The 72,089-nt window shown below is 42.2% G+C and overlaps 2 protein-coding genes across 3 annotated transcripts; both read right to left on the reverse strand.

Moving 5' to 3' along the window:
* Window positions 1-1,710: 1,710 nt before the first annotated feature.
* RNASEL (ribonuclease L) lies at window positions 1,711-49,121 on the reverse strand. Of its 2 annotated transcripts, none has more exons than XM_033916183.1 (7): window positions 48,751-49,121; window positions 45,172-46,735; window positions 32,003-32,097; window positions 25,034-25,242; window positions 18,890-19,022; window positions 13,178-13,305; window positions 1,711-7,404 (listed from the first exon to the last, which is right to left on the reverse strand). In XM_033916183.1, exons 2-7 carry the CDS (start codon window positions 46,544-46,546, stop codon window positions 7,263-7,265), a joined length of 2,082 nt encoding a protein of 693 aa, XP_033772074.1. In that variant the 5' UTR covers window positions 46,547-46,735; window positions 48,751-49,121; the 3' UTR covers window positions 1,711-7,262. The 2 variants fall into 2 exon arrangements, with proteins under 2 accessions (XP_033772074.1, XP_033772073.1); XM_033916182.1 differs by having other exon boundaries at window positions 48,665-49,121.
* Window positions 49,122-63,036: 13,915 nt separating this feature from the next.
* Window positions 63,037-70,783, reverse strand: RGS16 (regulator of G protein signaling 16). The gene is made up of 5 exons (XM_033915207.1): window positions 70,645-70,783; window positions 68,492-68,593; window positions 66,242-66,303; window positions 65,150-65,316; window positions 63,037-64,367 (listed from the first exon to the last, which is right to left on the reverse strand). Exons 1-5 carry the CDS (start codon window positions 70,686-70,688, stop codon window positions 64,167-64,169), a joined length of 576 nt encoding a protein of 191 aa, XP_033771098.1. The 5' UTR covers window positions 70,689-70,783; the 3' UTR covers window positions 63,037-64,166.
* Window positions 70,784-72,089: the final 1,306 nt, after the last annotated feature.

A 72,089-nucleotide genomic window follows, 5' to 3' on the forward strand; every position in this document is an offset into this window, starting at 1 on the left:
TTGCAAGAATAATAAGGGCAGTGTCTGAGACTGAGTATTGGATTAATGTCAGCTAGTGTTCTCTCTTGCTGATTTAAAAATTCAGTGAGCTCCTTCTCTAGACTTCTATCCTCTGTCTGTTCTGAGGGGCCACTACCTAACTTCACTGCCAGAATCTTCCAGGGTGTAGCCTCAGTGTCTGGTACAATTTCCTCTGGAAGTGTCCTAAGATCAGTATCATAAGGGCATACACACAGGACTAGCATTTTTCCTGCGTGGAATCCCTCATACTACCTAGGATTTTTATACCTTCTATTTTTGTGTTTCTCTCCAGTACAGTTTGAATTTCCTGGAAACAAATTGCCAAAGAAACCTCTTGTAACTGAAAGGCACTTGCAGAATCAATTCCCTCTCCTGAACACCAATTTAGTAAAGTTTGCATTAGAAGAATCGGTGCTTAGAATTGATGATTCCAAAATGTTATTAATTCTACCACATATAGACCTCCAAAAGTTAAGTATCAAAGGACAATAAAACAACAGATGATCCAGTGTCCCAATGTCTAAATGACATCAATCATCAATTCCACTAATGTATGAGGCGGTCATTTGTAGAACATTATTACATGTTAAGCCTCCTATGGATCAATATAAAGGCTGTCTTTTCCTTATAATGACTGGGATAGCCATCCAGATGATAACCTGAAACTGAAAGAACTATGATTTAAATTGATTTGGGGCCCATTGACATCTTATGTTATCTCACTATAATAGGTTTTTGATTGTGAGTCAGTTTTTGTTTATTTTGGTACATATCCAGGGAAGGGGGAGGGTTCTTTCTGTCATAATTTGATTTTTAAATATTTACACTTGGGATGGGTGGGAGGATAGAAGGATATGGCTAATAGGGTAAGGTTATTGGGGAAATCTATGTTTCTGTGTTTTATTAAATTATTATTGGTGGGTGGATAGGGGTAGGGGAGAAATTGGTTGGTTATGTATATTTGAAAGTTAAATGTGCTTATATTGACTTATTATATATGATATATTTATGTATTGCACTATTGAAGATTGTAAAATCAATAATGATTTTTTTTTAAAGAAGAATAGGTTCTTACCTTTGGTAATCTTCTTTCTGTTAATCTACATCGGAATCAGTACGATAGGTGTCTAATCCAAACCCGCAAACTGGGACTTTTAAAAACCAACACACATTTCTTTCTCCTTCACAGCAGAGGAACGCAGAGCCCCCTACAGGTGAGCCCAGAGCAATAGAACCTCACTACAGTAATAAGAACCAACCTGCTGTATGCAATGAGCACAAATATGAATTAAGTCAGTGGCTAAAACCAGGCACTTATGCATACAGGATAAGTTCCCATATGGCCCATCTGCTGATTGGAAGATACTCAGGCCTGAAAGGAGAAACATCCGAGGCAGAAAATACAGGCGATACAGAAAGAATCAGAGTAGACAGAGGGAGGGATGTACTGATTCTGTCGTGGATTAACAGAAAGATTACAGAAGGTAAGATCCTAATCTCCCATTCTGTTACATCCACTCCGGAGTCAGTACGGGGTCTACAACAATCGGTAGGATACAACAATTGTGTAGGCCCTGACATCCCTCTGACATCCCAATATCCCCCACCCCCGTCACCTCTCTGACATCCCCACACCCTTCTTAACACCCCACATACCCCTGACACTCCTCTGCCATCCTCACACCCCTGTACCTTTCGCTAAAACATCAGCATAAGGGATGCCCACTCCCTCCTACCAACAGGACCATCTCTTCACAATGGTGGCCCTTCCCCTTCCCAGTGCATCTTGGGATCCTACCAATTGTCATCCTACCAACTGTCGTATCCTACCAATTATTGCCCTACCAATTTCATCTTACCAACTGTCGTTCTACCAGTTGTCTTCCTACCAATTGTCAGGATCCTGTCAACCTTTCTATCTCTCCCTCCAATTCCCCTGTGCAGCAGAACCCCACTGACCCTCCCAACTGTGAGACTGACATACCTCCGCTCCAAAGCCTCCAAAAACAGAAGCGGCGGCAGCGCTCTGATCGGGCTGCTTTGCAGCCTTCCCTCTGCCGCATCAGTGAGTTTCACATTTCTGAGCAACTTAAAACATATTGATTACACTTCATAGACAGGTTTGTGTTGAATGCGAAGTCAGTTCATATATTATTTATCAAAGCAATTTCTGACTTCTTCTAGTTTTCACTAGTGATATCCCCATTTCATAAGGAAAATTATTTGTACCTTACATAGGGGCATCATGGCTTCTATGGGATGGGAAGCACATTCATACAACGAACAACAAGCCAATGATTTATTAGCCTCTTTTCATCTTTTCACATCAGAAGACACAGCTACTATCCCCACAGACTGGGATCATATAGAAACTTTGCAGAAACGGGTGGTTCGCGCTGATTTGCACACGGCCACTCTGGCAGAATATTGTCGTCTAAAGAGAATACCTCAAGGATTAAGAATGAGAACAGCCCCTAGATTGTTCTTGGATAATTCCACCTTCCTGGATAAATGGAATGCTGTGCTCAATAAATGTTCTTTAGATCTCATGTTATTAGTGATTGAAACCACTAAAACAGAACTACAGACATATAACAGTGAGTTTCAACAGGCTAAGGATAGTTTAAAATCAATGGGCAGCATAGAAGAGTACAATCAAAAATTAATAAATCTTAATCTCAAAATAGATACATTCAAGGAAGATTTACGAAAACTAAAAATTAAAAAATTAAGACGGGACGAGTTAGATTATTCAAAAGGGTTTGTTTACCCATGGATGGACAAATCCAGCAACAATAGACGAAAAAAACGACCTACATACACACAAACATCTTCTGACACTTCAGACGACGATAAAAAAACATCTTCTAGCTCTAAACAATCCCAGTCAGTCCATTTTCAAGGGGGCCAATCATCAAACACTCGCAGACCAGCCAGGACAAAAAACAGCAGAATTCAACCATAGCATCAAATGTGTTCAACCTATCACATAGGATTTTAACCACCGTGGAATTATCTGTATTAAACAAAGGATTATCTTTTGTGCCCTCTAACCCTTATTATTCTTTTGACACCAGAGTCTCCATGTTTAAGTTCATAAGAAAATGTAAACTTAAATATTTTTTTCATCAAGAAGCAACTTCTGATGCATTGCCATCTGTCAGTGACAATGCATTAAAAATTAAATCTACATGGTGTCCTCCAGGGTCAGTGGATTCCCACATTCAAGCATTTGAGAATTTGGTACTTAGAGATATTAGTGCTCTTGAAAAGAACCCCTATAAGATTCAACACAATTTATCACGGGCCCAGCAGATAGCCCTGCAATCTTTGAGTTCTGATCAAAGTATTATTATCCGTCCAGCAGATAAAGGGGGGCGGTGTGGTTCTTCTTGATACTGAGCAATATGTGGCTGAAGCAGATCGCCAGTTATCAGATCAAAGTTATTACACTTTATTGCAAGAAGACCCCACCCCTTTCATACAAGATGTGATATCACACCTTTTAGTTCATGCATCAGAAGCAGGGGTCATCACGGACAAGGAATTCAAATTTCTCTCATGTAAGCACCCAAGAATTCCCGTTATCTATTTTGTCCCAAAAATTCACAAGTCCCTTCAAAATCCCCCAGGTAGACCCATTGTGTCAGGCATTGGTTCCATTTTATAACCTTTATCTGCTATGCTTGATACTTACCTTAAAGACAAAGTTTCTTTAGCTTCTTCATACGTGCTTGACTCCGTCCATATGATCAATATTTTAGCGCAATACCAACAAGTTCCTCCACAAGCTACATTAATAACGTTAGACATATCTGCCTTATATACTAATATTCCACAGAATGCAGCAGTAACAATTATTGAAGAGGAATTGCGCACCTTGGAGCTTTCTCAAGGCAGGGTTGAATTTCTAACACAGCTGGCGCGTATAGCTTTAAATATGAACTATTTCCAGTTTGATACGAAGTATTACAAACAAACCAAGGGTAGGTACTGCCATGGGTGCTAAGATGGCACCCTCTTGTGGCGTGCCTATACGTATCTAGATTTGAAGAAACCTTCTTATACATCTCTGATTTTTGGAAGGACTTTTTAATTTGGAAACGGTATATTGATGACATCTTCGCTGTATGGACAGGTCCCTCTACAGATTTACAGATATTTCTAGCCTGGCTGAATTCATGTGATAGTAATTTACAATTTGTTATGCACACAGATTCACAACAGGTATCTTTTTTAGATATTCAAATTTGTTTACATCATGGACATTTTTCCACCACCATTTTTCGCAAGTCTACTGATAGGAACAATTTATTAGAATACAGTAGTTTCCACCCCAGACATTTAAGAAATAATATTCCAGTGGGACAATTTTTACGTCTCCGAAGACTCTGTACCACGGTCCAGGAATATATTATAAAAGCTGGTGAAATGAAATTCAGATTTCAACAAAGGGGGTATCCTCACTCAGTGATACAGAAAGCATATAAGCGAGCTTTATATGCAAATAGAACTCTATTACTGTCTTCACCATCAAAATCAGATGAGAACTCTCTAGTATGTGTCCTCCCTTATTCAGTTCGGGCGTTTGATATTAAACATATCATTAAACAACACTGGGGAATTATGCAAATTCATGAGGCATTCCAACAGGTGCCCAGATTTGCGTTCTCCAAACAGCGCAACTTGAAGCAGCATTTGGTCCATTCCCAGTTCATTAAACAACCACGGACACAAACATCATGTCAACATTCCCAGTGTGGTCGTTGCAAAATATGCAAACATTGTGTTACCTTACAACAAATGTCTACCTGTTTAAGTCATCTTAGTCAAATCAAGTGCCCCGCTACCAATTGTGACTCTCGACAAGTAGTGTACATCATTCAATGCCCATGTCGGTTGTTTTATGTAGGGTGCACTACCCGAAGTATCAAGACCCGGATTGGAGAACACATCAGCAGAATTCGCACAGGAGTGAAAGAGGCCCCCCTAGTACAGCACTGGTTGGATCATCAACATGCACCCGCGGACCTCATCTTTTCTATTCTCAATGTCATAATTCCTACTAGAGGAGGAGATGTTGCAAGGATGCTTTGGAAACAAGAACAGAAGTGGATTTTTATCCTCAATACCTTGCACCCACACGGACTGAACAGCGAGATGGAGTGGGTTGCATTTCTATGACTCTCAATATTATTTTTCCTTGGCCAGATGGCAACATTGCAGATCATTTTGTTTTATTCATTTTTTACATCATTTTTCACAGCATTTTACAGTTTTCTTGTTTCACAGTTTTTTCTTCACAGTTTTGATTATTGCATCAGCCATTTGATGATGTCATCAAATCCCTCCCCCTTCTCTCTATTTAAATCGGGAGTGTACTGCTGTGTCCTTTCTGGCAGTTTGAATACACTTTGTGGTGTGAGAGCTTTTCAGTCTTGGTATGTATTTTGTGCATTCCCTCCTCTAGTTTAGCCTTAAAAAAGTAATACTTTTCATCGAGGTGTGGTTATGGATTTTTACTCACACCTGATGCTGTAAATGACTTTTGTATTGCAGAAATTTTGTCGTATCACTAACTTTAACATAACTGAAGTTTAAAAGACTACAGCCAGTTTTCCAGTAATTGTGAGTGGGTCTCCTGACGAAGGACACAAAACGGGGCTGCGTCGGGACCCTAAACCCCTCATTGAGCTAAGTTATGATTCTATTAATCATGCTTAAGTGATGTTCAGACAAGTATAAAAGTATAAGAAGAAAGGAGAAAATCCTATACTCTATATCATTTCAAGGACTGTAACAATTTTTATTAACTAACATCCTGGCTTGAAGTGTGATCTCTACAGAAATAGTTGCAATGATTGGGAGGTAAACTCTGTTCCCATTCTAGGGGGGTGCATTCCCCCCTTGTTGAGTTTCACATTTCTGAGCAACTTAAAATATATTGATTACACTTCATAGACAGGTTTGTGTTGAATGCGAAGTCAGTTCATATATTATTTATCAAAGCAATTTCTGACTTCTTCTAGTTTTCACTAGTGATATCCCCGCCATTTCATAAGGAAAAGCATCAGTGATGTGGCAGAGGGAAGGCCCCGGTGGGGAAGGCTGCAAAACTGCCTGTTCAGAGCGCTGCTGCCGCTGTTGCTTTAGGAGGCCTCGGAGCAGAGGTATGTCAGGTCTCACTGGGGTGGGGGGTTGCTGAATTGACGAGTCCGATTTTTTTCGGTGAATCGGCCAGGGATGGAATCAGGGAGTGTCAGGACATTTGTGGGGTGGGGGCTTTGGGGGTCAATCTTAACTAGGACTTATTTTTGGGGTAGGGCTTATATTAGGAGCATCTTTAAAAATTATGCTAGGGCTTGTTTTCGGGATAGGTCTTATTTTCAAGGAAACAGGGTATTAACCAGAGAGAGACAAACTGGTTCTCTCAACTGCTCACATCCCCTTCTCACACCAAACTGCCTCTGTCCCAACGTCTACACTGTTTATCAGGCTGAAAAAAAACTTGACTCTATCAAAAGAGCCAAGAGTAGCTCTCTGCTCTTGACAGTGAGAGGAGTCCACACAATGTGCATGATAGCCTCACTGTTGCTATGACATCATTCACCTGTTTGCTGAATTTCTGCACTTAGATTCAGGGAATAGAGACAGATTCAGGGAACAGGAAACCCCATCTTCACTGACCTTTGAAAGACACAGTGAACATGGGAATCCCCCCCCTCCTCACATGTAGTTGTGCTATTTTTTATTTTTTTAATCACTTGATAATAGAAATTTTAAAACAGTTGGTAGAAGATTGCAAAACAATTTGCAATGAGCAGAAAAATTTGCCCACACCAAGAGTTGACCCAGATATCTCTAAATAGTTGCTGTAAAGTAGGGTTACCAGACGTCCGGATTTCCCCGGACATGTTTTCCTTTTTAGGACATGTCTGGGGGTCCGGTTGGCTTTTCAAAACCCGTCACTTTAGTTTTGGAAAAGCTTCCTGACATAATCGTGTCAGGAAGGGGCATCTGCGCATGCCGTCTGGGTTGGGGGTGGGGGTGTGGAACAGGGCAGGAAAGAGGCGGTCCTGGGGGTGTGGTCATGGGTCTGGATTTTTTTCAAAGGAAAATCTGGTAATCCTACTGTAGAAGCTAATGGTATTTTGGAATTCAGGGTCCCTTCACTGGGCTGTTAATGAAAGACTGTGATGGTAGGCCTCTGAGTCATACTGGAATTGCTGAGCCACATGCAACTACAGAAGAGAACTTGAAGGTTTTGGAAAATGCTTATCGTATCCCATCCCCAAGTGCTTCAGAGTTTCATAGACATAAATCGTGAGATCTGGAAACTTCTTGAGGAAATACTGGCAGGGATCTTCAATAATGTCCTTTATACTGGAAGAAAAGAACAGCAGTTTGATATGTAAATGGTTGCTTTTGTATTATGGAAAAGGCAACTTGCATTGGTTGTTCTGATCCCAAGTAAAACAATTGAAATATGCAATATGCACATACATATGCTGGTATTTCTATGTATAAATTGCAAATTAGGGCCTCTAAAGCAGTGTTTCTCCACTCTGTCCTGGAGTACCCCCTTGCCAATCAGGTTTTCAGGATATTCATAATGCAACATAAGAGGAGATAGCTGGCTAGTCCCCACTAGGAACACAACAGGATGACCACAGTAGGGACATCTGGAATTGCAGAAGATATGATAGACAAAGCACAGATAACTAGATTTTCAAGAAGTTTGTATGGGCCTAGAATTTGTATCGTGTTCTGTGTTCATCTTGGATTTACAAACTTCTTGAAAATCTAGTTATCTGTGCTTTGTCTATCATATCTTCTACTGTTCCAGATGTCCCTACTGTTCCAGATGTCCTTACTGTTTACAAAGCCGTGCGGCAACAGTGCCGAAGCCCTTTAAATCTCTATGGGCTTCAGGACCATTACCACGCTGCAGTCGTTAGCACGGCTTTGTAAAACAGGCCCTATATGTATGCAATTAAGTAAGATCAGTATGAACACAGTATACGATACTAATTATATGTGTATATATAAGCAAGTAAATGGATTATGGTATGTATACATGTGCATACAAGTAGGATGATTGATTATGGTTTAATTATGTCTATACTAAAATTATGTCTATTGAAAACCATCTCAGAAATGCTAACCCTGTATTATAACACTTCAATACAGTATGTATTAAAAACATCGAAGAAAATGCTAACTCTGAAATGCAAAACCTCTACAGAAACTCATGTATTGTAACACCATTACAGAAAATCATGTAACACCTTTACAGAAGCTCACGTAAACCGTCTGAATTGACTCTCTAGTCATTAGTAGCGGTATAGAAGCTTTCAATAAACAATATGCACAAAAGAAATTTGCATATAATGGAGGCAGTGTATGCAAATTTGCTTTTTCACTGTAGATATCCTGAAAACCTGACTGGCAAGGGGGTACTCCAGGACCGAGTTGAGAAACACTGCTCTGAAGTATTGGTCTATATCAGTGGTCTCAAACTCAAACCCATTGCAGGGCCACATTTTGGATTTGAAGGTTCTTGGAGGGCGCAGAAAAAATAGTTAATGTTTTACTAAAGAAATGACAACTTTACATGAGGTAAGTACCTACAAATCCAAAATGTGGATTATCTGAAATTATCAGAAGCAATTAAGTAAATATTTATAAACTGATAATTTCAGTTATACACAGCTGAAAGCAGTGTAACATGCAGAAAGTGAAAAACTATCAAAGTATCAACTGCAAGAGACAAGATTTTGGACCAACTATTTTGAGTCCCTCTGTATTATAAAGAATAATTCTTTATGAAAAACTTGTGCCTTAAGTGTCTGGTAGTCATGTCCGTAACCGGCTTCAGCTCTCACCTCCTTCAGCACCGGACACACACACAAGCTGCACTGCCTCAAATGGTTACCTTACGCTCTGGAACGTTGCCTGCCTCACTGATGTAACCTCATGCATGCGCTTTCCTAAATCTGTATGCGATTGTGAGGTGGAGTGGATGCATTAGCGGTTAGTGCACGTGTTGATTTAGTGTGTGCTAAATCCGCGCTAAAATGCATAGTGTGCCTTTGTAAAAGAGGGCCTTAAGGCACAGGTTTTCCATAAAGAATCATTCTTTATAATACCGAGGCCCTCAAACTAGTACCCTGGCAGGCCGCGAGTTTGAGACCACTGGTCTATATTGTTACAGGTTCATGGTAAGTTTCCCAAATCTGTGATCACAAGAGCATCTAGCATTCAGCACTGCACACATTGCAAATAACATTTAAAATAAAGATTACCAGCATAAGGATAATTTATAACATGTTACCTAGATTAAGAGAGTGATAGAGGTGCTTATATATAGCCTATTTTGTAAAGAAACATAAGTGCGTATGTCTTTATAAAAATCCTATGAGTAAATGGCATTGGCAAAAATTGAGGCTAGATTGAAGCCACAGATATTTATAGCAGCTTGGAGGCTACTATGTATATACAATCTGCACAATCATATGTAAACAATGCATGTATTTTGTGACTCCAAATCTCAGAACATGCCTACATATACATAGATCGTGGAAGAGTATATTTGGTCTTGTCACTATACATACTATGCATGTATCCTGTAGAGGAATTTTAACCTGTGGGAAAAGTTTATAATAAATATTCCCACCTGCTTAAAACTCCACCAAGGCCAAGCAAAGCAGTTGACTATGCAAAAAAAAAAAAAAAAAAAAAAAAAAAGAGGAAGACTTTTTTACATTTTATTAATGAGGGAAGTACTACATTACACACAGAAAAATACATTTCAAATATGTCTCCTTCATTTTCCCCCATACACTTTGCTGGCAATATACTCATTCTATCTAAATTAAACAGAATTTCATTGCTTTGCATAAACTCCTCTTCCCCCACAGTATCCATTTGGGTGAAACAAATGCTTTCATAGTTACAGAACTCCTGATTTGTGGGCTCTTTTACTAAAGCTTAGCACACGCTAAATGCTAAATTATTTAGAAGGTCATTTTCAAGAGGAGTCCAAGTCAGAACAGAGATATCCAGCTCATGATGTCCAAAGCGGACATCCATCTCACATGTATTTTCCGACAGGAAATACATCAGGATTTCCTGTTCAAAAATACATGAAATGAATGTGCATGTGCTGAGAACATCCAGCAAGAACAGTCATTTTACAAACTGGAACATCCAACATATGAATGCCAAAGGGATAAGGAAGTCTATTTGGCAGCATTCTTAGAAGAGGGCCACACAGACCTTCCTACAGAGCAGAGGGGCAGACTAATGATTTAGTACACTGGACTTTAAACCAAGGGACACAGGTTCAAATCCCATTTTAACTTGTCTATTTTGTAATTGTGAGCCTTCCACAAACAGAAAAAATATATACTGTATTTGAATGGCCTTTAGGCTTGCGGATGGCTTATATTCTGTTTCTGGAGGTCTCACATTAAAATACAATGAGTTAAAGTGGGCTTTGAATCAGGGCCATGCCTTAATACCTCCAATGGTCAGCTGCTCAATTGGAGCACCATTTTGTACGTTGGATGCTACTAAAACAGGTCTAATTTAGGACATCCTTCTTTTTAGATTTGGATGTTTCTTCCCGTTTGGTAATTGCTGTTGGACATTCTAATTTTGGGCCCTCCTTAGTCCCCTCCACAATATGTTCCCTTCCTCTTCGGATGTACTGCAATGTTCTGTCCCCTTGTGCATGTGCAATTAGTGTACACTGTTTTGGACTTGGTAAGTGGAGCCCCTGGCTTTCAGTGTGCACAGCCACACTGCCTTCAGCGACCTGGAAGCTTTCTCTCTACTACTGCTTCCCATCTATGCAGGGACAGGAAGCAGTAGCAGAGGAAAAGCTTCCGGGTCACCAAAGGCAGCACATTTACTTCACTCACGCAGCGGATGGACTGAAGAGTAAGAGCAGCGCGGCTGGGAACAAGAACGGTGACCAAGCACCGGATCTTGCCAAGGGGGGAGGGGAAGGACTCTGGATAGGTACTCAAGCCGCCCAGGTCTTCACGGGGCACCATTGACTCACAAGCCTTGCAATGAAGACCACCGATATACACTGTCAGCTGGAGAGAACTTTTTTGGGCTCCTGGGCCCTGAGTCTGATGCAGAGATCCGTCCAGAAATGACTATTCTTGCCGCAAAGATTGTAACTGACAGAAACTTAAGAGCTCACTGGTTTTCTCATTTCTCAAGTTGATCATCACTCAGATTGGCCATAGCACTCCTGATCCATATTGCAACATCCACTCATCAACCACTTGATGGAAGACCAGACACTCAGCAGCAAAGTGTAAACAGAGAGACAGCTTTAAATCACCAAGAGCAACTTGGCACCACCAGGCAACCTGAATGCCAGACCCTTAGTACCAGTGTCATCAGATCCAGAATCACCATTGATCTTGACCCCCAACTATGTTTCTAACACAGAAAACCAACAAAAATTCTGCTCCACTTGAGGGTTTTAAGTGTGGCAACATTTACAAATACCAGTGGAAGCAAGTGCAGCATCTCACTGACATTTTCTGGAAGCGTTGGAAGAGGGAATACTTTCCAAGCCTCCAACCACGGAATAAGTGGCAAGGCAACTGACCAAACCTACAAGGAGATCTTATACCGTTGAAGGATAGCCAAGCTCAGTGTAACAGCTGGCCTCTGGGTCTCGGCAATAAAACCTTCCACAGTGAGGATGGGAAAGTTCACAAGCTGGAAATTAAGACTGTGAATCAAGGAATAGCAAAGACCTTCATCTGACCAGTCACCAAAGTGATGTTCCTACATTGTGAAAGAACCTGAGACAAGGATGTTATGGACCGTTGTCCATTCTAGAGACTCAAAAGACTCTCTTTCTCTCTTTTATGTTTGTTTGTCTGTATTGTCAGTCTCTTGTTACAGCGTTTTTTCAGGCTGATGCCATTACAGGGCAGAAGTTATGGAGCACAAGTCCTAGTGAGGATGATTGCATAGTGACATGTGTCACATCAAGTTTTCTGCCAATTGGTCACTGGATGTTAAATGTGGTTGGAACATGTTCAGTTATAGTCATTTTTCTTGATCTCTTGACGAAGCCACAGGCGAAACGGGTCCTGTTGAGATCATGATTGTGAAGTTTCATTGCTGTTTGAAGCTAAGTTCCACACTTATAATGTTCAAAGAATATTTATGATATTTATAATATTTATTGTTTTAACAAGATAAGATTTTGCATTAAGGTTGGTGAGTGGTGATTGACTGGTGATTGATAAATTAATCCCCTGAATGGTTCAACTTAGGCTGCCCTTTAGTGAGTTGGGGAATGAACTTCTGAGGTCTCACCACAAATGAGTTTTATATTTTGAATGAAAGCTCAGCCTTACCACTCTTTTCAGTATTGATTAATGAATTATTTATGATCTTTGGCAATAGTTATTTCACCCCACATTTTTGTTGTTTATCATTTTTGATTTTACAGGTTTTTTTTTGTCTTTTTTGATTTTGTTATTTAGACATGTAAACAGTGAGAGTGTGTCTTTAAGCCAAACACCCAGGTTGCATAGGGGAAGCATGTGACTGTAGTCTCTCCCCCTTCTTTTCTTGAAGAAAAAGACAGACTTCATCTTTAGCCACCACAAGCTGTAGAGAAGGCTCTGTTTCTACATTTTGGATTTGCTAGACTCCTAACTGGAGTTGTTAGTAGAAACACAACTTATGAGAGAAGCTAAGACATATTACCTATAGCATAGGATCTATGCAAACACTCCTGGCTTCCCCTATATTTAGGATGTGCAGGTTGAAGTACTGGATTCTGTGAGAGAAGCTATCTTGAGATCTGCTGAACAGTGAGTGTATTAGAGTCCAGCCTGGTAATATTTGAGCTACAAATTCAGAGTTAAACTGATTGACTATCATCCAGAGTAATGAGAGGCCAGATACATGCAATGTTGGACATCCCTTTTCTGCCTTTTGCAAAATTGGGATTTGAATGTTTCAAGAACATGGACATTCAATTGAGCAATTTGAGACATCTATAAGCTTAAAAAAATAAGCTCCTTAGTCTACGCTAATCCCTTTAGCATGTGATAAGATTTTAGTAAAAAGGTCCTTCCGTTTGGTATTTAATTTTACAGTTATCACTTACTTGCTTTTCTCCTCAAAGTGAGCAGCCAAGTTTCTAATGAACTTCAACAGGTCAGTGACTGTGTCCTTATAATAGTACGCCTCTTTCTTGTAGTGCTTGTTCATGCTATCCAGGACATCCTTATCAACCTAAGATATATTAATTTAAAAAAAATCAGTTTCTGGAAAGTTCCTATTTTCTACATTGGAATCCAGTGTTTAGTAGCCAGAACATTATTTCCCTGTTCAATTGAATTGCAAAGATCACTGTTAGAAGAATAGTTTGCAACCTGCCTTTTCTAAAATACCTTCAGGAGTGCATGTGTATTTGCCAGCACATGTGCTAGGTGCAGCCATTTCACAAATATGCACACTGAAAAAATGAATGACACAGGCCCAGGAGCTTCCATGTGGAGAGCACCTAATTAGATCCTGTTCGATAAAGCAGAGTGTCGCAAACCTTTTAAGCTCAGGGCAGCAACTTTTGGACACCTGGAAATGCATGGACGTCGATGCGATGACATCACGCACATGATTTCAATTGTAGACCGTTCTGAGCTACTGGGAGGACGGGATAAAAATCCAAATAAATAAATAAATAAATAAAATAAAATGAATGATGTTATCATGTCAATGCCTGCGCGGATGTCCTCCAGCCGCGGCCCTGAGCATCTTATTACCACCGGTAGGGGGTGCTGCAAAAGGAGAGGTGAGGAGCAGAGGTGCCGGTGAGGAGGAGAGGCACAGGCGCCGGCTGACTGACTACTGGACATGCCTCTCACTGCGAAAGGCACGTCCTGTAAGCAGTCAGTTGGCGCCTCTCCTCAGCAGCATCTTGCAGCACACCTGGAATCTGCCGGGGCAAACAGTTTGCAATACACTGCCTATAAAGGAATAGATTTGCTCCCCCACAAGTGCCAGTGTTTAACTTAGTATTGTCACAGTTAGAGGGCACACTTCATCCATCCCCAGGTTACACTCCTCTGTTTGGGCCATGATTCCCTATTTTGGAGCCAGTACCATTTAGGGAAGCACTGTTATAGAAAGGGAGTTCTTTCTGAACATAACATCACTCTGCTCCCTCTAGTGGCAGGTCCTCCATCCTTCCAGAAGCTTTCTTTTAACCCATTAAAAAAAAAATCACTTTCAAATGTAAACAGATTGTCAATTATTTATACAGCTTTTTTAAATGATAGAAATCTTCTTTCCACTCAGAAGTGTAAATACAAATTTTTTCTACAAAGTTTCTTGGTTCCTTCTGAACAACTAAAAACTGGTTTTAAATGTATAAGTCTCTTGTATGACTGTATGTCTTTGTCCTATTTTTTAATGGAGTTCAATTTCAATTTTGATTCTAAACCACCTTGATTCTCACTGCAACAAAAAGTGGTATATCAAGACTAATAAACGATAAACAATTACAGAACTAAACAATCTTCAGGTAAAGTTCCAACAATGAAAGAAAAGACTAAAAACCAAATACATTCTGAACAAACGGGTCTTGTTTCCACCGTCAGTGCTAGTAGCAAGATATTACCATTAGAAGTGCCATTTTTGAGAAGGCGCTGGCATGGCAAGAGCAACTTACCATAGTTCAGGCTAAACCAGAATCCAAATGCTCTCTGGTTTCTACTTCATTCTTTGCAGTACACTTCAGGTATGTTATATTTTATCCTGCCCCTCTCACTATGGAAACCAGATACACAAAGGCCCATATTCTATAAACGGCACCTAAGAGTGCCTACATTATAGACATCCAGTGGTGTAGCTATCAACCGATAGGTGCCGTTTATAGAATCACAGCTTTTTTTTAAACAGACGCCTTAAATGTAACATAGAAACATAGAAATAGACAGCAGATAAGGGCCACGGCCCACCTAGTCTGCCCACCCTAATGTCCCTCCCCTACCTTTGCCCTGTGAATAGATCCCATGTGCCGATCCCATTTGGCCTTAAAATCAGGCACGCTGCTGGCCTCAATCACCTGCAGTGGAAGACTATTCCAGCGATCAACCACCCTTTCAGTGAAAAAGAATTTCCGGGTGTCACCTCGTAGTTTCCTGCCCCTGATTTTCCACGGATGCCCTCTTGTTGCCATGGGTCCCTTGAAAAAGAAGATATCTTCCTCCGCTTCGATGCGGCCCGTGAGATACTTTAACGTCTCGATCATGTCCCCCCCTCTCTCTGTGCTCCTCGAGCGAGTATAGCTGTAATTTGACAAGCCGTTCATCGTATGGGAGATCCTTGAGTCCCGAGACCATCCGGTGGCCATTCTCTGCATCGACTCCAGTCTCAGCACATCCTTGCGATAATGCGGCCTCCAGAACTGCACACAATATTCCAGGTGGGGCCTCACCATGGATCTATACAATGGCATAATGACTTCCGCCTTACGGCTGACGAAACCCCTTCGTATGCAACCCATGATTTGTCTTGCCTTGGATGAAGCTTGCTCCACTTGATTGGCAGTCTTCATGTCCTCACTGACGATTACCCCCAAGTCTCGTTCTGCTACCGTTTTTGCTAGGATCTCGCCATTAAGGGTATAAGACTTGCATGGATTTTGGCTGCCCAGGTGCATAACTTTGCATTTTTTGGCATTGAAGTTGAGTTGCCAGGTCCTAGACCAGCGCTCCAGTAGGAGTAGGTCGTGCATCATGTTGTCGGGCATTGAATCTTCGTCCGTTGTGCATCTGCCCACTACATTACTTAATTTGGCGTCATCGGCGAATAATGTTATTTTACCTCGAAGCCCTTCTGCCAAGTCCCTTATAAAGATGTTGAATAGGATTGGCCCCAAGACTGAACCCTGTGGCACTCCACTGATCACCTCCGTCATTTCGGAGGGGGTGCCATTCACCACTACCCTTAGAAGCCTACCTCCAAGCCAGTTCCCAACCCCTTTCGTCAATGTGTCACCTAATCCTATGGAACTCATCTTGCTCAGCAACCTGCGGTGTGGTACACTATCGAATGCTTTGCTAAAGTCCAGGTACACGATGTCCAGGGACTCCCCAATATCCAGCTTCCCCGTCTCCCAGTCAAAGAAGCTGATCAGGTTGGATTGGCATGATCTCCCCTTAGTGAATCCATGTTGTTGGGGATCCCGTAGATTCTCCTCATCCAGGATCTTATCCAATTGGTTTTTGATTAGAGTTTCCATTAGTTTGCTCACTATCGATGTTAGACTCACTGGTCTGTAGTTTGCTGTCTCCATCTTTGAGCCTTTCTTGTGGAGTGGAATGACGTTAGCCGTCCTTCAGTCCAATGGGACGCTGCCTGTACTAAGGGAGAGGTTGAATAGCGCGGACAGTGGCTCTGCCAAGACTTCACTCAGCTCCCTAAGCACCCTGGGGTGTAGGTTGTCCGGCCCCATTGCTTTGTTAACCTTGAGCTTTGACAGCTCACAGTAGACACTGCTGGGCGTAAACTCAAAGTTACTAAACGGGTCAACTGAGCCAACCCTTGTCTGTAGCTGAGGGCCAAGCCCCGGCGCTTCTCGGGTGAAGACTGAGCAGAAGTATTCATTTAATAGTTGGGCTTTTTCCGAATCCTTTTCCACATAGTCTCCGTCTGGATTCCTAAGACGTACAATCCCGCCTGAGTTTTTACTTCTGTCACTGATATACCTGAAGAAGGATTTATCTCCCTTCTCGATGTTCTTTGCCAGAGACTCCTCCATGTGGAATTTAGCCTCCCTGACTGCTGTTTTGACGGCTTTTGATTTGGTCAGGTAGTCTGCTCTAGAGTCCTGTTTCCCCGATTGTTTGTAAGAGATGAATGCTTTTTTCTTCTCCTTGATGAGGTCTGAGATCTCCGCAGTAAACCATTGAGGCTTGTTGTTCCTTCGCCGTTTACTTACTAATTTAACATAGCGGTTTGTCGCTTCCTGCATGGTGGCTTTCAAAGTCGACCACATTTCTTCCACACTATTGGTTTCTGCTTGGCTTTGTAGCACCTGGTGAACAAAGGAACCCATGTCTTGGAAGTTTGTGTCCTTGAAATTGTCCTTGGTCAGTGTGGTAGATTTAGTGAAACCTTTCCTAAGATCGAACCATACCATGTTGTGGTCACTGGAGGCCAATGTGTCGCCCACCGAGACCTCTGTGACACTTTCTCCATTGGTAAGTAATAGGTCCAGTATTGCTTGATCCCTTGTTGGGACCAACACCAGTTGCTTGAGACCAGCTCCCTTCATAGAGTTTAATAGCCTCCTGCTGCTGCCGGAAGCAGAGGTAAGTGTATCCCAATCCATATCAGGCATGTTGAAGTCACCTAGCAATACTGTGTCCCCACGCAAGGTGATATTTTCTATACTGTATCTCCGATTAGTTCCATATCCAGGTCATCCTGTTGTCTTGGGGGTCTGTAAATTACGCCAAGATACAAGCATTTGTCCTTCCCTCTGGCCAAATTAACCCAGCTTTTTAAAAGCATACATTTAAGGTACCTGTCTGACAACCATGGAGGTGCCTAAGAACATCTAAGGCCACTTCTGGTGCAGGCCATGCCAACGCCTACTTTAGACACCCTTAGGCGCCCTGTAGTCACGAGATAGGTGCCTTAAATGTAGGTGCCTCTCAGTACCTAATTTTTTTTTATGTGCTTTCCTATTGGTCAGATAGCAGTAGGGCGATAACCACTGCCTAACTGTTAGGCACTGTTTACAGAATCTGGGCCAGATTCTCTTGAGTTAAGTATATGTTCCCATTTGAAGGCTGATGTTAGAAAGACTTTTTCCGAAATACAAGATAAATATCAAGTACCATATAATCAATTCTTTAAACTGACACAATTCCAACACAGTATGAGGTCCTTTATCAAAACTTCCCAGCTCACTAGCAAGACATCAAGTTTACTAGATTATATAAATAAAATATCTTTAAAGAAAGGAGCTGCATCATCTTAGTACAAAGTATTGCGCGACAACAAATTCCATAGACCTATGGGGACTGAATCTACGTGGGTCCATGAGCTAAAAATGGTAATATCTGATAAACAATGGGAGCAAGTTTGGTTGTCCGTACATAAAGCTTTGAAATCTTCCACTACTACTCAATCTATATATTTAATTTTACATAAGACAACATAGGCACCGTACAAATTGAGCAAAATAAGACCCAATGAGTCAAATAAGTGTTGGTCTAGCAATAAGGAGATGGGTACTTTGGTTCATTCATTCTTTCAATGTGATTTATTTCAGCTCTATTGGAAAAAAGTTTGGGACTCCATATGCTCACTGATTAATGTTAAAGAAGCATTGACCATTAATATTTTGTTGGGTTGACTCTGTATGAATATGTCAATTACAGATGAACAAGCCAAACTTGTACGAATCTTGCTCAACTTAGCTATTAAAATAATTCCTGCTCACTGGAAGGACTTTTCAAGAATTGAATATATGAAATGGTGGAATTTAGTAAGTCTAACTGCTAAGTTTGAAAGAGTGTTTGCAGAAAAAATGGGATGTTTGCACATTTTCAAAAAAAATTGGAAACCTCATAAAATATCATATTTAAAATGAGTATCATTATTCTATGGTAATGTACATCATCCATGCTGTTAGTTCTCTTGTGTGCTTAATTCTAGTGTTATCATTATTTGTATACTGATTCTTGTAATCAATTTGTTTTGTTAATCATTTCTGTGATGTTAATCATTTCTGTGATATGTTCATATTTGAAATTTTTAATAAAAATTTATTGAACTTAAAAAACAAAAAAGAAGGGCTTACCGTACTAATCCATGAGTGGAAAGTATTTGTCTTTGTAGCATCTGAACCATTCAGAGCTTTGAAAAGGGCACTTTTCTCAGTACGCAATTTGACATCATTCTCATTCCCAACATCTTGAAGAAACTTGTACCTGCTGTAGAGCAAGTCACAAAAATTATATCCAGAGTCCAGTGAAGCAGGGATACAATATCATTTTGTTACTCATTTGCATTTTAGAAATATGAGGGTAGATATTCAAAGTGATTTAAATGGCCAGGAGAGGCTCTACAATAAATAGAACTGAAGTCATGGAATCCATTTTGTTGAGGCAGCCACTAGACTGACTAGAGCAAGGATGGGCAACTCCAGTCCTCGAGGGCCGGAATCCAGTCAGGTTTTCAGGATTTCCCCAATGAATTTGCATTGAAAGCAGTGCATGCAAATAGATCTTATGCATATTCATTGAAGAAAGCCTGAAAACCCGACTGGATTCCGGCCCTCGAGGCCCAGAGTTGCCCACCCCTGCACTAGAGGCTGGAGTGAGTGGGGATTTGCTCCATCCCAATTCAATTCACCCAATGCTTTAGATCAGGGGTGTCCAACCTTTTGGCTTCCCTGGGCCGCATTGGCCGAAAAAATTGTTTCTGGGGCCGCACAAATGCGCAAACGCTGCAGCAAGACAGAGGAGGGAGCCAGCAAGATGGTAAACATCCGGGGGCAGCAGAGGAAAATACTGCATCACCCTTGACCGGGACTGCACAAAATACTTCACGGGGCCGCAGGTTGGACACCCCTGATTTAGATGCATTCTTATCAAATAACAATATGTGAAGAAATTTTTGAGGACCTCTCAGTAGTGGTAGCTGGCAGTACTACAGGAAATGGCCGTGAGCAGCTGCAATAGATCAAGGCAGCTATTTAAGAAGGCAGCTGCAAGGAGGCAGGAGCGAGAGGGCTGCACTCCTGCCACAAAGACTCCCGCTGGACCACCAGGTACTTCAGTAGGCCCGGGGGGGAAAGGGGATAGTGGGGTTGGAAGTGAGAATAAAGGGTTGGGGCCTGGAGAGCCGCAGTCACATGCAAGAAGAGCCGCATGTGGCTCATGAATCACAGGCTGCAAACCCCTGCCCTAGCAGCAGCTCATTGCTTTTAACTTTTTCACAGAGCTGCTGCTAGCGTTACTTTAGCAATTCCATCAGGCAGCCTCGGGGCTTTTGCTAGGCTGGCTGCCTCTGAGGAAAGAGAAAGTTGCATCATCGGAGGTAGGCCGGCCTAGCAAAGGCCCTGAGGCTGCCTGATAGAATTGCTAAAGTAACACTTGCGGCAGCTGTATGGGGAAGTTAAAAGTAGAGTGTGTGCTGCTAGTCTGGGAGGGCTGGGAAAAGAAGACGATGGTGGCAAAAGGGAGATATGCAATAGCAAAAGGTAGATGGGAGACTTACAGCGCTGCATACCCTCTGATAATGGTACGCATATCCCCTGGGGTATGTGTACCACATTTTGAAAACCTCTGGTCTAGTGGCATAGTCAGGGCAGAAGCCCTGCAACCTCAAGTGGTAATCATTTTGACAGCAGAGCTGGCATAGGTGAGGATGGCTTCTTCTGTTGAGGGGGAGGGGATGGGGTAGGAGGTGGGTTTCACCTGTTTGTGGGGGAGAGGAGAGGGCCGTAATGCTGATCAGGGATCATAGAACCAGTTTCAGTTATGATTTCAGTTTCAGCCACTACTAAGCGATAAGTTTTGATTGCAGATTCAGTTTTTGTTGAAATTGAAAACAGTGACAAGGAAAAAGAGGTTGATGTTAGTACTGTATGTTATATGCTACTTTACTTGCCATTTGCTGTGAGATGTGTAGTCACAAATTAATGTTGTGGCTTTGTCTATGGTAGTGTATCGCAAACTGTGTGCCTCCTGAGATTTCAGATATTCCTTGAGACCCTGGGGAGGAGGAGAGGTGCTGGCGCTGGCTGACTGCCTACAGGAGGTGCCTCTCGCGGCGAGAGGCACATCCTGTAGGCAATCGGCCGGTGCCAGCGCCTCTTCTTCTCTCCACACATCTTCCCTGCCGGCACTCCCCCCCCCCCCCACACACACACACTGGTGGCTCAGGGTCTGTCTGGAGGGCCTTTGCACACACGTGGATGTCAATGTGATGGCGTTACACTTGCGAGTGATGTCATCATATCAACGTCCACACACTTCCAGATGCCTCGAGCTGCGACCACTACGTTTAGTGTGCCACGGCTCGACAAAGTTTGCGAGACACTGCTCTATGGGATTCAATAATAAATTGTAAGAAAAATAGCAGACTTCCTCTTCCCTCCCATCTCTCATCCACTTCCTCTTCCCCTCACTTATCCAAAGCATGAAGCTGCAGCAGCAGTGGCAACAGTATAAGAAATCAAGAAAGGATCAGTATACATTCACATACCCCAGTATTCTGCATAAGTTTCCACCTAATAGGAAGCCTTCGTGGGAGAAGGGACAGTGTCTGTGAACTTAAACTGACACAAAGGTTCAGGAGAAGGGGGACACTCCTATTTCTGTGATGTCATCTACCGATGATATGACCCACAGTTTATATTGGAAGGAAGGGTCCCTCTTTAATGTAAAGTGTGGATATGATGTTAAAGGTAGTTTTGAGAATAATAGGGTAGTTATAGGGGTAGTTTTAAAAGGTGAGGGAAGATTGGGGATGTGGTGTAGTTGAGGGATACTTTCGGGGGTGGGGTAGTGTGGGGAGATGGACTAGTTACAGAGGATACTTTCGACAAGTGGGGCGGCTTGGACATGGTAAGATAGTTTGAGGTGTTGTTTGAGGGATGGGGTAGTGGGCAAGTTATAGTTTTGAGGGATGGGGCAGTTTGGGCATGGTAGGGTAGTTTTGGGTGTTATTTGGGGGATAGAGGAGTTTGGGACTGATGGTGCAGATGCTGGGGTCATTTTATGGGTAGGGAAGTTGTGTGGGGGGGGGGAAGTGAGGAGCTTGAAAGAAGAAATTCTAGTTGTTATGTCTCCCTCAGGAGCAATTTCTCCAAATGAGCTATTTTTGCACATCGTTCAATACCAGAAGAGAAACCAAGGCAAAAGACACTGGCTGGGAACCATCACGACATAGGAGCCAGCTCTGTGGGTGTTTGAGAAGCCCAATATGGAGCAAACTCCTTGACTGTATCCAGGGGGGAGTAATATCCAATGGGTTTAGCACTCCCCAATCATTTTGAAAAGTTGGCTCCTATGCATCACTTTTATTTTTGCATATAACATAACAGTAATAAGCCTCACTTCACTGTATGTAATAAGTTTCTGTACTGGATCTGCTGAAACTGGAACTGTTTCTTCTATAGAAATGTACTTGATCCATTTAGGGACATTGAGAGTTAAATTATATGTTGACATCAAGATGGTGTCATTCTGTTTTATGTTTGATATCTATTGTAAGTACTTTGTGATATGTTGTATGTTTTCATTGGCTTTTGAAAATCTGTACTTAAAATATTTTACCTAGTTATAGCATTTATAAATCTATCTAGTCTTATTTGTGTAATAATTATTTATCACCATAGCTCTTTCTGAATCTCCGTGCTCTGTGCAGTGGGTAGTGCCTTTTATTTACTAGAGAAATGGATCATTGGGGGGGGAGGGAGTTATTTCTATGGCATTCTGATCTGGTCCATTTTTGAAACGGATATCTATTTTCACTGCTTTATTCCAAAGGCCAAATTTCATTCCATTCCATTAGAGTTTTGGACAGTCACCAGTGGTGTACCAAGGGAGTACGGGGGAAGAAGTCCACCCCAGATGCAGCCTATAAGGGGGTGCTCTGAGAGCAAGTGTCATGGTCAGAAACTCCTTCCCCTTCTGGTAGCAGCAGCGGCAGCTTTCACACTCGCTGCTCTGCCGGTGTCAGGCCTTCCTCTCTGCTGGAGCCTGCCTTTAAGGAAGCAGGAAGTAGGCATTAGGCAGAACTGGTGAAGAGAAAGGCCTGATGCCGGCAAGAGCATTGAGTTGTGAAGGTAGTGCTGCCAACAGGGAGGGGGGTGACAAAGAAAGAGAGAGGAAGGGAGGGAGATAGATATCCATCATGAGGGGAGAGGAGGAGGACAGAGATGCTGCATCCAATTGGAGAGAGGGAGGGAAGAAGACCAGGGAAGGGAGAAGAGAGAGAGATGCCAGATCATAGTGAAAGGAGGGAGGGAAAGGAAGAAAGGAAAAGAGATGCTAACCAATAGAGGGGGAGGAGAGATGCCAGTGCATGGGGGGCAGAAAAAGAAGAAGACAGAGATGTCAGACTAGGGGGAATGGAGGAAGGGAAAGAAAGGATAGGAGGGAAAGTAAGTATAGAGGGGAGGGAGAGATGGGAAGGAGATGCCAGGGCATGGGGGGGGAGGAAAAGGAAGAAGACAGATGCCAGACCAGGAAAGGATACTGTTAATAGCAGTATACTATACTGACCTGAGGAGACATGATAGAAACCTTCAAGATCCTGAAGGGCATAGAAAAAGTGGACAGGGACAGATTTTTCAGATTATGGGGAAGCACAAGTACAAGGGGGCACTCAGAGAAATTGAAAGGGGACAGGTTTAGAACAAACTCTAGGAAGCACTTTTTCACCCAGAGGGTGGTGGATATGTGGAACGCACTTCCAGAGGCTGTGATAGGCCAAAACAAGTTACAGGGCTTCAAAGAAGGTTTGGATAGGTTCCTAGAGAACAAGGGAATTGAGGGGTACAGATAAGGATTGAGGTTAGGTTATAGGGATAGGAGTAGAGATAGGTTATAAAAATAGTCAAGGACCACTGCTCAGGCAATGGGCCTGACGGGCCGCCGCGGGAGCGGACCGCTGGGCGCAATGGACCTCTGGTCTGACTCAGCGGAGGCAACTTCTTATGTTCTTATGAAAGAGGTTTTGGCCTCTGAAAACAAATTGAAAAATATATTAGTCCAATAAAATGGTATTTTTTTTATTTTCCATTTTTTGTTTTATTTCTATTTGTTAATTTGTAAAGTGATCTGTTAGTTTTTTCACATTTACATCTGCTAACTTTATATTCTGCACAGTATTAGGGGACATGTGTCACTGTTTCTGTGGTGATGCACGGTATGCAGAGTCTGGCTTCTTGGCGGTTCAGTTTAATTTTTGACTACATATTTCTGTTTTTAGTTTGTGATTACAGTGTTCCCCCGGTTGTTCACGGTCGGCGGTTCGCGGTCCCGGTCATTCGTGGTATTTTCCAACCGCGAACCGCTGTCAAGAAGAGGGCAGCGGGAGAGGCAGGAGAGAGCAGCCGGAGCACCGCGAGTGCAGGAAATCACTCACGGTACGCTCCGACCGCCTCTTCCTGCAAGAAGTCGAGCCTTATCCAATCAGGAGCTGCTTTGACATGCACTGGAACAGAACCCCCGCAAATCTCAGGGGAGCACTGTACTTATTCCATACTGGGCATCTGTGTTCTGTATGTATGAAAAGGACATGGTTTCTGCTAGCATTGACTTGCAGGATCGATCTGTATTAATGTTTATGTTTATTGAAAGCTTCTATACCACTAATAATGACTGGGGAGTCAATTCAGAATACTTTACATGAGCTTCTGTAAAGGTGTTACAATACAGAGTTAGTGTTTTTTTGAGGTCGTTTTCAATAGAGACACATTTATACCATAATCAATCATCCTATGTATGTATACACATTTATACCATAGTTTTACAATGAATGTTTTGATGTTCTAGTGCTCAATGCACTGTTTATGATGCTGCCTTTCCCTAGGTGCACCTAGTGGCGTGGTAAGGGGGATGCGAGGGGGTGGTCCACCCTAGGTGTGGGCTTCCCTTCCCTTCCCACTCCTCCCCCTGCCGCATGCGCCCATCCGCGCCCCTTCCCCGTCCTTTTTTACTTTGGCACAAGCAGCAAAGAACTTGCTGCCTGCATCAACTTCGGCGCTTTCTCTGACGCCAAAGTTAAAAAGGTATGGGGAAGGGATGCGGGAGAGAGGGTGGGAGAGGGGCACCTTCGCCCCGTGCACCGGTCACCCTCGCTATGCCACTGGGTGTCAAATATACTAGGTACGCCACTGGCAGTCACTTTTCACAGAGACAGTCCCTTTTTATATAATTCCTTACAATATCCATTGGGTTGGAGAGAATAAAAAGTGCAAAGCCCTCACCTTTTGTGACTCCAGAAGAAGGGATGGTTAAGGAAATCAGTCACAGATGAATACTCTGTATCTGGAGAAATAAGTTTATTTATGAGATCCCTTGCTTCTACAAAATCTTCCACTGAATCTGGACAAACTTCCATCACATCCCTTTCTCCATCTGGTTGGAAAGAGGCTGTTCCTCTAGTTACTGCATATAAGACAAGGTTTCCCAAGGCCTGGAAGTGAAAACAAAATAATTTAATTCATGACAAATATCAGACTTTCCAGTATATCTATACCTTGAAAAGAAGCAGAATGTATAAGGAAAATGGAAGGCAGTTCCCTCCACCTTTCCACATTCGAAGCCTGATGCTCTGATTCATGTGTCATCCCACTGGGACTTTGTTTTGAATTTTATGATCCTATTTTCACATTTGTACAAACTGTGTGCTCTCTCTGAGTGATATAAAGCCGGTAATGGTCAGCGTTTTAAAGTTTGCCGCTGGCTGTATGCCCAGGTATTCAATGCTGGGCTACATTCGGGTACCAACACTGAAAATCCAGCTTTAGGTAGGTGCAATGTCTGATTCAAAATACGGGGGTCAAATTAATTTATGGTCTACAGAAATATGATCCTGTGGCTCCTTTCTACCGTGAGTTGCATTGGCTTCCAGTGGAGGCATGTGTTTTGTTTAAGCTGGGTTGCCTTTGTTACAAAGTTGCGTATGGTATTGCTCCAAACTATATGACCGATAGATTTCTCATAGCATTCCATAAACATAGGAGAGAATATCACATGCATTGTTTAATTTTCCATCTGCTCAAGGTTGAAAGAGCAAGAAATCCTTGGAAAATACACTAGCATTTCAGGCTGCTTTCTATGACAGGGAATTTAGGCCACTGTTGCAAAGTGCTTACTCTTACAAGCACTTTAGAACTCAATTGAAAACTCATCTTTTTTCAAAATACTTAGCGAACTAATTTAAATCATCCTTAGGTTATGTTATTTTTAATCTTTTGTTCAACGCATTTAACTTACAGTTATTCGGTTTATAAGTACGACGTTATGTTATGTTTGTTTAGAGCCCCTTTAAGATGTGGCCAGATGTTTTTGGGTCACATCATAAAGGGGTTGTACTGTTCTGCTTCCCCCACCACCACCACCACGACACAAGCCCCTAGCCTCATCAGCACATACACAAGACCCCATCTAAAATGGCGTGTACAGCAGTATTCTCATGATACTAAGAAAACATGACCCATAGTGGCAGTATTCTAAGACTATCGCTAGGAATGATATTTTGAGAGATGGTACCAACAAAAGTACATAAGAACATAAGAATTACCCTACTGGAACACACCGAAGGTCCATCAAGCCCAGTATCCTGTTTCTAACAGTGGCCACCCCAAGTCACAGGTACCTGGCAAGATCCCAAGGAGTAAAAAATATTTTAAAGCTGCTTATCCTAGGAATAAGCAGTGGATTTCTCCAAGCCATCTCAATAATGGCCCAAGGACTTCTCTTTTAGGAAAGTATCCAAACCTTTTTTAAACCCTGCTAAGCTAACTGATTTCACCACATTCCATGGCAACAAATTCCAGAGTTTAATTACTCATTGAGTGAAGAAATATTTTCTCTGGTTTGTTTTAAATCTACACCCCAGAACACGAACAACTTGGAATCCGAACTAATTTTTTGAGCAAATTTTGGCCCAGAATCCAAACACTGCTTTGGAATCCAAACATACGCCCCACACATTGTTCGTGCATACATTTCCGCAGCGTACATTTCCACAGCGCATTGTTCCTGCACAGCTCTTAAGCCATCCATATGCAGTTCGTTGTCAGCAGTATTCGCCATTTGTCCAACGGAAAATAAGAGCAAGAGGAAAGCTGTTAGAGCCACAATTGAGGTTAAGAGAGAGCTTATCGCTAAGCATGAAAGCGGTACACGTGTGGTTGATCTCACTGCTATGTTTGGGATGCCTAAATCGACTGAAAAATAAAGAAGCTATCAAAGCAGCTGATGTTGGCCAAAGGGGTTAAAACACTGACCTCTAAAAGATCAAAAAGTATGGAAGAGATGGAAAATTTTATCTGTATTTGGATTAATGAAAGACAGCTGGCTGGTAATGTAATTTCTGAGACAATAATTTGAGAGAAAGCCAAGGTTCTTCACGATGATCTAGTGAAAGGCCTACCTGATACTACTGATGAAAAGGAGGAGTTTAAAGCCAGTAGAGGGTGGTTTGAGAACTTTAAGAAAAGGACTGGGATCCATAGCATTGTTATACATGGGGAGGCAGCTAGTTCTAATTTGGAAGCAGCTGAAAAGTCTGTAAAGGAGTTCAAGGAGTTTGTGATCAGTGAGGGCTATGTTTCGAACCAAGTGTTCAATTGTGATGAAACAGGCCTCTTTTGGAAAAAGAAGCCAAGGCGAATGTACATCTCAAAAGAAGAAAAGTCTGTACCAGGCCATAAGCCAATGAAAGACCGCCTTACTCTCTTGTGTGTTGTAATGCTAGTGGGGACCGCAAGATCAAACCTCTTCTCGTATACTATTCAGAAAATCCACGTGTCTTTAAGAAGAATAACATCATTAAGAGCAAACTTAATGTTATGTGGAGATCGAATGTGAAAGCATGGGTTACCAGGCAGTTTTTCTCTGAGTGGATACACGAGGAGTTTGCTCCTCGTGTAAAGGCTTATCTGCAGGAGAAAAATCTACCAATAAAAACTCTCTTTGTCCTCGACAATGCTCCTGCACATCCTCCAAGCCTAGAGGATAATTTGGTGGGCAAATATAGCTTTATCAAGATCAAATTTTTGCCCCTCCCCCCCCCCATACCACTCCATGGACTAGCAGGTGATCTCAAACTTCAAAAAATTGTACATCAGAGATGTTTTGAAGTTACAAATGAAACGGAACTGACACTCCGAGAGTTTTGGAAGGATCACTATAGCATCCTCCATTGCCTAAGAATCGAGAAAACATGGAGGGAAGTATCTTTGAAGACATTGATCTCTGCCTAGAAAAATCTCTGACCAGAATGTGTTGCTGAAAGGAATGTTGAAGCCTTTGAAAAACCACCTGTTGGCCCTGACATCGTATCTCTGGGCATGTTTATGGGTTTGGAAGTCAGCGAAGAGGATGTCAACGAGTTAGTGGATGATCACAGGACAGCTGACAATGGAAGAGCTTCAGCACCTCAACCAGCAGCAGCAGAAAGAAGTAGCAGAAAATATTTCTTCAGGGGAGGAAGAGGGTGACGCTGGTACCATTCCAACTGCTGAAATCAAGGATCTGCTCAGCATGTGGTCAAAAACACAGGCAGTCCAGAGAAGTGGCACCCCAATAAAGCCCTTGTTAACAGGTGTGTTAACTTGTTCAAAGCTTTTCAAAACCCGGCACTTTGTCTGGGTTTTGAAAAGCTTCCTTGAAATTGCGTAGAGCAGGCAGGGGGTAGGGGCTGGGATGGAGCTAGGGTAGGATTGGAGGCGGAACTGGGGCGAGGTGTGTGGAACTGGGCAGGCTTGGGGGACAGGTCTAGGGGTTCAAATTTTACTAAAGTAAAATCTTGTAACCCTAAGGGTTGGGGTCTTGTGGGGTTAATGATGGAGATTTAGAATCGTGAGCAAATGTTCTACGAGTGCTGTGGCAAGGTCAGGTTCTTGTTCAGGGTGTTTAGTGCTGATAGGAGGTCAGTGTCTTATATGGGTGCTGATGGGGGGAGGTTGGGGCCTTGTGTAGTGGGGTACAGGTGCTAACAGGATGTTTCAACAAATTTTATTTTGAGACACCACTCTTTGGTTATTTATTGTAGTTTCATTGTATAGGAAGTTGCATGGACTCCTACTGCAAGTGCCTGGGATAGGCAGAGATAATGGTTACTGTAGATGGGCAGACTAGGTGGGCCATTTGGCCATCATATTTCTATGTTAATGCTGAAACGCGGCCCATGTCGAGTTTGGATACATTCTACCTTCCAAGATTCATGTGTTTGACCATAATAAAGGACATTTCTGAACCAGATCATCCTTTCTTGTTTGTTTGGTCATTCCCACTGGTTTTTGTTTCCTGGTTATTCAGCAAGATAGACATGTAGCTCTGACCTGCTGAATATGAGTATCATGGCTCTAATATATATTAGAGGAGTCTTAAGGATAAGATGTCAATGAATCAGCTTACTTGTGACTCTTGTATCACAAAAAGCTTTGCTTTTGACACCAGTTACTTCTCCGCTCGATCTGACAAGCTCATTAGACTCTTGACAAAGGCACAGATGCTGAAATACTGTCAGTGTTGAGTCTTTGCAGTGCTACTAGCAATAAAGTGAACCTTGAACTTTATATCTGTGGTTGATTCATTGACATCTTACCCTCACGACTCCTTTGTTGTGTTGTGCTTCTCTCGTCGTTGAGGCCTTCTTTGGGCTTTTTCTTCAGTGTCTAATATAAATTATCCAGATATCTTAGGGCCACTATATCTGTGGCCAAGACTGGATAAACTTGGATGGATAGCAGGGCTCTTCAACCATCCCTAATCCTGGACAATTCCTCTTTCTTTCGTATAAATAAATGTTAGCCAGACATTAACTTGTTAAGTCAAAACATTGGCTGGCCCAGAAACTGATTAGTCCAATATCCATTGGCTAACTTAGAAATTTCAAAAGGACTTAGCTGGGTAATACCTAAAGTTACCAAATAAATAATTTTGAATATATCTCCATGGATTATTTTTTCTTAAAGTTGAATAGTTGAGTACTGTTTTCAATAGGAAGACCATGAAAGATCTTTTGACTAATATTCTCTAGCTCACAGTTCTTCAACCGCCGGTCCGCAAAAAAATCTTGCCGGTCCACGAAGGATTCAGGACCCTGCCACAGCAAAAGGTGCCGGCGTCAGCTGACGTGCAACTTCCTGTTGCCGTTGCTATGCCGGCACTCCTGCCTGCTACCACCGACTCCTGCCGCGTATGTCTCCGCACCCCCAGAAAAGCAGCGGCAGGTCTGTGTGCTTTTAACTTCAGCACACAGCTGCCCCTAGGCAGTATTTTAGCGCGGTTTCATGAGGCAGCCTCGGGGCCTTTGGTAGGCCGGCCCACATTGCATCATCGAAGCGGGCCGGTCTACCAAAGGCCCCGAGGCTGCCTCATGAAACCGCACTAAAATACTGCTTAGGGGCAGCTGTGTGCCGAAGTTAAAAGCACATAGAGCTGCCGCTAGCCTACATAGAGGAAACATTTGCTGGAGAGGGAAGGAGGTAAGGGAGAAGGGGTACTCCTGGACAAGGGAGGGGAAGGGGCTACTGCTGACAGGGGAGAAGGGAAAGGGAAGGGATGAGAATTACTGTTGGATAAGGGGAGGAGGAAAGGGAGAAGGGGTACTCCTGGACAAGGGAGGAGAAGGGAATACTGCTGACAGGGGAGAAGGGGAAGGGACAAGAATTACTGTTGGATAAGGGGAGGAGGAAAGGGAGAAGGGATACTCCTGGACAAGGGAGGGGAAGGGGCTACTGCTGACAGGGGAGAAGGGAAAGGGAAGGGATGAGAATTACTGTTGGATAAGGGGAGAAGGAAAGGGAGAAGGGGTACTCCCGGACAAGGGAGGAGAAGGGGCTACTGCTGACGGGGGAGAAGGGGAAGGGAAGAGAGTTACTGTTGGATAAGGGGAGGAAGAAAGGGAGAAGGTACTGCTGGACAGGGGAGGAGGAACATTGGAAGGAAACAGCTGGCAGGGAGATTAGAGGAGGGGAAGGAGTCAGGATGGAATGGAGAGATCAGATGAGGGAAAGGGGAGAGACAGAGGAATGACAAGGTAGAGAGAGATTGATGCTGGGAAGGGGGGGTCAGATGAAAAATAAGGAAAGAGGGACAAAGATGCTAGATCTGGTGTAGGAGAGAGGGGCATAGAAAGAACGCAGATACCATATGGGAGGGGTAGAGGGCAGACAGTGGATGGAAGAGGCAGATGCTGGATTGAAGAGACAGAGGGCAGACGCTGGATGGAAGAGAGTGAAAAGACGATGAAAGCAGAAACCAGAGACAACAAAAGGTAGAAAAAATATATATTTATTTCTATCTTGTGATTAGAATATATCAGATTTAAAATATGTATCCTGCTAGAGCTGATATTAGACATAACTGGGGAGTGCAAAGCCCAGGCAGTGCGTATTTAGCACTTGCACTCCCCCTAACACCATTCCTGCCATGTGTGACTGCGGTATTCTGTTAGCATGATATTTGTGTAGCATTCTGTAATAATTTGGCTTATTCAGTTTTCTTGATAGTAGAGGGGATATATGTGAAGGGGAGGGGAGATGGGGGTTTTGTTGATCCTTGCCCTGTATTATTTATATTTATAAAATGACAATTGTACAGAATATTGTTTCTTTTTATACTTTAATAAAATATGTTCAATATAAAATCATAACTATTTGAGGCTTGTGTGGATGGGATCAGATGGTTAACGGGACCGAGCTCGCAGGGACAGGACGGCAATGGTGTTTTTAAAAATTTCAGTCTTATTAGTTTGTAGGTCCACAAAATAATTATTTTATTTGCGCCGGTCCATAGGTGTAAAAAGGTTGAAGAACACTGCTTTAGCTTGTCTAAAATTTGAATACATACTGTATTCCTTCTCAATACAATTTGTCTTAAGCTGTGTGATACATTCTATTGTGTTTCTTATATATTTGGATAACACTTGGGGGTCCTTTTATCAATCTGCGGTATGGGTTTAATGCCTTGAGCAGGCGTTAGTTTTTTTAGCCAGCCATGGGGGTTAGAGCGTGATGAAATGTCCGACGCGCTAACCCTGCTAGCGCGGCTTAATTAGCCAGGAAATATGAAAATGTGTTTTTCATTTTTCTGAAATTGTTGGATTTGAACAATGGAGAATCTGACTAATGTCTTTTCAGATATTTGTGTCTTTTAAATAAATATTAGCATAATAATAACAAAATGAACATTTAAAAATTGACTGTAACCAGATGCACCTTCATGTCATTCTTAATCAATTCTTCCTTATCTTCACAATCTTCTAGCTTCAGGCTCTCGCTGAAATCTGCCAGGTAAGATTTACCCTCAAGATCTGGGAACAAAATGCAACAATCTGAGTGTCAGCAGATGAATGGCTCAGTTAGGGCTCCTTTTACTAAACCGTAGTGGAGGTTTCTACTGCGGTCCGGCGAGATAACTGCCCTGACCCTCATAGGAATTCAATTTGCCGGCCTGCGATAGAAACCTCTACCGCTGTTTAACAAAATACAGCATTAGACAGGTACTGTGGAAGCTCAGAGGTTCAGAAAATCCTGCTGTAAATAATTAAGCCATGCTACAGGTATGTTTTGGGTGAGTAAGCGCTGTATGACATGCTGCAGGTACCTGTTGAGTATCTGATGGATCTGCTCCAATTAAAAGTTCATATGCTAATCTCACTCAAAGAAAAGAAAGGAAGCACACATCTTAGAATTACAGAGTATTTTCATTGATGCCTCTTTATATGCTCTATGGCTGGTAAAATGAGTGTGACTACTGTGAGGTATGGCTTCTGTAGAGGCAGGGCCATAGATAGTGACCTTGCCCCTAAGATTGCCCTGTATGAGTACTGGCACCTTTTTCCCCCCCAAAAAGGCACTGACCTAACATGTCTTTCCTAACACATTCCATTTTTTCCCCTCTAATCTACCTTTTTCCCTATTTTCACTATGGAAAGATTAGGTTCTTACCTCGGTAATCTTCTTTCTTGTGAACATAACATAAATTTTTATTTATATATCGCAAAAAGCTTTTTGATTCTATGCAGTTTACAAAAGAGGTAGACTAACCATTGTCAGTGAGCTACTGCAAAATTTAGGCTAAGTAGTTAGACATGATAATTACATCTGTATATAGGAAGGATTACACAATTTAGAAAACAGATGTGTTTTTAGAAGCTTTTTAAAGTGCATGTATGAGGCTGATACTGTAACCATTTGACTCTGTTCTAGGTCTCTGGCGGCGACTTGGTATGACAGGAGTCTGTTGATGAACCTTTTCTGGGTGCAGCCTTTGATTGAGGGGAAGGTAAAGAATGATGGATAACGTGTGGAGCAGCTAGGTCAAGAGAACAGGAACTGATCTGCAAGGTAGTTGGACAGTAGGCCATGTAGCGCTTTGTAGAAGCTGCATCCAAATTTGAAGAGAAGAGACCTTGAACTAAGCCTTCTGGACTACTGCAACACTGAATACCTTGCAGGACTAAGTATCATCCAAAACACCTCAGTGAGGCTGATCTTCAACCTGAAGAAATTCGACCTCATAATCCCCTTATACCAAAAAACTACACTGGCTGACAGTTGAGGGTAAAGTTCTCTTCGCTTCAAATTTGGATGCAGCTTCTACAAAGCACTACATGGCCTACTGCCCAACTACCTTGCTGATCAGTTCCTATTCTCTTGCCCTAGCTGCTCCACACATCATCCATCATTCTTTACCTTCTCCTCAGTCAAAGGCTGCACCCTGAACCCAGCTATTAGTTCAATAGTTGGAAAGGTGCCAGATCAAAGAATTTTCTTTTCGTTTCCAGAGAATATTGAAGTGTTTGTGTACGCCTTGGCTTACTTGGGTTGTTATAGATAGCTAACCCTAACCCCCGCAAATATGGAGGAAGAAGTGTACTTTCTCTTTCCCTAGTAGGCTCACAATCTAAGTTTTGTATCTGGGGCAATAGAGGGTTAAGTGACTTACCCAGTGTCACAAGTAGCTGCAGTGGGAATTGAACTATGACCCTGTTTCTAATTCCCATTGCAGCTGCTTTGTTTCTGCTCTTGCAATCTCTGCTTTAGTCTTGTAACCCTAGATCTAGACTATCAGCAGGTAAATCTGGTCCCTAAGTACCCTGACCTCTGCTGCTGCTGGGCCAGCTCTCTTTCTATGGCTACCAGCTGCTCAGATGTCTCATTCACTTCACTGGGACACTCTTCTTCATCTGTCTTTAGAGTTCCTAAAACCTACAGGTTACAGTACCATCTTCTCACTTTCACAAATTCTCTTGTCCTCAGGTAGCTCTCAGTGTTCCCATTTGAGCCATCCCTTCTCTCAGCATAACTCTTCCACTAAAAATTTCTGCTGCCTTAGCTGGTCGCATATATGGCTCACTTCAACCAAAGCTTCTTCATACTTGCTTTTTGTTTCCAAAAGCTGTTGCTGCAGATCATCTACAATCCAGCTCGCTACGATTAGTGCATTCTTTCTTAGGTTTATCTCATCCAGTGAGGGTTACTACCTATCCACATTTTCAGGCAGGAGTCTGTCCCTTCAAGCTGTGATGGTTCTGAAGCCCGGTCTTGCACTTGCAAAACCTATATTGTTTTCTCGAACTGCTGCTGTCTTTCTAATAAAACTCACACACAAGAGGACTAAAACTAAAGTTAATCCTTGCTAGTTATACTGCTCTCAGAAACCTGTGCTGTCCTCACATAATGTTCGTGCTAACGGTAACATTGTAGCACGTTCTTATTTAAAACACATGACCCCTGAAGAAGCCCTTTAACAGTGGCGAAACGGGTCCCGTAGGGCGTTTAGCCATGTTATGAATATCTAAGAACTGAACTACAAGCCAGCTCTTCATAAGCTAAGATAAGTGCAAAAAGTTTTTTTGATACTTGTTTTAAAGTCACTTATTTATTGCACTCAGCACTTTATATGAGCTCGCATTGTGGTGTTTACACATAAAATACTGTCTCAATGAAAGATACCTTTTACCTGTGAATATGGTCCCGAACATTATGTGAGGACAGCACAGGTTTCTGAGAGCAGTATAACTAGCAAGGATTAACTTTAGTTTTAGTCCTCTTGTGTGTGAGTTGGATTGGTTTTCATATGAGGACGTTTTTGCCTAATACAGAGGTTTGAGTCTTTCTAATAAAGCCTGCAAAAATGTTTCTATCCTGGATTCTGTCCCATCTGTAGCCAATTTGCACCCACAGAACTGACAATGTGACAATGTAAAAAAAAAAATTTTTTAATCCTATGTCATTGGCACTTTTTCCTCCCTCTCTAGCACAGGGCTATTCTGTTAGTCCAAACAATACTTTTTCCTGTAAGGGGACCCCCAAGCCATTTACAAGGTACTGGCTCTAGTGTCTATACTGGAGAGATGCAAATCCCACCTCTACTACAATACGTGATATTGTAGGTGAATGTTAGATTCCCGGGGCCTCTTGGAGGCCTATAAACAAAAAAGCAAACACTGAGATTACATCCAGAATGAACAAAAGCCCTTTACTCAAGATAATAATACAAAAACAACATAGAGCCAGTCTTGTCTTCTAGACTCTGAAGGCTTTGACAGCAGCTCCTGATTGGTGAGGCCTGACTTTAGTGCAGGAAGAGGCGGTCGGAGCATACTGCGAGTGATTTCCTTCACTCGGTGGCACTCCGGCTGCTCTCTCCTGCTTCACCGCTGCCCTCTCCTATCTCCCCGCGCTAAAAACCATATTTGCGGTTTTTCAGCATTTGCGGGGGTTCCGTTCCAGGAACTCCCACGAATATCGGGGGAGTACGGTAGTAGAAAATCTCATGCCCTATTTACATTCCTTTCAGCTAAGGGCTGTAAAAGTAAGAAACATCATGGGCATTGTCTTTCCTATCAAGCAGCTTACTATGACAAAGATTTCTGTCCATTATTAATTAGATCCACGTCTTATGAAGATTTTAGAAAACTATTGAAAACTTTTCTTTTTTTCTAAATTTCTGATCAATTCAATTTCTGTATATCATATTATTCCTGTATTTTTTCATAACATCTTTTGTTAACCGCATTGAATGTATGACTATGCCGTCTACAAATCTGCTATTATGTTATGTTACTGTAATTTTTCTTTGTTTTAGTTTATTTCCTTAAGTGACATGATGATGTACCTAATTTTGTTATTTATGTAATAAATGCTGAAGGGACACGTCTTGTAGTTTTCCATAGAATGTGTTTTGGAGCAGTAAGAAACCCAGGCCCTGTTTGTTTTTCCTTCTCTGTAATAATGCAAGGACATCCATGTTTGAAAAGATGTGTGTTCTTATGCTATGTTTAATCCCTTCTCTGTAATAATGCAAGGACATCTATATTTGAAAAGATGTGTGTCCTTATGCTATGTTTAATCCAGATATTGTTTGCCTTCTCTTGCCAAATATTATAAGGCTATTCTATTATGTAGTTTTCCTTAAGTTGTGTTTGAAGTTGTAAATCCAGATTGTTTGCCTTCTCCTGCTGATATACTACAAGGCCATTGTATATTTGAGAGATGTGTTTTCTTATTCTGTAGTAAAGTGAATCTAATTGTTTTCTTAGCTGTATTTGTATGAAAATTTAGATAAGGCTTTGTTAGCCAAAGCACCTTTAGACTTTGGCTTTAGATAAGTAAAGGATTTTGTTATTTCTTTTAAAGTTGCATGTGATCTGATATGGTTTGCATTTACGTCATATGCTGACGACCCTTACCCATGTAAGATGATATAAATTGAGGTATAGAACATTCAATAAAGTGGACATGTTTGAGAGACAATAGGTGTCTGTTTTCTCTTAGATATTGTCCCCAGATGCATCTGCTTGTCAAATGACAGAGTGTGTACAGCCATAATCGGGCCTTAACAGTGGGGGCTCCTCCGGGAGGGACGTTGATATCACCGGTATTTTGTGAGTATTTCTGAATTTTGAATTCTGTTCTTTAATACTCACGGGTATTAGGTGCCCTGTTCCCACCCTTTATTTGTTAAATATAGATTTTTGGGAAGTCTATAGCGGAGTTTATAACAATAAAGAAACTCCTATTGTTCTTTTGGGAAGAACTATATTACTTATAGAGCTGCCTGCGCACTCTGTCGTTTGTGGGGTTAACACTTTTTGTATGTGCTTTCTCTCTTCTATTGCTATTCTTTTCTATTGCTTAGAGATAAGATTTTATAGAGTATAAGACTATATTGTATATTACTGTTCTGTATCTCGCTTATAAGGTAAGATAAGCGGGATTCCTGCATTGCTATATTGTTTTTGTAATGGGTCAGAACGGTAGTAAGGTTCCCCCCCCCCCTAAGAAAGCTGAGACCTGTAAGGCTTACGTTGCCCGTGTATGTGACACGGGATATTATCTTATTGATCCTTGGATAGATAATATGGCTGGCTGGACTGAAGGACTTCATAGTTCGAGTCCGTTTCCCCGAGATGGGGCAAATGATACGTTTCATATGGATATGATAAAGGGATTGTGTTTGGGGGATCATGAGGCATGGCCATATTATTTAGGGGATCCGCACTGGGACAAAGAATATATGAGAAGGGGAGGCATTAATTGGCTTACATATGCTCCTTATTGGTCAGCTACTGATAAAGATAAAACATCCAAGCTGTCCATTCTTTCCCCTGCTCAATTACATGCTGCAGAACAATCTATCTGTGCTGCTAGCCCTCCTCCTTATCATTTACAAATTCCTTCACCCGGTGCTCCTCTTAAACTTTATCCCTCTTTATCTAAGGATGATATTGACCTCCTTATCGGTAGTACTCTTATTTCTCCTCCTCCTCCACCTCCCGTCCTGTCCGGTGCAGTTGCATCAGGACAGGTTGCTGACACTTTGTCCCAAGACATTACATTTCCCACTGTATCCACGACCAGCCCCACTGTTCGGGGGCCGATAATCTCTTTTTCACCCCTCCACACTCGTAGCGGTACTCAAAGGGTTGCGGAAGTACAGGAGCTGATGCAAGAACAGATGCCCTTTCTCACAGTGGGGGATACTCTTTTGAAGAAACCCATTGAGTTAGAAGACATTAACAAGATCATTAAACACTGCCCCAAGCCTCTTGTCTCTGCTAGTGCGACTTTTCACTATTTAAAACGAGCATGCAAGGGTCGAAATTATACGCAGGAAGATATGCGCCTTATTATAGATGGCATTGTTGGACACAGTTCCCCTTGGGACTGGTCTAACGTCCCTAGTATTAGTGTTTTAGAGCCTGCTACTGTCACAGCTACTGCTTATAGACTGAATACTGAAGCAGGAAATGCTGTTATGTGGAATGAATTACAGGCAGAGCTTGATCGGTGTTTTAAGTCTCGATCTTCCCTTCCTATTGCAGTAGCCTGCAAACAGAAATCAGGTGAAACTGTTGTGGATTTCTGGAAGAGGTTTAATGAAACCTGGACCCAAGAGGCGGGTCTCAGTTCTCATGCTAATATGGATTCCCTACTTATTCAGACTTTCCTTTCTAACCTCCGTTCTCCCTTGCAAATTCTGGTCAAACAAATGATTTCAGAATGGCCCACTAGTTCTCGTGCTGAATTTCAAAATAAATTAATGGAAAAAGAGGCAGCAGGTTGTTTTGAGATCTCTAAACCTCGGGAAATCCTGCATCAGGGCCAGCTACCCACCTGGGGACCGCGCCTGACTACTACTCGTGGAAGAAGGGGTCGCGGGTTTCGCAGGGGGAGGGCTCCAGTCTCCGGTCGAGGTGGTAATAATCCATCCAGAAGTACTGGATGTTTTAATTGTGGGGACCTTAGTCACTGGCTTAATCAATGCCCTCATCCCAGACCCCCCGCATTACCAGTTCAGCCCGCCCCACCGGTGGTGCCTACCCCTCCCTCTACTGTGAGACCATCTGCCACTTCTCCTCGTTTTCCTATCTCCTGGCACAGCCCCCCTACTCCCCAATGAAGGGGCCCGGAGGTTTACACCCCAGCATTCACTTTGGTCTCTGCCTTTGCTAAGGATTCTCCTATGATATCTCTTATTGTACAAGGGAGTCCAGTGCCTTTTCTTGTAGATTCGGGTGCCACTTGTAGCACCATCAGTGAGGATTACTATCGGGGCCCACGCATGAATGCTGAACCTTCTATGGGAATTAATGGGGTTTTGACTAAATCCTATCGTACCACACCCCTGTCTGTAGCTCATCCTGATACAGGCTTTACTCTTTTTCAGCACTCCTTTCTTATTATTCCCCATTGCCCTGTCAGCCTTCTTGGTCGAGATCTTTTTTTTCCTCTTCTCATTCAGCTCACTACAGATGATACAGGAGGTTTGCATGTCTTTTCCTCCGTTATTCCCATTCGCCCTCCGTCCACCCTTTACCTTTCTACTTGCCCTGACACACTTTTGCCCCTTCCCCCAGACTCTCCGGTCTGGGCTTCTACTGACACTGATGTAGGCTTTATTTCATGTACCCCCTATCGTGCTTCTCTGAAATCACTCATTCCTGTTTTCATTAAGCAGTACCCAATCTCCCAAGAAAAGGAGAAAGTCATGATTTCACTAATTGCTTCATTTCTTTCCTCTGGTATTATTAAAACCACCATCTCTTCCTACAATACGCCCATCAATCCTGTTGTCAAAGCTGATGGCACCCCCCGTTTTGTTCAAGACCTTAGGGCTGTTAATGCTCTGGTGATTCCCATTGCACCCATTGTCCCGGATGTCCCTTCTCTACTCTCCTCCATTCCACCTGCAGCTCATGTTTTTTCAGTCATTGATTTGAAGAATGCTTTTTTTTCTGTCCCTGTTGATGAGGACACTCAGCCCCTTTTTGCATTCACTTTTAAGCAACAGCAGTATACCTGGTGTAGAATGCCTCAAGGATATGTTGATTCCCCTGTGGTTTTCTCCATTGTCCTGCGGGCTACTTTACAGTCATGGACTGCCCCCCATGGTTCTATTCTCATTCAATATGTGGATGACCTTCTTTTGTGTTCCATAACTCAGGAGACCTGTCAAGCTGATAGTCTGCACCTTTTACAATGGTTGTCTCTGTGTGGTCACAAGGTGTCACGAAAGAAACTACAATGGTGTAAAACTGAAGTGGAATACCTGGGTTTTGTCCTGACTCATGGTCAGAGGAAAATTAGCACTTCTCGCATTGCTGCTGTTCTGAGTTTGCCTCGCCCAGCTACTCAAAAAGACATGCTTACTTTTCTTGGTATGATTGGTTACTGCCGCCAATGGATCCCTGATTGTTCCTTCTATGACCAGATTTTGAGACAGACCCTAGGTACTGAAATGACTGATCTTATCAGATGGACTAAAGAAATGTTGGACGCTTTTGGACATTTGAAATGTGCCTTGGTTTCTAGCCCCGGCTTGGGTCTTCCTGATTATGAACAAATGTTTCATCTCTTTGCTCGTGACAATTGTAAAACTATGGCGGGCGTCCTGGCTCAGGATCATGGCGGTAAGTTACGCCCTGTTGCTTTTTTTTCTAAAGTTACCCCTGTTCAAGTTCAAGGCATGCCTGCCTGTTTAAGGGCCCTAGCTGCATGTGCTATGGTGGTAGAGATGGCTACTCCTCTAACCCTTGGTCACCCCACTACCCTTCATACTTCTCACGATGTCCAAGCCCTCCTTCGCAATATTCATACCCAGCATATGTCAGCTCAGCGCCTTAGTGGTTATGAGGTCATCTTCCTTTCTAATCCCAATCTCGCCATCAGATATTCTGCCCCGACATATGGCCCTGCTCTACTTTTAAATGGTCTTTTGGGTCTTAAGGGTGAACAGGATGCGCTTCCTCCTGATCATTCCTATGTCTCCTTGATATATCAAGACACTTCCCCTCGCCCTGATTTGTCCTCTACTCCTCTCCCTGATGCTTCCTCCATTTTTGTTGATGGTTCTTGCTCACGTCCTAGTGACAACACCTTCCACACAGGATATGCTGTGGTTGAACTCCCTGATATCATCCATGAGGCCTTTTCCCTCCCCTATCCATCGGCACAGGCTGCTGAACTCATTGCTCTTACTCGCGCCTGTCACCTTTTCTCTGGTAAACGCGTTAATATTTATACTGACTCTAAATATGCCTTTGGTGTTGTACACGACCATGGTGTTATCTGGCAGCGTCGCGGCTTTGTGGCCGCTGATGGTAAGCCTATTTCTCATTCTTCCCTTGTTTCGGATCTTCTCTCTGCTTTACTCCTGCCTGCTGCAGTTGCTATTCTTCATTGTCGTGCACACACTGGCCTTCAGACTGAAGTTGCCAGAGGTAATGCTCTGGCTGACCGCATTGCTAAACAAGCTGCTTTGGACCCCCCTCCTTCTTCTGTTCTCTTTCCTCTTCTTTCTCCTCCTGCTTTTCCCCCTTCTTCTCTTTTTTCCCAGCTTCAATCCTTTGTTACCCCCTCTGAACTTGATGCCTGGCAAATTGCTGGTGCCCAAAGCCGCCCTTCGGACGGACTTTGGTGCAAAGAGGGGAAACCCTGTATACCAGCCGCTAGTTCTCCCTTATTCATTGCTCAATATCATGGCATTGGTCATCGTAGTGCTCGCTCGACACTCCAGCTCCTTGCCAGTGATTTTTTCATTCTTGATCTTCGCTCCCTGATACAGACATATATAGCTCGATGTCTAACTTGTCTCCGTGCTAACCCCAACATACCCCATAAAGCACCACACCAGCATCTTACTTACCCCACTTCTCCTTTTTCACACTTACAGATTGATTTTACTCATATACCTCATGCCACTGGGACCCGCCAGGATTATGCTCTTGTTATTGTTGACATGTTTTCCCGATGGCCTGAAGTCTTTCCCACTACAAATGAAACTGCTCAGACTGTAGTGAACATTTTACTTCGTGAAATCATCCCTAGGTGGGGATGTCCCACACACATCAATTCAGATAATGGTCCTGCTTTCACTGCCAGAGTATGCAAAGCTTTAGCTACCGCACTCCGTATTGAGTGGAAATTTCATCTTCCATATCACCCACAGAGTTCTGGTATTGTCGAACGCATGAATAGGACTATTAAAGACAAAATCAAGAAAGCCACAGCTGGCACGTTTGTGAATTGGAAAAAATTCCTCCCTATTGTTTTAGCTGAAATCAGGATGCAGCCTCACTGCACCACTGGCTACTCTCCCTTTGAGATTCTCATGGGACGACCTTTCCCCGCCCCATGGGTAGACAGACCCTCCATAGTTGAGAGTAGTGATCTTCCTTTGATACAAGAAGAATATGTTCGGAAGCTCATTGAAACATTAGGGCATGTTGAAAGAACTGTGTCTTGCACTTCTCCTTTCTCTCCACAGACTCCTACCCATTCCTTCCAGCCTGGTGATGAAGTCATCATCCAGAAGCTTTTCAAGGATCGGAAGCAGACGGATTTCCCCTTTGGCCCTCCCACTACTGTGATCGCTGTGACCAGGACCGCTGTACTCACTGAGGAGTCTCCTGTTTGGATCCACGCAAGTCGCTTGAAGAGGGTTAACCTAAAACCCCAGAAGCAAGCCGTCTCTGCGCAGATTTCACCCCCTTCAGAGGAACAACATGATGATCTCATCACAGCATTCCACCAACTTTATCTTTCTCCTCCTGGCAGCGCTGCTGCTAGTTTTCTTTCCTGTATGGATCATTTCTAACTGTGTCTACAGGGATGATGTGTCCTGGGTTCACGACACTTTCTGCCCATACCCATCTGTAAATGACACTCCAACAATGTACTCATCTGCAAACAGCACCCCCGGCGCCTCTTTGCGACTGAGACGTCAAGCTGGACTACTCCCTCGCAAAGGCTGTCCTTCAATTGGAATTCAGAAAGATAGACAGTATACTACCTTTTGGTATAATTCCAGTAGTGTGCAAGTTGCCACCTTCTCCTTTGAGTATTGTGACATTATGGACTGCTCATCAATTGATATCCCAAGGCTATGCCATTGGTCCTCAGAGATTCCTAAAACTAAAGATATATATATATGTGTTACTGACTTACGTTGGGGGGATAAGTGTGCATCCTGGGGAGCAGTAGGGTGGAATACTGGCACTGACTGGGCTTATAGACCAGAAAGTGCTCTAAAAAAAGTGGATCAAAATGGTAAATCTCTGCTTACTCGTATGACCCTTCGTAAGACTGGAAACTGTTATAGGAGAAGGGCTCCTGAACAAATTATTAAGCTTTCTCTTACTATTGACAACCCTAGACCTACTGATGAAGGTATGTACGTTATGGGCATATGGTTTAAGGGTGGGTCTAGCTATCCGACCCATCAGTTTTTCTTACGGGATCTATCTACCTCCACTCATCCTCTCCCGCCATTTTGTGGGGGCCCCAAAAATACTAACCCACTGGCCCCTACATTCAATAAACTTACTGACATGATGGCTATTGCCAATCCCACTTTTGAAGATACTATGGCTGTTGAGGTAGGGTTTTCAGAACGTAACCTTTGGTTAGAATGGATGAAATTCACTGCTGATCAACATAATAAGAGTAATTGTTACATATGTGCTCAAGCTAGACCCCATCTAGGAACCGTACCTCTGGACCTCCCTCCTGGTATCCAACCATGCTTTTTTGGGTTATTTACCAATATCTCCTCTAATTTTACTGATCCCCTTTGTGCGCTGTGGCGTTCTAAATACCCTTTGCTGCCAGGACAGAAAACACTTGACATAGCCGTTACTATCTATAAGAGTAATTACACATGTCATGTTTCTAATTTGACACAGGGAAGTTTTGTGGGCAACTTTCCCCCAGGTTATTGTTCTGTCTTGGATTATAGGTATGCCCCATTGTTACAGCATCAGATTTTCACTCTAGGTGATATTTACTGGCTCTGTGGAGACTTTAGGCTCCGTGTTAAGCTACCCAGCCAGTGGATAGGCCAGTGTGCTTTAGCTAAGGTTATTATGCCTCTGCATATCCTTTCTGAAGGGCACTCTTCCTCTTATTCACTTTCTTCCTCTCCTCTGTCTCGACATAGACGTGATCTCCTTGGTAGTTTTGATCCGCATGTATATATAGATGCTATAGGGGTCCCAAGAGGGGTCCCAGATGAATTCAAGGCCCGAGACCAGGTTAAGGCTGGGTTTGAATCCCTTATTCCCCTTATTACTATCAATAAGAATGTTGATTGGATTAATTACATTTATTATAATCAGCAACGCTTTGTGAATTACTCTAGAGATGCCTTGCAAGGTATTGCTGATCAGTTAGGCCCCACTTCTCAGATGGCTTTTCAAAATCGTATGGCCCTAGATATGATTTTAGCTGAGAAGGGGGGTGTTTGTAAAATTCTTCCCAGTACTTTATCGTGTTGTACATTTATTCCTGATAATACAGGTCCTACAGGAAAAGTTACTATGGCCATTCAGAAATTAGCAGACCTCTCTGCTGAGCTCAAACATAACTCTGGTTTATCTCATCCTTGGGACCAGTATTTCAGTTGGATGCAGGGCTGGGTAAAAGACCTTCTTATTGTCTTAATCACTATTATTATCTGCATTCTTGTCTCTTATGTAAGTTTTCGACTGCTCATGCGCTGTGTTATTCGTATTACAGCTCCTAAAACTCCTCCTCGAGAGACATATTTGGAATATCTCTCCCTCCAAGCTCATGCTGTACATTCATGACGTCATTTACATGACGTAAGAGGGGATTTGAAGGGACACGTCTTGTAGTTTTCCATAGAATGTGTTTTGGAGCAGTAAGAAACCCAGGCCCTGTTTGTTTTTCCTTCTCTGTAATAATGCAAGGACATCCATGTTTGAAAAGATGTGTGTTCTTATGCTATGTTTAATCCCTTCTCTGTAATAATGCAAGGACATCTATATTTGAAAAGATGTGTGTCCTTATGCTATGTTTAATCCAGATATTGTTTGCCTTCTCTTGCCAAATATTATAAGGCTATTCTATTATGTAGTTTTCCTTAAGTTGTGTTTGAAGTTGTAAATCCAGATTGTTTGCCTTCTCCTGCTGATATACTACAAGGCCATTGTATATTTGAGAGATGTGTTTTCTTATTCTGTAGTAAAGTGAATCTAATTGTTTTCTTAGCTGTATTTGTATGAAAATTTAGATAAGGCTTTGTTAGCCAAAGCACCTTTAGACTTTGGCTTTAGATAAGTAAAGGATTTTGTTATTTCTTTTAAAGTTGCATGTGATCTGATATGGTTTGCATTTACGTCATATGCTGACGACCCTTACCCATGTAAGATGATATAAATTGAGGTATAGAACATTCAATAAAGTGGACATGTTTGAGAGACAATAGGTGTCTGTTTTCTCTTAGATATTGTCCCCAGATGCATCTGCTTGTCAAATGACAGAGTGTGTACAGCCATAATCGGGCCTTAACAAATGCAAATAAAGAATTAATTAAAAAAAAATTAGTCCCTTAGGGTGTAAGAATAAGTACTCACCAATTAAAATGTTGGATGGATGAAGGTCCCGATGGCAAAACCCTCTCTCATGTAGCTCATGCAAGCCCAGGAATATAGACTGAAGAATGTCTTTGATCTTAGTTACATCTTTAATGTTATTGATGTGTTCTTCAAGGTTTCTCTCGTACAGAGAAAGACATAGATATGAACATGAGCTATCTTCTTCAGCTCCACAGTAACATACTAAATGATTATTCTTCCGCAACTGTTTCAGACAGATCAGTTCCTTATCACCTTCTGGAACTTTTGGAACCCTCTTCACAGCTACTTCTTGCTCATGATAGAAACCCAAGTAGATGCCACCATAGGAAGTTTCATGAATTTTATATTCTTCAATAATGAAAATTTTCAGTTTTCCAATCAAGTTTCGCGGTGTCTCATGCAGTCTTTTTAGCTTCTTTCCCCAGCGCTCACTGTAAGGCTTCCAGTTGTCAGAAATTTTGTCTCCAGTTGTTGCACCACCATATTGACGAAGTAATTCAACTAAGTTCTGGTTATAATTTCTTTTGGCTATCTCAACATATTCATATTCAGGTTTTGCTCCTTTTTCCAACAATAATTTGGCTATTTCATAATTATCGTTTTCCACAGCTTCCAACAATGCAGTTCTTCCGGCTTTATCTATGGTGTTGATTTCAATTCCATTTTGCTCTAACAAGCACATCACAAGGTCAGATTGATCCATCTTGACCGCATGGATGAGGGGGGTTTTCCCATCCTGATCCTTCACATTCACCTCAGCACCAGAATTCAGCAGAGTACAGATAACAGAAACCTTGGTATTCTTGGGTTGAACAAATGCATGAAGTAAAGCACTTCTTCCTTGATTGTCACAAACATTCACATTAGCTTTGTAATTGATAAGGATTTCTATAATATTCTCACGGCCTTTTTTGGCAGCATCCATGAGCGCTGTTGCCCCTCCTTTACCCAGCGATTTCTGCTCTTTGTTAACCACCCTCCTCAGATTTACATCAGCTCCTTTCTCTAACAAGTAGATCAGGATCTCTTTATGGCCATATATAGCAGCTTCCATTAAGGCCGTGAAGCCATTGTTATCCATCTCATTTATATCTGACCCTTTTTCAAGGAATAGTGCTAAGAGGTTTGTATTTCCCACAATTGCCGCTAAGATGAATGGAGAACAGCCATTGTCTTTTCTGAGGTGTGGATCAGCTCCCTGCTCCAGCAGAAAATGAACAATGGCTTCTTGTTTCCCTTGTATAGCTGTAAGCAATGGAGTCCATCCAAATGGACCCTTTACATTGACACTGGTGCCTTGTTCCAGCAGAAGGTGAACTTTCTGTTCATCGCCTTCTTTGACTGCATTGTTTATTTCTTCCGCATTGCTCATTTCTTATTCGGAAAGCAAGATATCTTTTGCTGGCATACAATTTTTGAAGATGTGACTGCTCTGTTTCTTTTAATTCTGTTTTATGGTTCACATACCAAAAACAGTCATCAAAATAGGGCCATGTATAATCTGCCTGTGGTATTATGTGTTTGGAGCAGATGCAGAGTGTGTTGTGCAGTGTCAATTACCCTATGAAGAGAAACAAGATTTGCAATTTAACTTAATTATATCATTTTTTAAATTTCAGATACTACTTGGGAAACTACGACAAATAATTTTCCTCAGGGTCATCTTTGACTCCTCTCTCTCCTTCTCTGCTCAGATCCAAGAAACCGCTAAAGCTTGTCATGTATAACAAAATCTGACCTTTCCTTTCCAAGCACACTACCAAAACCCTTAACCACACTCTCATCATCTCTCGCTTAGATTACTGCAATTTACTTCTCTCAGGTCTTCCACTCAACCATCTCCCTCCCCTTCAATCCGTTCAAAATTCTGCTGCACAACTTACACTTCTCCCTCCGTATTCGCTGTGATAGGGGATTAACAGAACCACAAATATAGAAAAACCGCAAATAACTTTTTCATGTTATTCGCTGTTTTCTATTAAAAACCATCGTGAATATGGTGAAACCGTGAATAACATGGTGGGAGACCTGGCCTGTTCCTGAAGGAGAGGCAAAACACGGTGAAGAAAGTGCTGGGAATTGGCAATTTTCTCTGTAAATGCTTGGAATCCGCGATTTCTCTATGCTGATGTAATTTGGGGGGAGGAGCCAGCAAGCTAAAAAACGTGAATAATCGAAACCGTGAATGCTGAAACCACAAATACGGAGGGAGAAGTGTATATTCCATGAGAGCCACCATACTCACATTACCCGTCTCCTCAAAACACTTCACTGGCTCCCCATCCATTTCCAAATACAGTTCAAACTCCTCTTACTGACCTACTTCTACTTATTTGCTCATCCAAAAATTAATGGGTGTAGATATAAGACCTTCTTAGATAGGACCCTAGCATTTCAAGCTGGTAGGTAAATGTATTCAGCAAGCTATGTTATCCTATTGCAGTTTTCAGAAATTAATTAAGACCACTTTGTTTGATAAGTTTATTACTTAGTGAATTTTTTATTATTGAAATTCTATTTTACAAAAATTTGTATTTTTGTATTTCGCTGATTGTCCAGCTCTTTTTAGTGTAAACCGCCTAGAACTTTTGGTTATGGCGGTATAAAAGAATAAAGTTATTATTATTATTACAAGTGTATTCACTCTGCAGGTCCTCAATAACTCTCCTCACTCAACTCCTCCTATGCTCCCTCCATGAACTCCGTTCATCAGATATGTCCCTCCTATCAATACCCCTCTCCTCCATTGCCAACTCCAAACTCCATCCCTTCTATCTTGCTGAACTGTATGACTGGAACAGACTGCCTGATCATTAGGCCAGCCTCCATCTCTAGCAGTGTTCAAATCCAAGCTAAAAGCCCACTTTTTCTAAGCTGCATTCAACGCCTAACTCCACCATAAGATTACCTATGTCTATCATATCTTTCTCTCTGCAAGAAACTCCCCAACCCCATATGTCCTGTCTATCCAAATTAGATTGTAAGTTTTTCTAAGCAGGGATCATCTATTACATGCTAAATGTACAGTGCTGCGTATGCCTTTCAGAGTTATAGAAATGATAAATAGTAACAGTATGAAGTAGGAACTGAAGGTAGAAAAAAGAAATGAAGGTTCGTGCTCTCTGTTATAAAATTTCTGCACTGACATCACATCTACAGAGGTTCCCTTTTCAATACATTGTCAGTTACAGTCCAATTTCCACAACTGCAGTTCTTTAGCAATGAGTTAAGCAATAAGCATCATGTTTAAAAAAAAAGTTTAAAAATGCTCTATATTGAAAAGGAAGGGCTAAATTTTAAAACAGGTAAATAATTACGGGTTTCGTTTATAGTAAAATTCTTTAACAAAAAGATGTCCTTGGAGCAAAAACCATTAAATTATAACCGTCATTCTTCAATGATCCTGCATTAAAAAAAAAAAATATGCCAGTTTACAAAGATCTCTCCATGCAGTCAGAACAAATTAAGAAACATTACCAATTCATTTTACCTTCTAATAAGATATCTTCCATTTGGTAGTAAAAGAAATCATAAGAAAAGTGCCCCCATATATTTATAGCGCCAAGAGGTGCTTACAGCTTGACTGCTGAAATTCTTCTTTCGATTTCTTTGAGTGTACAGGGCCCCTTAGCAGCTCTGCAAGCCCTTAGGCATTTGGTTTCAAATTAAAGACGAGCTGTTTCCTGAAAGGGGTGGAGCAAAAAGAACAGGCTTGAGGGAGGGGATATCTCAAGTACGATGATTGACAAGGGATCTTGAAAGTGAAAGCAGTTGCCCTGTTAAAGAGGGGCCGTGGGATACATTTGGAAAAAAATTTAAGAAAGCCTCATTTCACTGTGTGCAGATTTTTATCACATGAAAAAATGAAGCATTTCTGCAGGCATGTTTCATAGGTGTGTGCAAATGTTTGGTCGGTCCCTCACTTGGAGGAAGATTCTCAAAACACCTGTTTAGCGTGGAAGTATTCTACCTAGGGTTGCCAGATTTTACAATTGTAAAATCCAGACACACACACCCAGTCCTACCCTAGCTCCGCCCCCCACTGCCTGCTTTGGTCCGGCAGGAGGCAATCTGCACATGCGCAGATACCACGTGATTACGTCACGTGCGTGCACGTGATGTCATCCTGTGGCATTCGCACATGCACAGATTGCCTCCTGCCTGACGCCGAGAAGAGGCCGACACCGAGAGGAGGCTTTTCAAAAGCCGGACAAAGTGCCAGGTTTTGAAAAGCCATCCGGTAACCCTAATTCTACCAGCCAGATCTCAAAAGGGCTCACTGTGGTCTTTTCTGAGCTTCCTGGAAGACTCTCACTCTGCTATGCAAATGTATTACAACAAAGTCATTAATATCTAAACGAGCACTCCGGGTGATTCTCCATTATCGCCGGGTGATTTTCTAATCTTGCTGTCCTACATTTGTGGGCAAAAATTTCTGACAGTCTGAGCCTTACTTTCTGGTCAGTGCCTGAGTACTGATTGGCTCAGGCATTGACATAAAAGTAAGGTTTGACAGCTCAGACCTGCCAGAAACTTTTGCCCCCCCTCCCAACACCCCTGGCAGGAGGGATGCTCCCTCCCTCCCGGTGTTGCCGTCAAGCAATCCTAGCCCTCTGACACTCCCCCAGCAGTGGGAGAGATGCCCACTCCCTCCCGCTGTTGCCGTCAAGCAAGTCCCCCGACAGCAGGGAGTGAAGTACCGATCTTGTACAGGGTAGAGGGGGGCCAGGCAGATGAGGGGGGGTGTCGTTGGGAGGGGGGAACATTTCCCTCTGCTGCTCTCCTTGCCGGTCAATCAGCTAAACCGGCAGAACAAGAGGAGACCTGTGGCTTAGTTGATCGGGGCAAGAAGAGCAGCCTTGACAGGAAGGAGGAGCTGTACATAGCGATTGCTCTTCTGAGTAAGCACCAGGCACAGTTCTTCCCCCCCACCCCTTTTACCGGCAGTTCTCTGCACAAATAGTGTGCATATAATTTGCCTCCCACTACGGCCACTATATTGACTCACTGGATTTTTCCGGCGAGTTTTGAGAATTGACCCATTGTTCCATATATTGCCTTTATAAAATATGCTTAAAATAGGTGCCTTTTTGGAATTATTCCCTACGATTCTATAGTTGTTCATTGTATTCTTTTAATAGGTCATTCTTATCCAAAGTAAAGTAGACTGAATGGTTGCGTTGAAAGGCCTTCTCGGAGATGGAGCTAAGTTCTTCCTTTGGTGCCGCTTTCTGTCTGGTGCTTCTTTCCACTCTCTATTCACCTCACTTGCTCCCTGCTTTCCCCTATGACCTCTTCTATCCTCTATGACCAAGGGCTAGATTCACTAAGCAAACCGATCGTGTACCGATCGGTTTGCGAGCCCTTTGCGACCAGATTTCCCTCCTGCAATATTTACTAACCTGTGTAGCGATCCAATTCCGGTGTGCGCATGCAAATGAGGTGAACTGCATGCAAAGTAGGCAGAGACGTGATTCACTAAACTTTTTTTCGATCCGACTGCGCTCGCAAAAAGCGACTGCTGAGGACCAGTCGCTGAAGCCCTTTGCGACTGCCCTGCCTTTTGCCGCCCTGCTTTCCAGCCTGTCAGCCCCTTCTCCTGCAGCCCCGAAAGCGCCTGCCTGCCCCGACTCTCCTGCTCTCTGCCACCCTTCCCTGCAGTGCAAGCCCGTGGTTTTAAAGCGGGGCTGCACACCGCAGTGCAGCACCAGCTTTAAATCCGCAGGCTCGCACTGAAGGGAAGGAGGGAAGAGGCTGCCGTCGCCGCCGCTTTAGCAGCATAGGAGCAGGAGAGTCGGGCCTGAACATGCCTGCCCCGACTGCCTGTGCAAGCCCGTGGTTTTAACCCAAAGCGGGTTAAACTCACAGGCTCACAAAGGTTTAAAGTTAAAAAAAAAAAAGTAAAAAGTTGCGGCTCAGACGGGTCTGGCAGATGGGGGCATTCTTCCAATCGCCCCCATCTGCATACTTTAGGTCAGTGAATTTGTCGGACCTGCCCGAATCAGAAACGGATTGTTCCGATTCGGGCAGGTTAGTGAATTTAGCCCCAAATTATGCAGTTTTGCATGTTGAATCTAAAGCTATCTTTAGAAACTGCTTAAAGTGAGTCTTACCTACATCAAATCACAATTAAAATATGTAGAAAGTAAGTAAGTAAAATTTATTTGAACATCCAAATTGTCTGAACTACATCTGTAGCCACTTAATTGTCTTTAAAATATCATTTATGTAGTTAATTTACCCCAGTGTTTCTCAACTCGGTCCTGCAGTACCCCCTTGCCAGTCAGGTTTTCAGGATATCCACAATGAATATGCATGAAAGAAATTTGCATATAATGGAGGCAGTGTAAGCAAACCAAGTTTATGCATATCCATTGTGGATATCCTGAAGACCTGACTGGCAAGGGGGTACTCCAGGACCGAGTTGAGAAACACCGATTTACCCCCTCCTTTACAAAGCCTCGCTAGCCACTGAGAGAGCAACATTATTAGTTTCATTTCTTTTTGAACAAGATATGAACATGGTCTTAAGACTACTTTAAGAACTCTCATACCCATTTGGAGGGGCAGAAAATTGGGATCTATCCAGATGTTGCAAAGGCTACTCAAGAACGGAAAGAATGCTCCTGTCCTTGAGACAAGAGACTATAAATATAGAAGCGACTATTTTTTGCTGACATATCCATGTAAATGGCCGTTTCATTATGCAGCATCCAAATATATCTTCTATTCCCCTGAACAACTGAAGGATGTTCTTGATTTAAATTGTATGAGAGCTTTGTTGGAACTAGAAATAGTGGTAATATGTATGGTATCATATTAGGCTTTTCCTTATTTGTGAATTGATACTTCCTAGTCTCCTTTCTTTTCCTTTTGACTACTCCCCACTATTAGTGATCTAATGAAGAGTAAGAATTGATACATTTTGGGTGTAATTCACTTTTTTTCTTTATATCTTATTTCATCGACAAGTCAATGAAGCCGTCCACGGTGGTGAAAATGGTGAACATAATGCTAGGAATGATTAAGAAGGGGATCACAAAAAGATCGAAGAAGGTTATCATGCCATTGTACTGGGCCATGGTATGCCCCCACCTGGAATACTGGGTCCAGCACTCCCTGCCGTGATTAGCATAGTGACCGCGGCTACGGCTGCAAGTCTCCCCTCCCCCCAGCGATCACGGCAGGAGGGCACCCAACCCCTCCTGTAGACCCCCCCAACGGCCCTCCCGACAATCGCAGCAGAAGGGTACCCAACCCCTCCTGCCGGTCCTCCCAATGGCCTCCCCTAAGATCGCCGGCAGGAGGGTACCCAACCCCTCCTGCTGGACCCCCCCCCCAATGAACCCTCCCACCCCGGAACCCCCTTAGTCTTACTTTCCAAGTTGGACCGGACGGCTCCTCACACGTATGGCCAGCAGGCTTGCCTCTGTCCAAATGAGGCGGGCCCGCCCCTACCCTGCCCAACCCACAGGATCCTAGGGCCTGATTGGTCTAGGCACCTAAAGCCACTCCCGCTATAGGAGGGGCCTTAGGTGCTTGGGCCAATCAGGCCCTAGGATCCTGTGGGTTAGGCAGGGGAGGGGAGGGGCGGGCCCGCCTCATTTGGACGGAGGCAGGCCTGCTGGCCAGACGAGCGAGGAGCTGTCCGGTCCAACTTGGAAAGTAAGACTAAGGGTGGTGTTTCGGGATGGCGGGGTTTGTTGGGGGAGGGTCCGGCAGGAGGGGTTGGGCACCCTCCTATTGGCGATATAGGGGGCCGTTGGGGGGGTCGGCAGGAGGGGTTGGGCACCCTCCTACCAGTGATCATAGGGGGGCTGTTGGGGAGCTGGCAGGAGGGGTTGGATATCCTCCTGCTGCGATCGTCGGGGGGGCTGTTGGGGTAGGCAGGAGGGGATGGGTACCCTCCTGCCGCGATCGTTGGGGAGGGCTGGTTCTGTCGGCATGAAGGGCTGAGCACCTTCCTGCCGGCGATCGTCGGGGGGGGGGGGGCGGGTTCTATTGGCAGGAAGGATTGATCTGACAAAAGAGGAGCACGGTGAAACACAGGTAAATAGCGGTTCCTAGAAGGGGGCACATTGGCCTGCGGGGACAAATCTTTTCACCGTTTTTGCGGGCGGTGAAAACTTTTGTCCCCGTGTCTGCGGCGATTTGGCTTTGGAGTCTCCATAACCCGCAGCCAAACCGCAGCCACGCCGCAGCTGCCTGCGGGGATCGCTCCCCGTGTCATTCTCTACTCAGTACTACTCGAAAGGGTCCAGAGAAGAGTGACATCTGTCTTGGTGGGGGAGAGTTCAGACGGTAAAAATGATGATTCTGCCTGTGGTTTGCTACCAAATGGGTATGTTGCCAGTTTAATTTCAGGGGTCCTTTTATGAGAAATTAAATAGTATACTTATTAAATTTATTTGGCTGGGTAAAAATGTGAGAATTGCTTTAGTGTCTTTACAAAAACTGATTACGGAGGATGGGGTAAATTTTCCCAACTTTTATAGGTACCATCAAGCCTATATAATGCGTCAGGGTATGTATTGGATCCTCCCCGAGCTCATGGAACACCTTCCAGATTGGTTAAATCTAGAATGGCAACTTATGTCTCCAGTGTGACTATCCCATGTGTTAAGTATCAAATTACCTAGATACACTAAGGACAATAGTATTATTTTGGACACATGGAAAACATTGAAATTTATTGATAAATTAACAGATGTTCCAATGATGAAATCTACTTTTCAGTCCTTATGGCTAAACTCCAAGATTCAAATAGGTGGTGCTGGAATCTCATGGAAGAACTGGATGCAGGCAGGTATTTGAACATTAGATGATGATATGACTAATGGGAGGCTACTTGATTTTTCACAACTGCAACAGTTTCCAAGTTTCCAAGTTTATTATATAATTTGATTAATCGCCTATCACAATTTCTAGGCGATGTACAATTTCATAAATAATCAAATATGGGGAACAAATCAGACAAACAATAATCATATCGAATTAAAAACAACAAATACAAACATTTCTATATATAGTTTAACTTATACATATAAACTCAAAGCAGAGGGAAAATTATTAATGGGTTACAATCAATATAAATTTAATAACGTTTAAGGGAAAAACAATAGGAAGGGCAACAGATAAAATTTATAATGATATATAAAGTAAAAAGTAAAAAAAGACCGAATCTTTGAGATTTGGTATTTTGGTATTTTATTTGGTATTTTAAAATCTCAAACGGAAAAAAATTTGATCACGTAACTCCCTTCTTGATTGATTCATATTGGTTAACCATTAATCACCGTATAACCTATAAAATCCTGCTTTTAGTATTTAAAACACTGTCCACTAACGAACCACAATTTATAAACTGAATGCTTATTCCATATAATACGTCACGCTCTCTCCGTTCCACAGCTCAAAGGCTGTTGGTGGTTCCTTCTTTAAAAGTTATTGGTACTAGACGTCATGACATATATTCGGTGATGGCCCTACAGACCTGGAATACTCTGCCACAACATATAAGAGAAGAAAAGGACCTTAATCGATTTAAAAACAAACTGAAAACCTTTCTTTTTAGAGATGCTTTTAATCTTTAAATGACATAAACACAGCGCAGCAAACACCATTTATATTAAAAAAATAAATAAATAAATTTTTTTTAATAATAATAACATTTTTTACCTTTCCTCATGTTCCTTCCATTCATGACTCTTTCTTTTCTTTTTTTAAAAAAACATTAACTTTGTAACTTTCTCCCTTTTTTCCTTATGTATTCAAGTTTGTCTATATGTTTGTCCGTCTAACCCATTTTAAGCAGTACGTTGAATTGTATGTTTATTTTGTATTTTATTGTAACTCACTTAGTAAATTATAGATAAGCGATTTATCAAATCTAAATAAACTTGAAACTTGAACCTTGATTTAAAATCTTATTATAACTTGCAGATCTTATGCTTCCAGACAGATTTATTAGGACATCAGGCCGCCCGGTGGTATAAATTAATTTCAGAATTTTTGAATAAGAAACCAAAAAATAGTCTTAGAGACATTTGGAGCATCGAGATAAAACAGTATATTTCTGCATCTCGATGGCCACGAATTTGGACTTAGAGGTTGAAATGTACAGCATCAGCATCTATGAGACAAACTTGGTTTTTCTTGTTGCATAGGATTTTTTGGACCCCAGTTCGTTTGCAAAAGTTAGACAGTTCTAAATCTAATAGATGCTGGCACTGTCATATTGATATAGGGACTTTGGATCATTTGTTGTATTATTGTCCATCTATACTTAATTTTTAGAAGTCGTGGAAGTCGATATGGGGACAAATTAATGTTGTACTTGGGTCATCGATACCACCTATAATTTGTGGTACTTTATTACATGTTAAACCTTCTTTGGATCGTTATAAAAGCCGATTTTTCTTAATAATGACGGAGTAGCCATTGAAATAACACGCAATTGGAAATGTTATGATCAACTTAATTATACTTTCTGGTGGGCAAACTTGTGTTCTAGTTATAAATATGAAAGAATGAACGCTGAAATTTTAGGTTATAGTAAAGTATTTAACATGGTGTGGAGCCCATTGGCATCATTTATTGAGTCACAATAGATGTCATGTACCTTTTCTTTTTATCTGACCTCCTTACACATCCAGGGTTGGAGGAAGGGTGGTGAGAATGTATTATTGTTTGTTATTCCTATTTTATTTATTGTATGGAAATTATAAATGTATATCTACTTTTATTAGTTAAGGGGGGAGGGGGAGAAAATGAGTGTTTTTCAAATTATTTGTATATTTAAAGTGCGTTTCTTGATTTGTTTATATTTAAATTCATTGTATTGCACTATTTATATTTTAAAATTAATAAAGATTTACAAAAAAAAAAAAGAGAAACATTCAAGATAATGAAGGGAATAGACTTAATAGATAAAGACAGGTTGTTCACCCTCTCCAAGGTAGAGAGAACGAGAGGGCACTCTCTAAAGTTAAAAGGGAATAGATTTCGTACAAATGTAAGGAAGTTCTTCTTCACCCAGAGAGTGGTAGAAAACTGGAACGCTCTTTTGGAGGCTGTTATAGGGGAAAACACCCTTCAGAGATTCAAGACAAAGTTGGACAAGTTCCTGCTGAACTAGAACGTACGTAGGTAAGGCTAGTCTCAGTTAAGGCACTGGTCTTTGACATAAGGGCTGCCACGTGAATGGACTACTGGGCATGAGGAACCACTGGTCTGACCCAGCAGCTGCAATTCGTATGTTCTTATCTCTGAGATTTTTGTAAGAAGAGTTTTGTCTTGTGAATTAAATTGAAATGCTAATAAAGATTTTTTATTTTTTTTTTTTTAATAAAAACCAGAAGGAAAAAAGGCACCACAAAGAATAATTTATTTATAACAGAACAACCTTCCTCTCTTCTCCAATAAAATTTTACTTCTCTACCAATTCCAGAATTCACCACCTGCCTCATGGCATTGACAAGGAGGAGCAACACGAAGTAAGCTTTTACAGGCTTCAGCAAAGAAGCAGACGGGAACCGTAGGGAGAATATTTGTGGTAAAATTGCAGATTAATTAATTAACGCACAATGATGCATTAACTAAAATGTGTGCAAAAGTTCTAATGCGTGCACGTTAACAGATGAACTCGATCTCTGGCCAGCTATGTTGTGTATATAACTGTTTAATGCTCAGTGCACAAACTATTAATGCGTACATTAAAATTGGCACAGTAATGTTTCAGTTTGCGCAAGCTTATCGGCCTTTTTTGTTAAATGGTGCTGTTGCTTGAATAATTGTTTTTATATTTCAGAAGTCTTGCTACAATGGTTCACAGCTTTGCCACGCACATGCTTATACTTATCTTGTTTAGTTGTTGGTTAATTTTTATTCTTAGAACTGTTGCTGGGCAGATGTATGTGAAATTCATCTGAAGGTTAGGGATCTGTGTAGAGCAAAGGAGATTGCCCAAACCTTTCTGGTCGTAGTCAAGCTCTTTAAAATGACTGACTCCTCTGACCTAACACCTACATATGAAAAGAAAAGTAGCAGTATTAAGGGCTCCTTTTATACAGCCGCGTTAGCGGCTTCAGCGCGTGCAACTTTTCATCACGCGCTAACCCCCGCGCTAGCCTAAAAACTACTGCCTGCTCAAGAGGAGGCAGTAGCGGCTAGTGCGGCCGGCGGTTTAGCGCGCGGTATTACGCTCGTTAAACCGCTACTGCGCCTTCGTAAAAGGAGCCCTAAGTCTTTTACCTGGTACAAACCCTGCAGTAAAAATTTTATTTAATGCAAAAAAATTTGATCATGTCACCCCGTTTTTATATAAAGCTCACTGGTTACCTATACAACACAGAATTACTTATAAAATTCTTTTATTAACTTTTAAAACCAGAGAAAATAATCAGCCTGAATTCATTAATAACCTACTTATCCCTTACAACCGTACAAGGACTCTGCGATCTACAGCTCAAAACCTTCTTGTTATCCCATCATTGAAGCATAGAAATACATTAAGGTCCGCAATTTTTTCTGTTAGCGCCCCTTCTCTTTGGAACAGTATTCCAAACTACTTACGAGAAAAACTTACACTTACAGACTTTAAGTAAAAACTAAAGACATTTCTCTTCCTTGATGCGTTTGGCTCCTAATTGTCCTTTTAAGGACTACCCAGTATTTAGAAGGAATCTTATTACCTGTTCCCCTTCCTATTGTTCTTCTCCCTTACATGTTCTCTTTTTCTTTACATATTGTAGTTCCAGCCCTCCTTTCCCGCTTGTCTCTGTTCATTAAATTTTTTGTTAGTTTATTAGTCCTTAAAAGCTAGTATTTGCCCCAGTGTTGTGTGTTTTTTTTAAACTGTATTTTAGTCAGTAGATGGTTTAAACATTTATGTACACCGCCTAGAAGGTTTGATTAGGCAGTATAAGAAATTTTAAATAAACTTGAAACTCTTGGAAACAGGCACTATCAGGAACTTATAGGAAATATGGGTGTGCATTATCACCTAGTTTCTATATCTGGTGCTTAAATTTGAATGCATTTCTAAGATTGCACACACAACTTAATTGGCCAATGAACTGTTAACCATCAATAACTGGATGCTAACAACCAATTGTCGATGCTAATTAGCACCAATTATGATTTGTGCATGTATTTGATTGTGCGCTGTTCTATAACGTTGGGCGCTTAAATCCCATTGCAAGCAATTGCCTTGGGAAAGGCACGGGCAGGTCATGGGTGTTCCAAACCATTGCATGCAGTTTTGCAGAATGTTGGGTTTCCGCATCCAACTTAGGCGCTGGGATTTACACCAGGTTCCAGCAGGCGTAAGTCTGGCACCCAGAGTTGGGTGCCTCAGGAACCAATGCTAAGCGCTGTTCTATAATGGGCACACACCTTTTATAGAATAGCACTTAGGCCCAAATTCTTTAAGTTTCAAGTTCAAGTTTCAAGTTTATTAAAATTTGATAAATCGCTTATTACATACTAAGTGAGTAACATTAAAATATAAGATAGGTCAAGAGTTCATTATACATCATTAAAAAGGGTTAAAAACAATCTGACAAAACAAACAGACTCAGATACATAAGGGAATGGAAAGTAAGAGAGAATAGTTACAATATTGATATTTATCATAATTATGAAGAAAAGAAAAACCAAATAAGGGAAAAACATGAGGAATGGGATTGGGATTGGTAGATATGAATTATTTAAACATTAAATGCATCTCTAAATAAAAAAGTTTTTAAATTATTTTTGAATTTGCAGAGATCTTTGACTTCTTTTATATGTAAAGGCAAGGCGTTCCAGGTTAAAGGGGCCATTACAGAATATGTGTCGTGACGTCTGGTTCCAATAATTTTTAGAGAAGGAATCATTAGCAGTCCCTGAGATGCGGATCTGAGTGAACGTGTCGTGTTGTAAGGGATGAGTAGCCGATCTATAAATTGAGGTTCGTTGGTGGATAGCGTTTTAAATACTGAAAGCAAAATTTTATAGGTTATTTGTTGGTTAATGGGAAGCCAATGTGAATCAATTAGGAAAGGAGTTACGTGATCAAATTTTTTTCCATTATGAATGATTTTATCTGCAATATTTTGGATTATTTGTAAACGTTTCTTTTCCTTTTGAGTAATATTTAGCAATAGTGAGTTACAATAATCAAGCTTAGCGATCACAAGCGAGTATATTAGAATATTTAAGGATTTAGATTCTAGAAACTTCGACACAGAACGAATCATACGCAAACGATAGAAACAACATTTGACAATATTACTGATGTGATCATGGTAGGAAAGATTTTCATCGATAATAACCCCAAGTATCTTTAATGATGATACTAGGTTTATGGGTATATTGACAATTAAAAATGGAGCCGTTAGTTTTAGTCCCTGTTTAGTTGGGAAGAGTAGTGCTTTCGTCTTAGTTATGTTTAAAGCTAATCTGTTATGTATAAGCCAGTTTTTGACCAGTTTTTAACCGGCGCCTAATGTTAGGCACCTATTTTGGAGGCGCCCATCTAAATAGGCGCCTCTCTACATTGATTAATGAGCTCAATCAAGCTTTTTAATCAGCACTAATTGAAACTTAGGTGCCTATCAAGAAAGAGCGATTCTGCAATAAGGCGCCTCTAAAAATGTAGGCGTCCATCAAAAAAATAGGCGCTATGCACGTTAGGCGTGGGTGTGGCTACATGTTAGGCGCCTTGTTGCAGAATCACTGCTCTTAAGCGTGATTAAGCGCTTAGATAGGTGCCTACCTTTTAGTTGGCCTATTTATTGGGCGCCTCCAAAATAGGTGCCGCTCATTGTGATTCATTAAACAGCACCCAATTTTACTTGAATTGCGCTGAACAGTGCCTACTTCGGCGCCTAACTTTTGGGCACTTCTTATAGAATTTAGCGCCAATCTTTTCTGACACCATTTATAGACCTCCGCCAATCTGCATATAGCATATTTCTTGGGAAATTCACTGCCTGAAATTCAAAGCAATTAAGCCAGGAAGGAGAGACTGCCACCAGAAGTCACAGCAGCCATTTTGAGGCTGGACCCATGATGGGAAGCAGCAAGTGGGTATTGCTGCTGCCCTTATGCCCCTAAGACCATCAGGGATAGCATCAGAATATGTCCTGTGGGGCCTATATGGATGGAGGTGAAGGCTCGGGCCGGGATACTCTCTGCTATGGGATGGAGGGAAGGAAGGCAGGGAAGGCATGGATTACTCTCTAGGGAGAGGGGATTGGAGGGGCCGAGGTCCCTCTCCCATTATATAGGTCTCAGGCGATATTCAGGTCCTACATAACTGTGTTAATACCAGAAGGGTAATGGATAATGGGATTTGATATATTGTTCTTCTGTGGTATAAAGTGGTTTACTTTTATTATATGCTGGTATTTTCTTTGTCCCTAGTGAGCTCACAGTCTAAGGGGCCTTTTACTAAGCTGTGCTAAAACGTGGTTTGTGCTATTATTATTTTCCGCATGCTGAGGCCACTTTTAATAGTGTGACTGTAAAATAGACGCATTTTCTATTTTCTGAATTAATGGCCAGGTCCTAATTTCCAAATTAGTGCATGGCAGTGGGTGAGCCCTTACCACCGACTATTTTCTAGGCAGTATGGCCCGGATTCTGTAACCAGCGCAGATTTTTTTTTTTACTCCCAAGCTCAGTAAAAAATGCCATTTAAACACTGTTTTGAACTGAGTTTCAAAGTACCTACATGCACCTAAAAAATCTCTGTAAGCGCTTTAGGCCATCTAATGCCACTGTGGGTGTGGCTAACACCGGAAGTGGCATTAGGTGGCCCAAAGCACCTACGGAGGAGCGATTGACATCAAAGGTACGTGCAGGAAATGTAGGCCTAGAAAATCCTGGCCTACATTTCTGATGCCTACCTTTGCTGGAGGTGTGATTCTGTACCTGTCACTGTCCCGTGATTGACACGCCGCCGACATCAGTGCCAGTTACAGAATCTGGGCCTTTGGGCTTCTGCACTAACCATGTGCTAATTAATTAGAGCATGGCCATATAGCTATGCTAGACATTTAGCACAGGGCACACATATACTGTTCGCTCCCAAACATGCGCTACCCATAGACTATTTTTTAGCGTTTGGGTAGTGCATGCCAATCCCAAAACTACTGTGGGACACCTGAGCACATCCTATGTTAGTGCCTTTTTAAACTGTGGTAAGCACACATTAGTCCTTACTGCAGCCTAGTATCAGTGGTCTGTCCTGGACGCCATCTTGCTAAGGGCATGGCACCCTTCTTCCCCTCCCCCACTTCTCTCCTTGCCATGTGTACAGGCGCCCCTTACCTTTCCCTGTACCTTTTTTCCCTGGCACAAGGTTGCTGCTCGCGTCGGCATTGGCGCTCTCTCTGATGTCACTTCTGGGACCCACACCTAGGAAGTGATGTCAAAGGGCAAGCTAACACCCACGTGGGCATGCTGCTCACGCTGGAGAAGTTAAAAAGGTATGGGGAAGTGAAGGGGACGTGCCTGGCAGGGGTTTGGGGAGGGGCTCCACCTCCCCAGGCGCCGTTCACCCTTACTACAGCACTGCTCAGAATCACAAGGAGTTGCAGTAGCCCAGGCAACACTTAATTAATCTCTGGAACTCATTGCCATAGCTGTGGTAAAAGCAATTCATGGAGCTGAGTTTTAGAAAAGTTTGGACAAATCCTGGAAGAAAAGCCCGTAAACCTTTACGGTAGACTCAGGGAGAACCACTGCTTAACCCTGGGGGTAAGTTACAGGGAAACTTGCTACTTTGGGGGATTCTGCAAGGTGCTTACTACCCAGATCGGCTATTGTTAGATACTGGACAATGAGCTAGACGGACCTTTGTTCTAACCTAGTATGCAACTCTTATGATGCTGAAAAATAAATAAATAAATAACAGCAAGAGAATAGACAACCAGACAGGATCTTAAATAACACTTTTTAGAATTTTTATTTAATTTTCAAATTAACATTTAGTTAGACAGATGAAAATAAATACAAGTTTTTCTATTAAACATAATGCCCCTTGAATTAAAAGGGACAGGTTCCAGTTGTCAGCAAATAAATAATACAAAAAACAAGACCCTCCCCCCCCCCACCCATGGATGCTTCCAGACTCTGAAAACCTCACAGAGTGTTATTGAATCCAGTTGTCAGTTCTTTACAATACTCTTCGGTCTTCTGAGCAGAGGAAGAGGAATGAGAGATCAGTGAAAAAGCAAAGTTCAGAGCAACAATTCTTTGGCTCCCTGTTATCCTACCACCCACACTGAAGTTCACAATATTACAATACTGATGCTAAGTTAGGGTAAGAGAACTCTGCTCTGCCAAAAGCAGAACCTATCAAATTATAATTATAAGGGGGTTTGTGTTTCAGATGAACAGAAACTTTTTGCTGTTCTGAATTTTGCAGAATTTGCTGATCTTCTCTAGGAAACGTTGACAGTGTCATAGGCTTGTGTAACCTATCTATACTTGCTTGCACAGTGCCATGGACACAATTCCACCCCCTCTATTTTTTTTATTTTTTTACAAAAGCGTAGCGCGGATTTTAGCACCGTCCATGGTGGTAACAGCTCCTAGAATTCCTATGAGCATCGAAGCTGTTACCACCGCAGCCGGCACTAAAAACCGTGCTACGGTTTTGTAAAAATGTCTGATCTTGGTGCCAGGAATTGGGAGCCATGAAGTTTACCTCATATACAGAGGGCATGCAAGAAAGGTTGCTTGTTATTTTGATCACAGTCCAATTGTCATTCTGTATACAGCATCTGGAACCATTTATAGACCTCATAAGTTTATGAAAAACAAGATGTTTCATGAAACATCTACCTTTTTTTTTTTCAGAATATTAGCGAGTTTTCACAACCCCTGAATCATCTCCGCTCTCCAATACCATATTATCAAGTTAAATATAATATAATATTCAATAAATATTACAAACAGTATAGTGCAACACTAGCAGCAATTGGTTTTCCCATAGCACTAGTTTGTCCAACTAGTTTCAATGGGCAGACATAAATTAGGCACTGTAACATAAGTGCTCGTCAAGTTACATAAACTGGCCTTTCTCAGTGCCATACTGTAGAATACAAAATTACTGTAATTATTGTAAACTACCCTATCCTTTCTAGCACTGTCTGTTGCAAAGAGGATACGACAATTGATGTGTTATGAAGTAATATGCCCACATGACTGGATACAGACAGCACACCTAAACGTGCTAAATGTAATTGCAATGATATTTTGCATTCCACAGTATATACATATTTGAAGTGCTGACAACTCAGTGCAAAGACTGGCAAATGTGTTTCATTAGAAAATCATACTGTTAACCATTAAAAGCAGCTCATAAAAGTCTTTTTGTTAATACTTTTTTGGACATATATTAACAAAAGGGAGAAAGCAGGACGCAGACTGCTAACACTACCCCACTTTCTTCCAATGGATAGAAAAGTACAATGGACTAGATTTTATTTAAAAAAAAAAAAAAAAAAAGACCACTTACTCTTTTAAACATATTTGTGTTCTCACATCACCTTACTCTGAATTTGTAAGTCAGATTTTAACCTTTTTGTTCACATTATTCCTCACCTCATGCTATGATTAGAACAGTTACATCTGGAGGTATTAAAGCCCTTCTCTTCTAGCTGCTAAAAGCTTTTTGCTTTAGCGTAAGCTCCTCTCTATTCAAGTAATAAGGAGCTCGTCCCTATGTTTCATGACGTGGATGACATGGATGACAAAAAGGGCAGTCCCTGCCCACTGACAGAGAAACTGCAGCATCCCCTTCTGAGCCTCAGATCCCACACATAGTTTCTCTCCTAAATCCACAGGAGGTGGTGCTTCATGTGGGAATTCAGTTTATTTGAGTTTGGATCCCGTTTATTTTTGGTTTAATTATATTTGCTTGCTGTATCTCAGCTTTTCTCTGTCTTTATGAGCAGGTGCTTCGTCCTCGTTCTTGCAATGGTCTCCTCAATGTGCATTCATGTGTGACAGTGCTTGCCAGAACTGTGTCGAGATACTTGTTCCAGCAGATCTCTGTACAGGCTGGATTTTAGGAACCTGGGGTAGGAATCCTTCTCCATCAAGGTGTGCGCTTTTGCTTGGGCAACGTCAAAACAGTTAGGTGTGCCATCTGTCAGGTGCTTTCGGGTAATTTCCTTGGTTTCATGATCAATATTCACCTGCAAATAAGATACAACTTATTAGTCTTATTAGTACATACTTTGCCTTCTCTTACTGCCCTTTCTCAAATGTTTGTGCTGTCTTCAGGCCATTATCGTCATTAACTGTATTTATCTACAGAAGAAAATCATATTCAGAAAGTTGGGAAAACTGGTTATGGGGTCTTTTTACTAAAGCGCGCCAAAAGATTCAGCGTGTGCAAACTGGTTTAGCGTGCGCTAATCAATTTAACGCATGCTAAACGGTAAGGCGCCCATAGAATATAATGGACGCCTTAGCATTTAGCGTGCACTAAATTGATTAGCGCACGATAAATCAGTTAGCGCACCTTAGTAAAAGGACCCCCATTGATATTTAAGTAAAGGCATATCCTGACCTGCTAGAGAAGACCTGACTTGTTTAAATACCACTCAACTTGAAAACAGAGTGCCTAGGATAGGTTTTAGATAACCAATTATCGGTATTTGATCCTTTACTGCCCAACCCAAGTCACTCTGGTTTTTTTATTTAGTTCAGGGGTAGGGAATTCCACTCCTCGAGAGCCGTATTCCAGTCGGGTTTTCAGGATTTCCCCAATGAATATGCATGAGATCTATTTGCATGCACTGCTTCAATGCATATTCATTGGGGAAATCCTGAAAACCCGACTGGAATACGGCTCTCGAGGACCGGAGTTCCCTACCTCTGATTTAGTTTGATTGGGCTGAGAAGGATGAAGGACAGGATTGAAGTCAGAGATAATTAGTAATTCATTGGTTTGGAATCCAAATTCTTCAATTACCTCTTTAGGAGCTTCAGTTTGGATGAACTCCTGGAAGATGCTTTCAGCCATAGCGATCAGTTTGGTGGTGGACTGGATCTGTTTGTATTCTTCACAGGCCATCCAGAATTCAATGTTCTCCTCACTGAACTCTGTCTTCAGGAATGTGTGAAAAGTAGCCAACCCGTCTGCAAAGACAAAAAGGAGAAATTTAAAGGGGGGAAAAATAGGAATTCCTGTTCTAGAAAAGCAGCACTCATAGCCATCACATTTTTCCTTATCTCCTATCCATATTTACTGTACATACTTATCAAATTTTCTCAAATTGCAATGGGAATTCTACTGGGTTGTGCATATACAGTATGTAAGTAATATATATTATTAAGCAGCTCTGTAGTCATCGTACTGATGAAATAGTTAAATTTTCAATACAGGAGGAAGCCTAACAGAAGAATAGAGAATGACACAGAGACAAATTTGTCTCCGTCCTCACGGGATCTCAATATCCCTATCCTGTCCCATTCCTGCAAGCTCTGACTTAATCGCACAAGCCTCGAACATTTATGATTTTAAACTGAGTCTTGTGCAGATGAGGGCAGAGCGTGCAGGAAGGACAGAGCTCACAGAGATGGGACAGGGATAAAGATATCCCCTAGAAACGGGGAAAATATGTCCCCATATCATTCTCTAAAATGTGCTAAATGTGCTTTTAAGTCCACACAAAACAAGCCAAGATTCAAAAACAAGGTGTCTTCCATGTACTTTGTATATGAGATCCCAAACCTATTCTGGTGATCTCAAAGCCAGCCAGGTTTTCGAGATATCCAGAATGGATATGCATGAGATAAATTTGCATATACTGGGTCTTCAGTGCTTGCAAATATATTCATGCATATTCATTCTGACTATCTTGAATATTCAACTGGCTGTTGGGTCTCCAAGACACATTTGGAAAGCCCCACTCTAGATCCCTTCATTAGAATAGCTAATATAGATAACTGAGTCCTTCATCCCTTACCAAACAGTTTGGTTTCAAGAATACCAATCCTACCCCATCACTTAAGGTGAAGCGCCCATCAAGTGTTAATAGATTATAGATTCAAATGCACTTACCCTTACTGTTCAGAAGTTGGTCAAAGGACTCCCTCCATCCCAGTATGTCATTCAAGGAAGGTCTGCAGACAAAGAAATGGCATTTCATTGCATTTGAGAACTACATCTCCAAAAAGCAAAAACAACAGTGCTAAGATATTGGAATATATTTAATAAGTAGGGCTTAATTTATAGGCAAAAGACAATTGGATAATTGGAACTGTGGAGTGAGGGATGGGACAGGAGCAACAGTGGAATCTGCCTACGCCAGATTCATCCCATCCCCTTCCTCTTCCCTGTGGGATGCCGGGGCTGGAGCAGAACACCCATGTTGTTCTGGAGTCTGAAAAGAAGTAGCAGAGCTATGTTCCAAAATGTTCCTCCAGAAACTGAGCCCCAGTAATAAGGTGCCAGAGGTATATAGGTAAATCTTTCTAAAAATATTTGGGAAATGTCATGCTAATACCAATGAAGGTTAGCAAACCATTGGTAGTTTAGAATTATGTGCAATATCAAATTGTCTTTCTAATCTATTTCTATATGCATCTTTCTAATTTTAGGACTTTTTCAAATGTGGATTTATTAACTTTTTCATGAAGGGATTCACCCGAAATGGTTTACAATGCATTGAACAGTAATCAGGTGCTCTTAAGTATTTTCCCTATCTGTCCCAGCAGGCTCACAATCTAACTCTAGTGCTTGGGGCAATGGAGGGAATTAAGTTACATGCCCAGAGTCACAAGGAAGAAGCTGGAATTGAACTCATAATACCTCAAGGGGCTGAGGCAGCAGTTCTAACCACTAGCCCACTCCGTGTATCTGACTTGGATACCCCTTGCATCTTCCTTGCACTGAATCCTATTGGGTTTTATGTTAACAGAAATAGGTAATAATCCTTTTCTCCCTCAAACCTCTGTTTTACTGAGAATTGCACCTTTAGCGTATGCTGTGGTGGATCCTCCTCCACCGCCATCCCACTGTCAGTCAGTGTACCTCAGGGCTCTGTCTTGGGACCATTTCTTTTCTTCCATGTACACTTCTTCCCATGGTGCTCTAATCTCCTCCCTTGGCTTTTAGTATCACCTTTATGCCAACAACTCACAGATCTATCTCTCTACACCTGAAGTCTCGACAGACATTAAGTCCCATGTTTCAACCTGCTTTACTACCGGGATGTCTCACCACTATCTAAAACATGGCCACGATTGAGCTTCTTACCTTTCCACCTAAACCCATCTCTCCTCTTCCCCCACTCTCTATTTCTGTGAATGGCACCCTTATCCTCCCTGTCTCAGTCGACTCGCAATCTTGGGGTTATCTTTGGCTCATCTCTTTCCTTCTCTGCACATATCCAACCGACTGCCAACACCTGTTGTTTCTTTCTCTATAATATTGCTAAAATCAGACCCTTCTTTTCTGAGCACGCTGCTAAAACCCACATCCATACCCTCATCCCCTCTCGCCTAGACTACTGCAACCTGCTTCTCACTGGCTTTCCGCTAAACCATCTCTCTCCCCTTCAATCTGTTCAGAACTCTGCTGCATGCCTCATATTCTGCCAGTGTTGCTAAGCCCACATTATCCCTCTCCTCAAGTCACTTCATTGGTTCCCTATCCATTTCCTCATACAGTTCAAACTCTTCTTTCTGACCTACAAGTGTATTCACTCCGCAGCTCCTCGGTATCTCTCCTTTCTCATCTCTCCCTACTCCCAACCCCGCGCACCCCGCTCATTGGATAAGTCTCTCTTATCTGTACCCTTCTCCTCTAAGGCTAACTCCAGACTCCGTCCCTTCTGCTTTGCTACACCATATGCCTGAAACAAACTGCCTGACTCAATACATTAGGCTCCGTCTCTAGCAGACTCAAAGCCCACTTCTTTGAAGATGCTTTCAATTCTAAACTCCAACCCACCTTCTAGCACCAGTATCTGTCTTACCATTCCCTCTGTAATTCCCCCACCTGATGAGCACTGTGTACTGATGCACCTTCTTGTCCAGTTTGTGTCTTGACTAGATTATAAGCTCTTTTGAGCAGGGACTGTCTCTTCTATGTTTTGATGTACAGCACTGCGTATGTCTAGTAGCGCTATAGAAATAAGTAGTAGCATTAATCCTGTTCTGAGAATCTGTTTTTCTTATGTCTTTCCCCTTAATTTCTTGCTTAGGAACTAATCAGAATCTTATCCTCATTTGTCTTTGAAAGTTTTAAAGATATGTAGCAGAGGCAGGGGTTTAGGCTGAGCTGAACTGGTAAGTATAGTTGATTTACCTATATTTGCTTCTCCGCTCACTCTTGCTGAAACTTCCAAGCTCATGCTTCAGATCTGGTTTTTGCAGGAGGAATCCCAGGCGAGTTCGAAATTCTTTAGCTCTGAAAGTTGAAAAGAAGTCTAAATAAGTCTCAGCCATGGGAACGAGTAAACAATATGCATGAAAGTAAGATTCACAAGCGCTTACTAACAACTTCTTGATGTATGGTAGGCATCGATAGATTCAACACACACACAAAAAAATGTGTCTGTGGTTTTTCATCCACAGCTTTGAAAGGATCGAAATTCAAAGTGGTTTAACCAGACAGAAATGACTGCTGAAAATGATCAATCAGCACCAAACTCAAAACCAGTTATTGTGGGAGCATTCTGGGAATGGAGTCGGCACTTGGCTAGTTTAATGCAAACTGGCTAAAGTAATCACCACATAAAGAAGACTGCATAAAGGTTAGTCCTATCTTTATGCGGTGCCCCATAGCCAAGTAAGTGCTGAATATCACACTTAGGGCCTCTTTTACAAAGCCGCAATAGTGATTATCCCATGGCAAATGCACCGAAGCCCATAGAAACCGAATAGGCTTCGGTACATTTGCCGCAGGGGAATCACTACCACAGCTTTGTAAAACAGGCCCTTAACCAGCTTTGCGGTAACCAGCTCCGCAAACCCAGAAATTCAGTGCTGAAGCCCAAACATGGGCTAGCATAGAATTTCTGGGCATAATGTCAGAGGCAGTCAACAAAACCCTGATCGCTGCCAGCTGAATATTGACCCCAATATGAGATTTCTCATACGTTGAATGTTAATAACCATACCCACAGGTCCCAGGCTAGTTGTGGAGATACACCTAACCCAGGGGTCTCAAAGTCCCTCCTTGAGGGCCGCAATCCAATCGGGTTTTCAGGATTTCCCCAATGAATATGCATGAGATCTATGTGCATGCACTGCTTTCAATGCATATTCATTGGGGAAATCCTGAAAACCTGACTGGATTGCAGCCCTCAAGGAGGGACTTTGAGATCCCTGACCTAACCAGTCCACAATAAATGTGCATGAGAAACATAAGCATATACTTGGTCTCTGAAGTATTCAAACATTTGTTGTATATGAGGAGCCACTGAAAAGTTCTCAGCCCAACCAAGAAATAAAGTGAAATGTGTCCAAAAAAAAAAAAGTGTGGAATAACTTGTACATTTCAAGGCTCCACATCATTCCCTTCTTGGATGGGCTGAGAACTTTTCAGTGGCCCCTCATGTACCCTAAAAACTGGATTGGTTTAGTAAATCTCCAGGAGAGTAGTGGGAAGCATTGATCCAATGGAAAATCTGCAGTGGTATAAAAGAGCTAACCATTGTTTTTATTATGACCTTATTCAGAGCTTTGACATCATCACACTGCATCATAGATTATATTACTTCGAATCAGAGCTTATAACTTTTTATTATATTGCAGCTGGAAATATCTGTTTCCATAACCTTAAGATCTACTATCATACTGAAACCTTGGTAACCTGGTAAAAGAAAAGTTGAGTAGATATTTTAAAAAGATGCAGTAGGGAAAGGAAACTAAAGATGTAATCTATATATTGCACCATGTTTAGAAATTCTGCAAACTCTTTATTCATCCAAAATGAAAATATAAGGGAGAATTCCATCTCCTCTCTCCCCCCCCCCCTCAGATTAAAATTCAAACAATGGAGGAATTATAATAGAGCATTTACATAAATCCAAAGTTAGCCTTCTACCTACGAGGAGTAATACTGATTTTAATCCCAATTTCCTAATGCCACTTCAAAGCGCAGGTTTTAAGAACATAGAAAAACAAACAAAAAAAGAAGTCATGCTGGGTCAAACTAAGGTCCATTGGACCCAGCATGATGTTTCTAACAGTGGCCAGACCAGATCACAAGTACCTGGCAGATCTTATCTGCGACTGATTGTTCACACCAAGCTGGAGATTGAGCCGATACAGAGATTTTTCGCTTGCCTTGCCCTGAAATCTTTGAGGCTGTCTAGAAGAGAGTTGGCACTCACTGTCATGCAGTTACATGTTGACTGTAAAGCCTTCCTTATGAAATCTGGTATTTTACAATAAAATCACAAAGCTGCATTTTCAAACAAAAATAGTTTTTCAATTGCAGAATCCACATCTTACCTTTCCAAACAGGCAGTGGGTAATCCAGTTAAACATTTGCACATCTTGGTAACCAGGAGAGTAGGCAGGAAGCCAGCAGACTCTAGTCGGTGTTATTTGCAGTGAAAACAGCGGGCACTCCAAGTAACCCTGCAGTGCAGACTACTAGCAGAGCCCTTAAACTCTGCCTTATATCATGTTGCCGAGGAGGAGGGAGGGTAGCACTGGGGAAAATCACAGCCAATCAAAGTACAGTCTGAGGCTATGGCATGTGGAGTGGAAAGATGACTCTGCAAACTGCAACACCCTGCTGGGAATGATTATATTTTCTCTGATTTTCCCTCCTTTCATAACAAGGAAAGAAGAGGGGAGGGAGAAAATGAACCAGACCTCAGTGTCTATTCTTTGAACATCGCTTTCACACAGATTATCAGAATGGCAGAACAGGTATTGAGGGGCCGATGCTATGTAGAGCTATAGCACCCATAAAATGCTGGGGGAGGGGTTATTTAGCAACATATGATCAACACAAACAGCATACAAATTATAGGCACACTGTCATAGGAACCAACTTTTCAAAATTATTAGGGGTGCAAAACCCAATGAAAATTACTTCTCCCTGGTCAAAATTCAAGGAGTTTGTTCAATATTGGGGGTGCTCAAGCACCCACAGAGCTGGCTCCTATGCACACTGTAGTATTGAGCACTGGCCTCTATGGGGCATGTTTACAAGAGTTGTGTGTAGGTACAACTCTTGTCTGCATGTCTAAAGAACCCCCCCCCCCCTACACACACACAAAAAAAACCAGTGGTTCAGTGAACCACCCTCCCTGGCCACCTGACCCCTCCCAGCCAAAAACATATCCCTGATGGTCCAGTTGACCCCCCCAAAGCCCCACACATTATCCCCTAAGCCAGACCAAACCCCCAGCTTGACAGCCCTCCATGCTTGCTTGCTTGCTTGTTCTCCTCCCAGACAGTGGTGGATGGAACCCAGTTTAAGCACCCCTCTTCCTGTACCTTTTTTGAAGGAGGGAGGGGTGCCAACTCTTTTCTGCCTCTTCAAAATGGAGGTGCCCTGGAATGCATTGGGAAGGGCCTAAACACCATGTAAGGAGAAATTACTTCCAGAAAGGGCCACTGAACTCAGCTGAAAAAGTGGCTACTTAAACACAAAAAACTCTGGGCCTGATATTCAGAGGGGTTTAACTGTACAGGAGAGGCTCCCACCTAGTTAAATCCATTTGATAACTGACTAGGTTGGGGGGCAGAGTTAGGACAGAGCATCAGCTTAGCCAGTTAGCAGGCATATTCAGTCCACCAACTTACTAGATTATTGCATAAAGTTAGGACAAGAAAACAGCTATCCTAGCTTTATGTACCAAGATAACTCGGCACTGGTCTGAATATCAGCTGGTGCCCAGTTAACTTCCAGTTCAGCAGACATACCCAGAAAGTCAGTGCCA

Source organism: Geotrypetes seraphini, chromosome 12, assembly GCF_902459505.1.
Source record: "Geotrypetes seraphini chromosome 12, aGeoSer1.1, whole genome shotgun sequence".
NCBI classification, from domain to species: domain Eukaryota; kingdom Metazoa; phylum Chordata; class Amphibia; order Gymnophiona; family Dermophiidae; genus Geotrypetes; species Geotrypetes seraphini.

Coding starts and splice junctions, on each gene's coding strand:
- RNASEL (XM_033916183.1), bottom strand. CDS start 46,546: ATGAGCAATGCGGAAGAAATAAACAATGCAGTCAAAGAAGGCGATGAA. Junction 32,098..45,171: donor TCCATCCAACATTTTAATTG/GTGAGTACTTAT, acceptor TTTTGTTCCCAG/ATCTTGAGGGTAAATCTTAC. Junction 7,405..13,177: donor CACTTTGAGGAGAAAAGCAA/GTAAGTGATAAC, acceptor CTTTTCTTCCAG/TATAAAGGACATTATTGAAG.
- RGS16 (XM_033915207.1), bottom strand. CDS start 70,688: ATGTGCAAATGTTTAACTGGATTACCCACTGCCTGTTTGGAAAG. Junction 66,304..68,491: donor GAGCGGAGAAGCAAATATAG/GTAAATCAACTA, acceptor CTTTGTCTGCAG/ACCTTCCTTGAATGACATAC. Junction 64,368..65,149: donor AAACTGAAGCTCCTAAAGAG/GTAATTGAAGAA, acceptor TCTTATTTGCAG/GTGAATATTGATCATGAAAC.